At 50.1% G+C, this 62,644-nt stretch overlaps 1 protein-coding gene, 2 long non-coding RNA genes and 1 pseudogene across 4 annotated transcripts in view; 1 reads left to right on the top strand and 3 right to left on the bottom strand.

Moving 5' to 3' along the window:
* Window positions 1–21,876: 21,876 nt before the first annotated feature.
* Window positions 21,877–22,470, bottom strand: LOC135302220 (uncharacterized). Its single transcript, XR_010363919.1, has 3 exons — window positions 22,219–22,470; window positions 22,037–22,108; window positions 21,877–21,949 (listed from the first exon to the last, which is right to left on the bottom strand). It is a non-coding gene; the product is annotated as an uncharacterized LOC135302220 (long non-coding RNA).
* A 13,174-nt stretch (window positions 22,471–35,644) lies between these two features.
* On the bottom strand, window positions 35,645–49,683 carry LOC135303965 (complex I assembly factor ACAD9, mitochondrial-like; annotated as a pseudogene).
* Window positions 49,684–52,868: 3,185 nt separating this feature from the next.
* Window positions 52,869–56,845, top strand: LOC135303966 (uncharacterized). Its single transcript, XR_010365398.1, has 2 exons — window positions 52,869–54,197; window positions 56,362–56,845. It is a non-coding gene; the product is annotated as an uncharacterized LOC135303966 (long non-coding RNA).
* Window positions 56,846–62,564: 5,719 nt separating this feature from the next.
* The window catches only part of LOC135302221 (uncharacterized), a 4,897-nt gene continuing 4,817 nt past the window's right edge, over window positions 62,565–62,644 (bottom strand). For both annotated transcript variants that reach the window (XM_064422649.1, XM_064422650.1), the window contains one exon: window positions 62,565–62,644. This exon is cut by the window's right edge and continues 164 nt beyond it. The gene's annotated coding sequence lies outside the window, so the exon portion shown is untranslated.

A 62,644-nucleotide genomic window follows, 5' to 3' on the forward strand; every position in this document is an offset into this window, starting at 1 on the left:
CTTGCTTTTGTGGGATCCATTCCTGGGAAATGGAAATATTTTTCTCTAAGGTACTCCAACAGGGAAAATCCAAGATACAACAGATAAGATGTCCCTGGAACCATCCAAACAGATTAGGCAAGAGCTGAAGGAACCCCTGCAGACAAGAGAAGGTGGGTGCATTTCCCTCATGCTTCCCCTGGGACTCAGCACACAGGGGCTATGGCTGCACATCTGGACACACCATGCCCGGCACAGCGGGAAGGAATCCATGGAAGCCTCACTGCCCCGCTGCTGCTTTCACGCCCTGCAGGGCTGTTTCCCAGCCTGGCCTGGCTGCAGCTTCTGCCCAGCCTCTGTAGGAAGGCATTTGGCATCAGGCGTGGGGCTTTGCTTGTGAGCCACTCAGGAGCAGGAGGTGGAGCTTCCTTGTTCCGGAGTGACCCATTATAGGTAATACTGAACAGGTGTGGGGCTTTGCTTTGTGAGCCACTCAGGAGCAGGAGGTGGAGCTTCCTTGTTCCGGAGTTACCCATTATAGGAGACCTCTGGGGAGCGCGGCGAACAGGAGCAGGTAAACAGGGTCACAGCAGTTTGCGCAGCAGTTCGCGCAGGCAGGGCAAGCAGGTGGGGCTGCAGGTTCCAGCTAGCTTGGTGAAGTATTGTTTTATTGGTTGATTGATTTTGGGCTTTCTCTTAGGCAATGGTTTTAACCCAGTCAAAATCTGTGGTTGGTACAAGTGTACATGATCAAGTAGAGCCCTCCAAAAAGGATGCGTCCGTACAGACCCATTCCTGCCCGGAGTGTTTGAGCTTATCAGTGGCTTCAGGGGATGTTATGGAGAAGGCCTGCCTGAGGTGTGAAGAAGTGAATGACCTCCTTTCGCTAGTGGCTGAGCTTAGGGAAGAAGTCGAAAGGTTAAGGAGTATCAGGGATAGTGAAAAGGAAATAGACTGGTGGAGTTCAGCCCTTACATCTTTAAGGGAGGTCCACCAGGAGTCAGAGGGCTCATATGTCTTTCACTCTCAGGCAATAGAGGGGCAGCTGGTAGATGAAGGGGAGTGGAAATGGGTCCCTGCTCGGGGTGGTAATAACAAAAGTCCCTCCTGCCCCCCATCCGCTAGCCAGGTGCCACTTCAGAATAGGTATGAGGCACTGGATCTAGACAGCCAGAGAGATGATTTAGAGGAAAATCACCTACCCAGTGAGCCTCCCAATTATGACTTGCCTAAAAAAAGGATTACCACCTCTAATGTCAAGAAAAAAAGAAGGGTAATCGTGGTGGGTGATCCCCTTCTGAGGGGGACGGAGGGCCCCGTATGTCGACCTGACCCATCCCACAGGGAGGTCTGCTGCCTCCCTGGGGCCCAGGTACAAAACATCACTGAGAAACTTCCTAGGCTGATTCAGTCCTTTGATTATTACCCACTGCTGATACTCCAAGCTGGCAGTGATGAGATTGAAAAGAGGAGTGTCAAGGTGATTAAAAGGGAGTTTAGGGCACTGGGTCAAGTGGTTGATAGGACAGGTGCACAGGTAGTGTTCTGCTCAGTCCCTTTGGTGGCAGAGAAAAATAATGAAAGGAATAGGAAAACGTGTATCAGTAAGAAATGGCTCAAGGGTTGGTGTTATCGGCAAAATTTTGGATTCTTTGATCATGGAGCAACCTTTATGGCACCTGCTCTACTGGAATCAGATGGGGTACATCTCTCTGTTAAGGGTAGGAGGTTTTTAGCTCATGAACTGGCAGACTTTATTGAGAGGGCTTTAAACTAGGTTTGAAGGGGGAAGGGGATGCAACTGGGCTGTTTGGAAGCAGGCCCAAGGGTGGTAAGACTGTGTTAGGGGAGAAAGCAGCCCAGCTGAGATGCATGCATACCAATGCACGCAGCATGGGTAACAAACAAGAAGAGCTGGAGGCCATGGTGCATCAGCAGGACTATGATGTAGTTGCCATCACAGAAACGTGGTGGGATGACTCACATAGTTGGAGCACTGCACTGGATGGCTACAAGCTCTTCAGAAAAGACAGAAAAGGGAGAAGAGGTGGAGGGGTGGCCCTTTATATTAGGGAGGTTTTGGATGTCACAGGTATTGAGACTAAGGATGATGAAGTTGAGTCCCTATGGGTAAAAATTAAGGGGAAGGCCAACAAGGCTGACATCCTACTGGGAGTCTGCTATCATCCACCCAACCAGGATGAAGAGGTGGACAACTTATTCTATAAACAACTGAACAAAGTCTCAGGATCATCAGCCCTTGTTCTTGTGGGTGACTTCAACCTACCAGACATCTGCTGGGAACTCAATACAGCAAAAAACCAGCAATCTAGAAGGTTTTTAGAATGTGTGGAGGATAACTTTTTGTCACAACTGGTGGGCAAACCCACCAGGGGAGGGGCTATGTTAGACCTATTGTTTACAAATAGAGATGGACTGGTAGGTGATGTGGAGGTTGTAGGCCGCTTGGGGCATAGTGATCATGAAACTATAGAATTCTCAATAATTGGTGAAATAAGGAGGAATATCAATAAGATCTCTACATTGGACTTCCGGAGGGCAGATTTTGGCCTATTTAAAAGACTTATCCAGAGAATTCCTTGGGAAAGAGCCTTTAAAAACAAAGGAGTCCAGGAGAGATGGGTGTGCTTCAAAGCAGAGATCTTGAGGGCACAAGAACAGACTGTCCCTGTGCCGAAAGATGAGTAGACGAGACAAACGTCCAGTCTGGATGAGTAATGAGGTTTTGAAGGAACTTAGAAATAAGAAAAAGATGTATCATCTTTTTAAGGAGGGAGTGATTTCTGAGGAATTATTTAAGGGTGCTGCCAGGGCATGTAGAAAAAAAATTAGGAAGGCCAAAGCTCAGTTTGAACTCAACTTGGCAACTTCTGTTAAAAATAATAAAAAAAGTTTTTACAAATATATTAATGGTAAAAGGAAGGGTATAACCAACCTCGGTTCCTTATTGGATGGAGCAGGCAAACTAATTACTAAAGATGCGGAAAAGGCGGAAGTGCTTAAAGTTTTCTTCACCTCAGTCTTTAGTGGTAAGACAGCTTATCCTCATGACAACTGTCCTCAAGGGTTGGTAGGTGGTGCCAGGGATCAGAATGGTCCTCTTATTATCCAAGAGGAGGCAGTCAGAGAACTGCTGGGACACTTGGATATTTATAAATCAATGGGACCAGATGGGATTCACCCTAGGGTGATGAGGGAGCTGGCAGATGAGGTTGCCAAGCCGCTCTCCATCATTTACCAGGAGTCGTGGCTCACTGGTGAGGTTCCAGATGATTGGAAACTGGCCAATGTGACACCTGTTTACAAAAAAGGTGGGAAGGAGGATCCTGGTAATTACAGGCCAGTTAGCCTGACCTCAGTACCAGGTAAGATAATGGAACGGTTCATACTAAGTGCTATCACACAGCACTTACAGGATGGCCAGGGTATCAGACCAAGTCAGCATGGGTTTATGAAGGGTAGGTCATGTCTGACCAACCTGGTCTCCTTCTATGACCAGGTAACTCGTCTGATGGATGCAGGAAAGGCTGTGGATGTTGTCTATTTAGACTTCAGCAAGGCCTTTGATACTGTCTCCCACAGCACACTCCTGGAAAAGCTGGCAGCCCGTGGCTTGGATAGGAGCACTCTTCGCTGGGTTAGGAACTGGCTGGATGGCTGGGCCCAGAGAGTGATGGTGAACGGTGCTGCATCCAGCTGGCGGCCAGTCACCAGTGGTGTCCCTCAGGGGTCTGTACTGGGACCAGTTCTATTTAATATTTTTATAGATGACATGGATGAGGGCATCGAGTCCTTCATTAGTAAATTTGCAGACAACACTAAGCTGGGAGCTTGTGTTGATCTATTGGAAGGAAGGAAGGCTCTGCAGAGAGCCTTAGTCGGTTGGATGGATGGGCAGAGTCCAACAGTATGAAGTTTAATAAGTCTAAGTGCCGAGTTCTGCATTTTGGCCACACAAATCCCCTACAGCGTTACAGGCTGGGGACGGTGTGGCTGGATAGTGTTCAGGCAGAAAGGGACCTGGGGGTGCTGGTTGACAGCCGATTGGATATGAGCCAGCAATGTGCCTTGGTGGCCAAGAAGGCCAACGGCATCCTGGCCTGCATTAGGCATTGTGTGACCAGCAGGAGCAGGGAGGTCATTCTCCCCCTGTACTCGGCACTGGTGAGGCCACATCTTGAGTACTGTGTCCAGTTCTGGGCCCCTCAATTTAGGAAGGATATTGAGATACTTGAGCGTGTCCAGAGGAGAGCAACGAGGCTGGTGAGGGGCTTGGAAAACAAGCCCTACGAGGAACGTTTGAGGGAGCTGGGGTTGTTTAGCCTGGAGAAGAGGAGGCTTAGATGTGACCTTATTGCTCTCTACAACTTCCTGAAGGGAGGTTGTAGACAGGTGGGGGTCGGTCTCTTCCACCGGGCAGCAACTGACAGAACAAGGGGACACAGTCTCAAGCTACGTCAGGGAAAGTATAGGTTAGATATTAGGAAAAAAATTTTCACTGAAAGAATAATAAAGCACTGGAATTGTCTTCCCAGGGAGGTGGTGGAATCACCATCTCTGGATGTGTTTAAAAAAAGACTGGACATGGCACTTGGTGCTATAGTCTAGTTGAGATGTTAGGGCATAGGTTGGACTTGATGATCTTAGAGGTCTCTTCCAACCTCATGATTCTGTGATTCTGTAACTGACAGGCAGCCCAAACTGTAGCACACCCTGAGATCCTCCACTATATCCAGCCCTGCAGATTAGGAAAAGGGTGGCTGTTTGGAGGTGGAAGTGCTCTCATCATGCCACTGTAATCTGGCTATTTTCCTGCTCCATAAATTTCACAAATATTACCTCTGATGCCACCGCCCAAGTGGGAAACAGCCCCATCTGATGCAGCTGTCTCCCTTCCTTTGTCAAGAGATGGACATAGTGCTTCAGTGGAAGGTGGCATTTCCTGAAGGAAGCACTCTATCTTCGGTGCCAGCCCCAGCTGCAGGAAGGAAGGCGATGGCAGACACGGGCACAGGCACAGCAGGTAATTGCTGTGCCGGGCTCAGCCCTGGCCGGGGCTGTGTGGCAGCAGCTCTTCCCCCAGGGCCTGCCCTTGCCCGGCCCGGCAGCAGCCAAAGCTGGAGGCTTCCAGGCCTCTGGAGCTGGTTCAGAGCCCCGGGGAAACGGGACTGGTGCAGCAACGTCCCTGGCGCTGCAGCTGCTGCGGAGCTGGCCCTGAGTGCCCAGAGGCCCAAGGCACAGGAGCAGCCCCGAGCGGGAGCCCTGCCGCCAGCCCAGGGCCAGAGCCAGCCCTGGCTCCCAACTGGGCAGGGGCTGCGCTGGGTCCTGACAGGGCCTGAGCCTGTCCCCTGGGGCTGGGGGAGCTGTCACGGGGCAGGGAGTGCCAGGGCTGGCAGTGGCTGCTCAGGGATGGCTTTGGCCCGTGTCCCTGGCAGCAGCCACTGCCCAAGCAGCTGCGCTGCCCCCGGGCTCTCCTCCTGGCCTGCTGGGCTTTGTTGGCTGGCACAGCCTGTGCCAGGGCCGGCAAGGTGCCTGCAGGCCCCAGCTCTGGGGGAAACAGAGAACGTCCTGCCCATATCCACCGTGCTGCCAGCTCAGCAGTGCAGGACAGCACGGGCTCACGCTCCCCATTGCTCCCACAGATGCAGCCGGCACCACAAGACCTGTTCCCAATGCCCAGGATGGCCTCAGAAGGGGTTTCTGTCAGGGAACAGGCTGTTGGCTAGGGTTACTGGCAGGCGTGCTTTCTTTGGAGCTTGTCTTCATATTGTGCTGCATTGGAATCTGGTATTCTTGGAACAGAAAACAGTGAGTGTTTTGTGCTCTCCCCCTCCAACAGCTTCTTTTCAAAGTCTAACGTGGACAGGGAACATGCCCTTTGAGGCTGCAGTGGAGTTGTGGCCAGTCCATGATTGTCCAAATAACTCTGCTGAGGGTTCTGCTGCTGCCCAGTGCTTCCATTGGCCTCTTAATTGCTGGGCCTTGTCCTGGGGGCCCCGCTGGGGCTGCAGCCAGAGCTGGCTCCCACTGAGGCTGCCTGGCCAAGAGCAGCCCCAGGGGCACAGGGCAGAGGCAGAGGGAGGTGGGGAGGAGAAAGAGCAGGGCCGAGATTGCCCTTGAAAGGCAGAGGTGCTCTGGGGCCCGCTCCTGGCCAGGGACCCTGCCCAGAGCCGTGCCCTGCTGGCCGGGGCCTTGAGGGGCAGCTGTCCAGCTGGGCCCAGCTCTGCCAGCAGCTCCAGCCGTGCTGGGGAGCCTTGCCAGTTATGGGCCCTGCTGTGCAGGAGGCTCCCTGTGTGCCACTGGCAGCTGGGGCCTCAGCCACCTCCTCTCTTCACAGGTGCTCGTGTGTATCTTCAGAAGACAAACCTACAAACAGAGGCAATGACAACCTGATAGTTTACCCCAGCTCTTCACTTCTGCCCCTATCTGCCTTGCCATGGCTGCATCCCCACCATGCGGCCGTCCCAAAACCCACCCCTCCTCAACGAGACCCTCTCCCACTGAGCCCCCTGGTCCTGTTCCCTGGCCAGGACTGAAGGTGGGCACCCCTTGTCTGGCAGGGCAGGGCTTGTCCCACATTTTATGTTTAAATAAAGAAATAGAGTTTTCACAGTTATGTCCATGTGGTAGCAGCAGCAAAGCCCACCAGGCACCAGCAGTGGCTGAGCTCCGTGCCCAGGAGCAGCCGTGGATGGCCACGGTGTGGGCAGGCAGGAGCCAGGCAGGGGCTGCTGTGCCCAGCAGCAGGGCCCCGAGGGGATGGGGGAGCCCATGCTGAGCGTCCCAGGGCTGAGGGCACGTTTCCTTCTGTGGGATCATCTCGGCCTGGACCCCGTCCAGGGGCATGCCCAGGAAAAGAGGGAAACCACCTAGAAAGTGCTTGCCTTGAGGTCAATGGAATGAGGCTGGACTCTGAAGGAAGTCCTTCATAGCCTGAGGGGTGAGCTCAGAGCCCAGAGACAGAGACTGAGCCTGTGGCACCCGCAGATCTCTTATGAGCAGAGTAGCCATTTGCCCCCAAGCCTCATCTGTTCACCCAGGGACAGGTGGTGAGCACACACCGAAGATGGCTCAGCCCTGTTGCTGCTCCCTGAGTGTTATGTTTGGCTCCCTCTAAAAGGCACGCAGGGGCTTTAGGTCATCTCGGTGCTGTGCAAGGGGCTGGGGGCACCCAAAATTGTGCAGGGAATTTACTGTATGTGGAAAGGTGTGCAGGGGTCAAGGGACACCTGTAAATAGAGCAGGGGTCTGGGGTCTCTTGTGAGGCACACAGGGGGATTTTAGGGTGGCTGAGGGTATAGCCATAAGATGTGCAGTGGGTTTGGGTGTCCCCTAAAGTGTGCAGCTCCCCTGATGGCCTGTGTTGCATTACTTTTGTAAGCTATGGCATCAAGTCCTCCACTTTTGAAATAGGGGTCAAAGGCCAGCACAGTGCACAGCACGGACTTGGTGGGAGCGGGGCAGGGCTGGGGCTGCCGGCAATAGTGGGAATGGCCAACGTGAGTTGAATTTTGGATGTGACATTGCTTTGGCATGTAGAACCATGAAATGTCTCACATGCCCAATATTGTCTAACTCACTTCTGGTGAAAAAGAGCTAGATTGCACATAGCTACCAGCAGGGACACACTCTCCTTGCTGGAAGGGCACCTCTTGAGATCCTTTGCCACAAAAACCTGCCCCGGCCATGAGGTCACAGCAGGCTCACGGATCACAGCAGGCTGAGGACACAGCAGGCCCTGAGGTCACAGATGTGCCAGAGGTGCCAGAGCCCCGTGGCTGCACAGCAGCAAAAGGAGCCAGCAGTCAGTCCCTGAGCACAACTGTTGCGGCAGCAGTGGCGGTGGCAGCAGCAGTGCTGACGTTGGGACAGCGGTGTCAGGACAGTGGTGGCAGCAAGAGCTGTGGGACTGGCGGAGGACAAGGCACCATGGCCCTTGCTCTGCGCCTCCTACTCCTGCTGCTCCTGGCCGTGGCCCTGCCTGCCAGGGCTGCCCAGGCTGCTCCGCTGCAAGCGCGGCGAGCAGGTGAGCCGGCAGCCTGGCTGCCCTTTCCCGGCACAACGCTCCCTGCTCCCTGGGAAGCGCTGGGGATGGTTTTGGCCAGGGCTTTAGGGAGGGTTTCCTCTGTGGGAGGGACAGAGCCCCCACAGGGCCTGGGCGGCTCCAGCCATCACTCCAGGGATGTTGCACAGGGCCTGCAAAGAGGGTGGAGAGTGACCAGGAGCCAGTCCAGAGCTCCCCAGGCCCCTGTGCACCTCTGGCCTTGTCCATTGACATCTGGCTCCCACAGCCTTACCGGACCCCCTTGCTTTACCCAGTTCTCTAAGGCAGAGGGGGATCCCAGCACACCATGGAAATGGGTCTGATCAGATCTGTGCTCCCCTCTAGATGAGCATGCTAGGAAGGCTTCTCCAGGAGCTTGGCTTAATGAAGATTTCCAGGGTCTTAACTCTCCAGCAGGTATGTTGTCAATGTTCCTAAAAGAATAATCATGGACAGCCTGGTAGGCACCAGGTGACAGGAGTTTCTGTGGCTGTTGAGTTTCAGGTGTGTCTGCAGGAAAGACTTTTCAGGCTCCTTTCCTGGTTGCTGCACACAAGCCCCGCTCCCATGGCAGGGGTGAGTAGTGTGTGCCTGCTGACCCCACAGGCTGAGCCCTTGTTCTGTGGGATCCCTCCCGGGGAAAATGCAAATGCTTCTCTTAAGGTCCTCCAAGAGGGAGGAACAAACCAAGAGGAGACAGCAAGTCCCTGGAGGCATCCAAACACATAGGGTTTCGATAGGGTCCTGAGTGAGGTGGACAGGCAGCGTGGTGGGTGCATTTCCCTCAGCCTTCCCCTGGGACTCATCACCCGCGGGCTTTGGCTGCACATCTGGACATGCCGTGCCCGGCACAGCGGGAAGGGATCCATGGCAGCCTCGCTGCCCCACAGCTGTTGCTTTCATGCCCTGCAGGGCTGTTTCCCAGCCTGGCCTGGCTGCAGCTTCTGCCCAGCTTCTGCAGGAAGGCATTTGGCATCAGCTGCGAGGGAGCCCAAACTGCACCATGGGCCATGCCCACCCTGAGATCCTTTGCAATTTCCCTTCACTGGGGAGCTCCGGAGGGGTGGTGGTTTGGAGGAGGGAGGGCCCTGGTCCCGCTCCAAAGCTTGGATGACTTCCTGAACCTTATTAATATCTTCAACTAGCATTGCCTCCTGAAGATGCCGCCTTCCCATTGGGGAAGAGCCCCACCTGATTCATCTGTCCCTTCTCCTTTATGCAGAGATGGAAGGAAAGCCTGTGCTGAAGGCTGAGTTTCCCGGAGGAAGCAGTGGCTCATTGGCAGCCTCTGCTGCAGGAAGGGTGGCGATGCCAGGCACAGGCCCAGGAGGTAATTGCTGTGCCTCTGAGCCTGAGACCTGCTGAGGCTTCAGCTGCCCTCTCTGCTGCTTGGCAATGCGGAAAGAGCCCGGAGAGGACCAGCACAGCCCAGGGGAATTATCCTGAGCAGGCTCAGGGGCACTCGGGTACTGAGCAGTCCTGCTGGGGTCCCTGCATGGGGGACACGAACTGAAACTTGGGAGCCACTGCACAGGGTGTCCATGGTGGGGAAAGGGCCGAGGGGGAGAGCAAGGCTCCAGTGTGTCCTGAGAGGGCCTGGGTATGTCCACGTGGGCTGGGGAAGCTGTCGCCGCAGAAGGAGGGACAGAGGTTGGGAGGGACACTTGTGGCACTGCCTGCTGCAGTCTTCCCCAAGGATTTAGTGTGGATTTCCTTTGTGGGAGGGACAGAGCCCCCACGGGCCCTGGGCTACTCCTGCCGCCCCTCCAGGGATGTTGCACAGGGCCTGCAAAGAGGGTGGAGAGTGACCAGAGCCAGTCCAGAGCTCCCCAGGCCCCTGTGCACCTTTGGCCTTGTCCACTGACATCTGGCAGCCAAGGCCTTACCTGACCCCCTTGCAGTGCCCAGTTCCCTAAAGCAGAGGGGGATCCCAGCACACCATGGAAATGGGTCTGATCAGATCTGTGCTCCCCTCTAGATGAGCATGCTAGGAAGGCTTCTCCAGGAGCTTGGCTCCATGAAGACTTTCAGCCTCTTAAGCCTCCTGAAGGTATGTTGTCAATGTTCCTAAAAGAATAATCATTGACAGCCTTGTAGGCACGGGGTGACAGGAGTTTCTGTGGCTGTTGAGTTACAGGTGTGTCTGCAAGAAAGACTTTTCAGGCTCCTTTCTTGGTTGCTGCACACAAGCCCCGCTCCCATGGCAGGGGTGAGTAGTGTGTGCCTGCTGACCCCACAGGCTGAGCCCAGGTTCTGTGGGATCCCTCCCAGGGAAAATGCAAATAATTCTCTTAAGGTCCTCCAAGAGGGAGGAACAAACCTATAGGAGACAGCAAGTCCCTGGAGGCATCCAAACACATGGATAGGGTCCTGAGTGAGGTGGACAGGCAGCGTGGTGGGTGCATTTCCCTCCTGCTTCCCCTGGGACTCAGCAGCCAGGGCCTTTGGCTGCACATCTGGACACGCCGTGCCCGGCACAGCGGGAAGGGATCCATGGCAGCCTCGCTGCCCCACAGCTGCTGCTTTCATGCCCTGCAGGGCTGTTTCCCAGCCTGGCCTGGCTGCAGCTTCTGCCCAGCCCCTGCAGGAAGGCACTTGGCATCAGCTGCGAGGGAGCCCAAACTGCACCATGGGCCATGCCCACCCTGACATCCCCTGCAATTTCCCAGTCTCTGAGCACATCTGGAGGGGCCGCTCTTTGGAGGAGGGAGGGCCCAGGAGCAGCCCCAGTAACCTGGTGACAAGCATTGCCTCCTGAAGATGCCACATTCCCACTGGGGAAGAGCCACACCTGATTCAGCTGTCCCTTTTCCTTTCTGCAGTGATGGAAAGAAAGCCTGTGCTGAAGGCAGCATTTCCCAGAGGAAGCAGTGGCTCCATGGCAGCCTCTGCTGCAGGAAGGGAGGCGATGCCAGGCACAGGCCCAGGAGGTAATTGCTGTGCCTCTGGGCCTGAGCACTGCTGAGGTTTCAGCTGCCCTCTCTGCTGCTTGGCAGTGCGGGCACACAGCATTACCTGACCCCCTTGCAGTGCTCGGTTCCCTATACAAGGGGATCCCAGCACAGCATGGAACAGTTCCCATCTGTGCTCCTTTCTAGACTGGGAACGTGACTTCCGTCATTTGTTAAAGCACAGTTTAAGGATCTTGGAGCTTGGTGATGGTAGGTTATCAGCAACCCTTCGCTAACAGAATAATCATTGTCTAAGTGTAATCATTGTCCAGAGTAATATTCCTCTGTCACTTCCCTTAAGATCCTCCAAAGTTTGATGGATTCTGTAAATCCTAGCCTCCAAATTTTTACTCTTGTACCCAACAATGATCCCACAGGATTGCTGTCAGTGGGAGGAAGGAGCATTTAGCTGTCCATCTTCCTCCCGTGGGCAATGCCAGTCTGTCCTTCCATGTGCTCTGTGCAGCCAGGGCGAAGAGCAGAGAGGGAAGGGGCCGGGCCCAGGGCTGTGCCCCGGGGCTGAGCCTTTGGCAGCTCCTTTACCGACCCCAGGGAGCCTGAGCTGCTCCTGCTGCCACTGCCAAGCCCTGGCCCTGCCCGGGGCTGGGTTTAGAGCTGCTGGCAGCTCCAGGGAGTCCTTTCTGCCCCGACTGCCCCGCAAGGGACTCCTTCCATCCCAGTGTGGGGCCACTGCAGGAACGTGCTCCCCCTGCTCCTGCTCCTGAGTGGGAGGCAGAGCTGAGGGAGTGCCTTGGAGGGCACCAAGAATCCAGGTGCCCTCATTGCCACTTGGGCCTGAAGGAGAATCTTCAACAGTGTCACAGGAGCTCTTCAGTCCTGCCTTTCTTTGCAGATGAACCTGATGATGATCCTGATGATGAATATGAGCCTGTTGACGAAGACTATCCTGTGAATGGAGATGACTTGGATTCCCAACGCATACCCATTACTGAGCCTCTGGGCGATGCTGAGGGTAGGTCAAGGCCGTTCCCCTGGGAGAGCTGCCAGCGCAGAGCCCAAAGCTGGGCCAGGGGGGCATTGCTGCAAGTACCAGCACAGAACCATGCACGTGTGTGCCCTCTCCCTGCGCAATCCCCTCCCTGCTCCTGCGGCTCAGTGGTGCCCGTGCAGATCAGCAGAGATGGCAGAAGCTGTTTTGTTACAGATGTGTCTGCAGGGAGGACTTTCCCAGGTCCTTTGGTGGATGTTGCACGCAAGCCCAGCTCCCATCACAGGGGTGAGTAGTTTGTTCCTGCTGACCCCACAGGCTGAGCCCTCGTTTTGTGGGATCCTTTCCTGGGAAACGGAAATATTTCTCTTAAGGTCCTCCAAGACGGAAGAAGAAACCTACAGGAGCTCGTACATCCCTGGAGGAATCCAAATATCTGGAAAAACTCCTGAGTGATGTGGACAGCCAGCGTGGTGGGTGCATTTCCCTCATGCTTCCCCTGGGACTCAGCAGCCGGGGGCATTGGCTGCACATCTGGACACGCCGTGCCCGGCACAGCGGGAAGGCATCCATGCACCACAGGCCATGCACACCCTAAGATCCCCTGCTATTTCCCAGTCTCTGAGCACATCTGGAGGGGCCGCTCTGTGCAGGAGAGAGGGCCCTGGAGCAGCTCCAAAACCCCGGCCATTCTCCTTATCCATGTCTTTGACAAGTGTTGCCTGGAGCAGAAGGGCACAGCACAGAGGAATTATGGCATGCAGGCTCAGGGGTTTGGGTACTGAGCAGGCCTGTGCCAAGGGGCAGCAAGGTGCCTGCAGGCCCCAGCTCTGGGGGAAACAGGGAGTGAGGACGTCCTGCCCGTATCCACCGTGCTGCCAGCTCAGCAGTGCAGCACAGCACGGGCTCACGCTCCCCATTGCTCCCACAGATGCAGCCAGCACCTCAACACATTCTGACATCATCTGGAAAAGCATGAGAAGAGTTTTCTGCTGGGGAACACCTTGTTTGATTAAGTTGATGGCAATTGTGGCTGGTGCGGCACTGTGCCTGATGATGTGCTGTGCAGGAATCTGGTATTGCTGGAAGAGAAAATCGTGAGTGTTTTGCGATTCTCCACCTCAAACAGCTACCTTTACAGGCTGCTCATAGTCAGGGAACATTCCCAGAGAGTCTGCAGTGGAGTTGTGGCCAGTCCATGATTTTCCAAATAACTCTGCTGAGGGTTCTGCTGCTGCCCAGTGCTTCCATTGGCCTCTCAGTTGCTGGGCCGTGTCCTGGGGGCCCCGCTGGGGCTGCAGCCAGTGCTGGCTCCCACTGAGGCTGCCTGGCCAAGAGCAGCCCCAGGGGCACAGGGCAGAGGCAGAGGGAGGTGGGGAGGAGAAAGAGCAGGGCCGAGATTGCCCTTGAAAGGCAGAGGCACTCTGGGGCCTGCTCTTGGCCAGGGACCCTGCCCAGAGCCGTGCCCTGCTGGCCAGGGCCTTGAGGGGCAGCTGTCCAGCTGGGCCCAGCTGTGCCAGCAGCTCCAGCCGTGCTGGGGAGCCTTGCCAGCTCTGGGCCCTGCTGTGCAGGAGGGTCCCTGTGTGCCACTGGCAGCTGGGGCCTCAGCCTGCTCCTCTCTCCACAGGTGCTCCTGTGCATCTTCAGAAGACGCAACTAAAAACAGAGGAAATGAGAACCTGAAACTTTATCCCAGCTCTTCACTTCTGCCCCTATCTGCCCTGCCATGGCTGCATCCCCGCCATGAGGCCGTCCCAAAACCCACCCCTCCTCAACGAGACCCTCTGCCCCCGAGCCCTCTGGTCCTGTTCCCTGGCCAGGAATGAAGGTGGGCAGCCCTTGTCTGGCAGGACAGAGCTTGTCCCACATTTTGTGTTTAAATAAAGAAATAGAGTTTTCACAACCATGTCCGGTTGGTAGCACCAACAAAGCCCACCCGGCAGCAGCAGCACTGGCTGAGCTCCATGCCCAGGAGCAGCCGTGGATGCCCACGGTGTGGGCAGGCAGGAGCCAGGCAGGGGCTGCTGTGCCCAGCGGCGGGGCCCCGAGGGGATGGGGGAGCCCATGCTGAGCGTCCCTGGGCTGAGGGCACATTTCCTTCCGTGGCATCATCTGGGCCTGGACCTGAAGAGGCTCAAAGGGATATTTTGGGGTCCCTGCTGAGGGGTGCAGGGATCCCTCATGAGGCACAAAGGAGTATTGATGGCCTCTCCTAAGGTGTGCAGGTATCCCTCATGCGTTGGGCAGCAGGGTTAAATTTGAGGGGGTTTTTTACTCTTCTCAGCACAGCACAGGGACACTTGGCCGAGGTTTTGCCAAGCTGGGAGAAAGCCTCTTGCAAAGGCTTGGGCCCAGCCTGTGGGCACAGCGGGCGGGCGCAGCCCATCCCCTGGGCCAGTCCGGGCTGCTCAGGCCGGGCCGGGCCGGGCCAGGCTCGGGCCCCGGCAGGGAAGGTCTGCGGCCCTGGGCTCTGCTGAGGCTGCTGAGCTCCGGCCTGCCCTGTGCTGCAGCCCAACACATTGACAGCCATGGCCGTGCCCTGGGCCACCGCAGGCACCCGGGGCTACAGCTGAGGCCGCGCCTTCTCCCACTGAAGGGAGGCTGGCTCTGTTCCCTCGGAGGGCACAGCTTAGCTCCCAGCACCATTGTGAACCTGCCTGCTGGGGAAGTGCTGGGGGACAGAGTGTTCCAACCCTTCTCATTGGGAAGTGTGTCTGGTGGTGTGGGGATTTTAAATTTTTTTCCCTCTAAATTTGTGTCCCGGCAGAGGGTTAAGTTTGCTTGCTCTCAGTAGGGCGCTTTTCTTCTTGGCAGTCAGTGGGGCTTCAATGCAGCCAGGGTTGAAGGAGGATCTCTGGCTGCTTGGGCTGTGGTTGTGGGACACCTTGGCTTCATCCTCCCTTTGGCTGTGATTTGCACTGGTGCTTGTGCAGGCATTTTATGGCAAGTGGCTTCAGTTCGTTCCTATGCCACCAAAAACTGAGAATAAACCACTTTTACCCCACTGTAGTATTAAGAGGCAGGCCTTACTTTCTTGTCTTGCTGGATGCACAGGCCATTGGCATCACAGGGCCTTCTTGGTGGGGTCTTCAGATACCCTGGTGGTCACTGGAGAAGGAAGCTGATTTTTCTGGGAAAAAGATTGTTTCCCATGTGTGGAAAAGAATAACCTCTCACTTCCCCATCCCTTTCTATATAAAGTGATTCATATATCTCTATCTGCCTTGTCTATCTATCTATCCATCCATCTATCTATCTATCTATCTATCTATCTATCTATTTATCTATCTCTATCTATCATCTATCTATCATCTATCATCTATGTTATTAATCTATTGTGATGTTGCATTTTATTCAAATGGTATGCTCTGTCTCAAAAATGTACCCCTCAAAAATATATGGTTTATTCCAATCTGTGTTCCTCCCCTGAAGTCCCATGAATCTGCAATCCCATTGGCCCAAATGTTATTTCGCACGCACTTTGAATTTCCCTCTTAAGCTGTGCGAGGAAGACCAGATTCTCTCATGGCCCGTCTCTCCCCTAGGCTCCCCCTCTCTCCCTCTCCCTTTCCCTTTCCCCCTTCTCCCTCTGAAACCATGTTACACCTGGGGCTGGGACCCCCAATAAACCCTCATCTAATCAGCACCCTCAGAAGCCGTGTGGAGTCTCCTTGCGTGCCTGCTGCTGCCAGCGAACTCACAGCCCAGGGGGCCCTCCGGGGACTCCCTGGGGAGCTCCTCGCAAAGAAACTGCTACAATCTGTGAAATATTTCTATGTATGATATTTTGTTTATTTGGAAATTATGACACATCTCTTGAGAGCTGGAAAAGAATACCATCCATCTTTGATACAGCAAAGCTTGGGTGGAGGAGCAGACATCATCTGTGATTTCCTTCTTGCTAGACACATGCGGGCTTGTTTAGATTGACTTTGAACTGAAATCCGGCAAAGCTGGAAAATGACTGGTGGCCATCACTCTGATATGCTTAAAAGCCCTTTTTTCATTTTAATTTTTTTCATCTATGGTGGCTGGTAAATACCTTTCTTCCTTAAGCAATGTGCTGGCAATACTGGAGGTAGAAAATAACATAATACTGCATAGTTTAGATAATGAATAGTTTTCTTGTGAAATTTTATGGCATTATCTCCTGCCTCACAACTAAAGCAGCAGGTCAGCTACTGAGCACAATTTACTGCATAGCTGCAGCTCATGTTTCTACAGTGGAAGTGGCTTTTTGTTCTTCTGCATGGGTATGAAACACTACCAATTGAAAGGCTTCTTACAGAGCAAAGAGCCTTTTTTAGGGTAGCCTGGACTTTGGGATGCTGGTAGCTGTTTGATCAATACCCAGCAAACTACCTAAATTATTTTTTGTGACTACTCCCTCGTGATTTTGGCCTGGTTTCTTTAGGAGATTCAATTTTCATTTAGAAATGGCACAGTGGAGCCAGTGCTGCCTCAGGACAGGTGGAGCTGGGACAAATGGCTCATTGATTTGGGTCTCAACAAAAAGCCACCTGAGCTCCTCATGACAGCAACCCCACGGACTGGTAATGGATCCATTAAAATTATCTCATCACAGAGCTTTTAACTTGAGGCTCTGACATATGGTGCTTGTTCAGTTCTGCCATGGAGGAAGGGAGTTTGAAGACAAAGAGGTTTAGCAAGGAGATCCATGTACAACAAAAGTATTTGTATTTTAGCAAATGAAGTATCTTAGGATGTAAAACTTCATCCGTACTCCAGTCTTATCCCTCCATTTACCCAAATTCTTGGTCTTAATTCCTTTGTCAGTAGGAAAATATGACAGGGAAGTGTACATCCTCCTTTCCTTCTTCAGCTGGACAGCTTGTAATCTTGTCTTCTTCCACAAACAGGAGCAGCCAAACAGGAATCTTATCATGAAAGCACACTTGGGAAAGTTTGCCCTGTGTTTCTTTTTGCCCTGAAGCAACTGAGATTCACTGGAGTCTTTACAAGCCATAAATGATGGATTTATTGGGGTTGCTAGAATCTTTCATATTTTATGACTTTTCTGCTGCACAAGAGCCTGGCACTTGCAGAACTCTTGCCCCATGCACTTCTCCAGTGCTTCTTGCAGAGAAGCTTTGGGAAGCACTCAGGAAAAGTGCCATGTTCTTGTGTGGTTTATGGAGCCCACAGGACAGGGAAATGTCTTTGCAGTGGGCACTGCCTTTTATTCCAAGGTGTAGAAGGATTCTTGGCTGAACAAGGCCATGATATTCTCCTGTGGGAATGGGACAGCCCTGGCCTGCAGATTACAGAGTTACTCTGAAAACCATGTACTGTCCTCGAACAGGAACAAGATAGACCATGCACTGTCCTCAAATAGATACAACAAGGAAGAATGAGCATTGTGTCAGGATGAAACCAAATGCGCCAAGCTCGTCGTGGGAGCTGCTCATTTGGCACACCTTAGCTAAAGATGCTTATAGTGTGACAACCAATCAGTAATTAAGATGTATGTGTGAATATAGCTACTTAACCAATCAGCATTAAGCACTAGTGGCGTGAGACAGTGTGTAGAGAAGGATAAATATGCCAAAGTTGCTTAATAAAGGAGGATGACATGTAGCCACATTGGCTGTGAGTGTCGTTACTCAGCCAACTCTCCAAGGAATTGGGACCCTCCTCACCAAGGAATTGTCATTGCTGTGGGCACTGGCTGTTATTCCAACACCTGTGTCATTTATTCTACTGGAATCCTTGTGAGAAAGGTTGTTCTTCGCCATTGAGATTTTTAGTTGACATTTTTGATCTCAAACAGCCCAAAGTTTTCCATCTCTCAGGTTTCTGATGCTGTTTTTTCCTTTCCAGTCTGTTGTTGGCCAAGGAAGATGCTGCTTAGATTCTGCAGGCCCCCATACATGGATACTGTTATAGGTAAAAATCGATCCAGCCAATTCAATAAAAATAAAATGTAAATTTATTCACAACCGATATACAGTCCCGACAGCCAACAATCAAGGACAGCACTGACCCTGGGATGGAAGCTGGGTGAACACAGATCCGCCTTCTATCGCACCCAATCCCCCCTGTTCACCAATGCCACTTGGCAGAGTCCGTTCTTATACTCTTTTCCTAGCCCGTGGCAGAGTCCCTTTGTCTTTCCTCAGGGTTTTTCATATTCATGACGCCTCTATTCTCCGTCCTGTGCTGGACAGAACCTTGTCTGGGAACTGATGTGCATCCACTCTTTGGTTACCGGAATCCCGTATGCAGATGTATGTCCTTGATGGTCCCCTCTGTCTAAGATGAACATCTCCATGGGCCATCATGGCTGGGCCTCCTCCTGTTCACACCAGTGAGAACGACAATCTCCTGTGCCGGCTGGGTTCACTTCCTATGTTAATGACACTCCTCCTACCCGACTGCCAGCTGCGGTTTCCTCACCCTGTGAAGCAATCCTCTCTTCCCTTGCTACTGTGATTTCAAGGTTTGATATTTTATTCTTTTATATATATATATTTGTGTTCTATCAGTACGAATTACCATAATATACATAACAGGAACCAAGCTGAAAGTTCTCCAGTGCTCCACAGCAACCCAGTTATCCACAGGAGGGCCAAGAGCAGCTCCAGAAGCTCCAAGGGATTCTAACAGTTGAATTTCTGTCCCTCAGGAAAGCAGGGCTGTGTCTGAAGTTAAGGCTCTGACCCTGCACCCACGTTTGCATGGCAGCAGCTGTCCCACACTTTGTGCAAGACACATAACATGTGCCACTCTTAATTCAGCACTGGCTCAGTCAGTCTTATAAAGTTCTAAAAAAAGCTTTGACTGGTCAAAAAATTATTTGTATTTTAGCTGTTTGGGTTTTTTTGTTGTTGTAGTTGTTGTTGTTGTTTGTTTTGGTTTTTGGGGTTTTTTTTGTGGTTCTTTGCTTTGGTGCTCAGAAATCATGGAGGAAGAGGCAGATTTTCTGTTCAACTTGCCTGGCAGTGTGCAGGGGGCAAGAAAAGGAGATGACTTTTTCACCAGCTGGTTAAGGAGCTCTAAAAGCAATTGTGCTGTCCCTAATCAGGGGGTGGGGGCACTGCTAACAGCCTGGATTGCCCCCACCTGTGTTCCCCTCCTTACCAAAATGCTGTGTAGATCCAGAGCCTTGTGCCTTGGCCCAATGGTGCAAAAATCCTCCCAACATCCCTCCGTTGGCAAAAATAAAGGCTTTGTGCTCATTAAGGTGAAAAGCTGTATGGGTGGCCTGCAGCTTATGTTCTTTTGTTGCCTGGACCCCAGGCAGTGCTCACATCTAAATGACTGACCAGCCCCAAGCTGCTCTTAAGACTGATTTGATCAAAGGCGCTGAAGCTCTGTTGAGTGCAAATTCTCCAGGAAAACAAGCATAGGAACTTGGATAATGTTGGTGGCAAAAGCATATTAAAGAATGGTACCAATTCTAGCCTTTATTTTGCCTTCTTTTGCTACCATGCATCAAACTGTGTCAGACTCATCAATGACCTGGGTTCTTCCAGGATGGGGTGTGCAAGGATGATCCCTCAGCTCATGTGTGGACCTGGTGTGCACCAGGCCAGAGACGTGAGTGTCATCCATAGCCAGCCCCTGTCTGCCAAGAGAACAGGGAGCTGCAGCTCTGAGGAACTCAGGGGTGAGGCAGCAAACAGCCCAAATGCCTAGTTTATATCAGTTACTGGTCAGGAGTATTAACTGCTGAGAGATTTTTATCTTCCTGCTTAGAGCTGGAATAAAAGAACCCTGGCAGTTTGCTTTAGCTGTGAAGAGACTCTCTTCAACAGGTTCCAGCTCTGCTGCTTGTTTCAATTAAAAGCAGAGCCAAACTCTTCTGTTGGTCACATCAAACCAACATAAGTTTCAGGAGTCTGTGAAAGACCTAAGAGTGTCAACATTATTTCATTTTATAATACTTACAGTCTTCTAATTCAGCCATGGGATACCTTGGCCATCACTGACTATATCAAATAACTGGAAAAAGCACTGGAAAAGAAGTTTTATTACAATTAAGTTTTAAAAACTAATGAAGAAATTTCATAACAAAAGCCATGTAGTAAGAATACAGTAATTTAAACATCTCAACACTCTTTGATAATGGAGCCTTGAACACCAGTCATGTGCAGTGCAGTCTCAGCTGTCCCTTTGAGGCCAGAGAACTGACAAGGCTCAGGGCTGGGATGAGCCTTCGCCCAAAACCAGCTCCAAGATTGACTGGGAATCAATCCAGAGCAGGGCTCACACAAAGAGCAAAGTCTCAAGGCCAAAGCCAAACCTTCATCACGTTGGATTTGTTTTAACACTGATCTGGAGCAAATTTGCTTGACCTGCAACACCACTCTTACTGTAAAACTTTACATGAGGTACTAAATAAGCACTGTCCTGTCCTGTCCTGAGCTGTGCTGCCCAAATGCTGTTGAGAACTTGCTCTGCCTCTGCCCTGTGCCCCTGGGGCTGCTCTTGGCCAGGAAGCCTCAGTGGGAGCCAGCACTGTCTGCTGCCCCAGCGCACCCACAGAACAAGGCCCAGCAAATAAGAGGCCAATGGAAGCACTGGGCAGCAGCAGAACCCTCAGCAGAGTTCTTTGGACAACCATGGACTGGCCACAATTCCACAGTAGCATGACTCCCAGTCATGCTACCAATGCCAGAAGTAGAGTTATAAGAAAACTGTGGAGAAAAATCAACAACTGACCGTCTGAGCTCGTACAGCTTGCGAATGCCAAGATAGCAGCCTATCAGCACAAGTGGCACAGTGAACACTGTCACCACCGTGCCTATCATGCAGGTCCTGCGCACATCCTGGGGGCAGACAATTCTTGGGAGGCGCACTGCATCCGGGGCATATATTCCTGTTTCATTGATAACGTCTGTGGGAACAATGGGGAGCGTGAGCCTGTGCTGTGCTGCACTGCTGAGCTGGCAGCACGGTGGATACAGGCAGGACATTCTCTGTTTCCCCCAGAGCTGGGGCCTGCAGGCACCTTGCCGGCCCTTGGCACAGGCTGTGCCAGCCAACAAAGCCCAGCAGGCCGGGAGGAGAGCCCGGGGGCAGCGCAGCTGCTTGGGCAGTGGCTGCTGCCAGGGACACGGGCCAAAGCCATCCCTGAGCAGCCACTGCCACCCCTGGCCCTCTCTGTCCCGTGACAGCTCCCCCAGCCCCAGGGGACAGGCTCAGGCCCTCTCAAGAGACACTGGAGCCATCACCTGCTGTGCCAGTGCCTGGAACTGCCTGTTCTCCTGCAGAAGAGGCTGCCAATGAGCCGCTGCTTCTTCCTGGAACAGCCACTTTCTGTGCCAGAATTTGGGTCATCGCTGGAGAAAGAAAAGGGACAGATGGATCAGATGGGACAGTTCCCCATTGGGGAGGTGTCATCTTCAGAAGCTAACACTGGTGAAAGTCATGGACAAGGATCAGGAAATCAGATGAGCTTTTGGGATTGGAGAGGCCCCTCCCTTCTCCAAACCACCACCTCTTGTGATCTGCCTGGAGACTGGGAAATTGCAAGGGATCTCAGGGTGGGCATGGCCCATGGTGCAGTTTGGGCTCCCTGGCAACAGATGCCAAATGCCTTCCTGCAGGGGCTGGGCAGAAGCTGCAGCCAGGCCAGGCTGGGAAGCAGCCCTGCAGGGCGTGAAAGCAGCAGCGGGGCAGCGAGGCTGCCATGGATCCCTTCCTGCTGTGCCGGGCACGGCGTGTCCAGGTGTGCAGCCAAAGGCCCTGGCTGCTGAGTCCCAGGGGAAGCAGGAGGGAAATGCACCCACCACAGCATCTGTCCAGGTCACTCAGCATCTGGCCCAGATGTTTTCCTGACTCCAGGAACTTGCTGTCTCCTCTTTGGTACTGACTGTTGGAGGACCTTAAAAGTACTTCCAGTTCATGTGGATGGATCCCACAAAAATAGGACTCAGCCTGCGGTGTCAGCAGGGAGACACTACTCACCCCTGCCATGGGAGCTGGGATTGTGTGCAGCATCCAGCCCTGGGGCTTGAAAAGTCCTCCCTGCAGACACACCTGTAACTCAACAGCCAGAGAAGCTTCTGTCACCTTGTTCTTCCAGGCTTACAATAATTATTCTCTGAGGGAAACTGGTGAACTAACCTGCAGAAATTCCCAAGGGCTCCAAATCATCTTCCATCCCCACTGCTGGAGAAGCCATCCCAGCACCCTCACCTAGAAGGGAGCACAGATCAGAAGTGTTTCCATGGTGTACTGGAATCTCCTTCTGCCTTAGGGATCTGGGCACTGAAAGGGAGGGAAATGCACTGACCATGGCGTCTCACCTGTGCACTCATCATCTGGTCCAGATGTTTGGCTGCCTCCAGGGATTTTTTGTCTTCTGTATCTTGGGTCTTGTCTCTTCGAGGACATTAGAGAAAGGTAGTTCCTCTTCATGAGGATGGGTCGGATAAGGCCATGGGAGCCAGATGTCAATGGCCATGACCAAAGCAGTACCAGGGGCTGGGGAGCTATGGCCTTGCACCGGTCACTCTCCACACTATTTCCGAGCTCTGTGAAACATCCTTGGAGTGGAAACTGAGGAAGCCCCAGACCTCTGGGGTCTCCCTCCCACAGAGGAAACCCTCCCAAAAGCCCTGAGCAAAACCATCCCCAGCACTTACCGGTGAGCAGGGAGCGCTGTCCCGGGAAAGGGCAGCCAGGCTGCTGGCTCACCTGCTCGCCGCGCTTGCAGCGGAGCAGCCTGGGCAGCCCTGGCAGGCAGGGCCACGGCCAGGAGAAGCAGGAGTAGGAGGCACAGAGCAAGGGCCATGGTGCCTTGTCCTCCGCCAGTCCCACAGCTCTTGCTGCCACCGCTGTCCCGACACCGCTGTCCCAACGTCAGCACCGCTGCTGCCACCGCCGCTGCTGCCGCAACAGTTGTGCTCAGGGACTGACTGCTGGGTCCTTGTGCTGCTGTGCAACCACGGGGCTCTGGGACCTCTGGCACCTCAGAGCCTGCTGTGAGCTCATGGCCAGGGTGCAGTTGTTTCGGGAGCTGGATCTGCCTTCTTCGGGAGGGAGCTCATCCTGCCCAGCTGCTCTGCCCAAGGGCTGTGACACAGTCCCAGCTCAGCTGATCTCACAGGCTGGGACATGAAGGGATGGAGAGCAGCTCCAGCAAGGACTTGGGGTTGCTGCTAGAAGAGAGGCTGGACATGAGCCAGCCATGTGCGTCCAAGGGAGAGTGCCCAGCAGGTTGAAGGAGGTGATTCCACCTCTCTGCTCTGGTGAGACCCCACCTGGAGTACTGTGGAAGAGGTTTTACAGTGATTTCTGTGAGCCATTGAGAAGTTTGATAAGAGGATCCGTGCTAACCCCTGAAAGAATTTTCTACCAAGGTTGTTGACATAGAAACCAAGAAAGAAACAAGGATAAATAAGAGAAACCTACAACTCCCTATTTCAATGAGTATTTTGTTTGTATCTCGTGACCAATGAGTAAAGTGTAAACTTAAGAGCTTTGTAAAAATGGAGAAAAAGCATGCAGGCTAGAATAAAAACAGGGTTTAAAGCCTTCTGGAAATGGAGTGTGTTGCTTTGTAGTGTCTCAGTCTCTAACACGACAGAGTACTGCATCCAGCTCTGGGTCCCCAAGACAGGAAGGACATGGACCTGTTGGATCAAATTCAGAGGAGGGACAAAATGCTCTGAGGGCTGGAGCCCTTCTGCTTTGGAGACAGGCTGGGAGAGCTGGCAGTGTTCAGCCTGGAAGACAGAAGACTCCAGGGACACGTGATTGATGCCTTTCAGTGCCTTCTGGGGGCTTGTAAAGAGATGGGACAGAATTTTTAGTAGAGCCTTTCATGACCAGACCTAGGGGGAATGGTTTTAATCTAAAAGATGGTCAATTCAGACTAGATGAAAGAAACACATATTTTACACTATTGCTTTTGAAACCCTGGCACAGGTTGCCCAGAGAGGTGGACATCCATCCCTGCAGACATTCAAGCTCCTGCTCTGAGCAACCTGACCTAGTTCAAGGTGTCCCTGCTCATTGCAGGCCATTGGGACTAGATGGCCTTTAAATGTCCCTTCCAAGCCAAGCCATTCTGTGCTCCTGTGCACCATCAAAGCAGTGCTGCATTAGTGCTGGGCTGATTATGCTGGCACCTGTATTTTGGTACTTGTGCCATTTAGCAATTGGCCACGAGAGGATTGATGGGCTGGACAGTGAAGTCTGCAAATAGCACTCAGTGTGCTCAAGGAGAAACAGGAGAGGAACATGGCTTCCAGTTCAGATAAATGCCAGCATTTTGCTGCCCATTCCTGGTTAGAGAAATAAAGGAATGTCCTGAAGATCCCTTCATGTGGGTGCATTATTGGCCATATCAGTACTTGTGTTCTGTAAAACAGGTAAGTTGTTACAGCTTCTTGCCACAATTATCCCTGGATAAACCCCAAATACTGCATTGCTCCTTGTCTACTTTCTTCCAAGTCAGGGCAAATTTTGTTCATTACTGAGTGGGACATAGTCATCTGTTCACAAGCAAATTCCTCTTGCCATTCACACAACGGCAAGACTGCTTTGTTGATTTGCTCTAATCAGACTGTAATTAAGGCCTACCTCTCACTAGAATTAAAGCTGATGCATTGGGAGGCAAAGTGTTGAGTCATTTCTCCTGGAGTCTGGCACTGTAGAGAGTTGTTCTGTAAGTAAATGACATTTGAAGATAGGTGTAGTCTACCATACTTCTGGCATACTAGAAGTGAGAAAACAGCTTTTGAAACAGGATTTTATCCTTTCTTCCTCCTCCTCCTCCCAGGAATTTTAATCTCTGAGGTCTAAGCTCTTCAGCTGCCTCACAAACATTGTTTTAATTCAGGCAGGTATCCATGCATTGAGCCACAAATCAGGACCGTGGTGTGAACCTTGAAGCAATGTAGGTTTATAGCACTGAAAATAGTAACCCATTACCCAGGTTAAGCCAAGCATTTCCCAAATAACTCCACATGTCCTCAGAGATGTTTCAAAAGGGATCACTGTTATAGGTGGGAGTGGGAAGAAAGAGTGTCCTCAAAATTAAAAATACAGCTTTCTGAGATCTTTATATTTCTATAAAAAGAGAGTCCAAATTGTTCTTCTACGGAACATTAACTATGAAGTGAATGACAGATTGTCAAAATAATTCCTTGGCGAACCAAAAAAAACCATAAATAAAAACAAGTTTACATTTGATAATAAGTAAACCATCATGCTGAGGAAAAACCCAGACCTGCAAAAACTAAAATGAATTAGGCTGTATCGTCTGTCTCAATACAAAAAAACCCAAATACTGAAAAGAATCAGAGATCCTCAAGGGCATTACTAAATATAGAAACTTCCAGGTACTGGGAAAAATGAAGGAAACTGTAGTGTGCAATTCAGAGATGTAACATCGAATTTATTGGTGGATTTGTTGCAAAATTTCTGAGAGCAGAGTGGAAAAGCATAGGGGCTGATCAGAGCACGTGTGGGCATTTACAGCAGTCTGAGGGATTTACAACTGGAGGGAGGAAAAGCAGCACACAATTCCTGGGACAATCTCTTTGCTGGCTGTGGACTTTTTGACAGTCTGTCCCCTGGGGCTGGGGGAGCTGTCATGGGGCAGGGAGGGCCAGGGGTGGCAGTGGCTGCTCAGGGATGGCTTTGGCCCGTGTCCCTGGCAGCAGCCACTGCCCAAGCAGCTGCGCTGCCCCCGGGCTCTCCTCCCGGCCTGCTGGGCTTTGTTGGCTGGCACAGCCTGTGCCAAGGGCCGGCAAGGTGCCTGCAGGCCCCAGCTCTGGGGGAAACAGAGAACGTCCTGCCCGTATCCACCGTGCTGCCAGCTCAGCAGTGCAGCACAGCACGGGCTCATGCTCCCCATCACTCCCACAGATGCAGCCGGCACCACAACACGTGTTCCCGATGCCCAGAAGGGCCTCAGAATGGGTTGCTGTTGGGGAACCCTTTATTTCCATGTGATAAGGGCAAGTTGGGCCATCTGTTTCTGCCAGGAAATAATTTGGAAGTGCTCAACTGAACCTTGAATCAGAGCTTCCCCACTGCAGTTCATGTCTTTGATTGTAATTCGGTCCTAACAGACAGTTTTATAAACCCCTCCCCTTATTTTGTATTGTTATAGCATATTTTATTACTAATGGGTTGCTCCTTTCCCCCCTGTGATGTTGGTTTTGCCCCACTCGTCCATCTCTCCAAAGACCTGCCCTTTTGTTCACTGTTCCTCCTCCCATTGCATGTCAGCCCCTCTCCAAGCCTGCCCCTTGCTCTAGAGACTTCCCTATCAATTTTGTATCCTTCGGAACCCCATTGGTTTGTTTAAGTTCTTCCCCTCCCCTGTAATCCCCAATTGGTTTAAACCTTGTATTCCCCGCCTGGTGTTCCACCCTCAGTTTCTCCCAATTGGCTAAAGATTGGATCCTCCCCTGGGACCCTGCCAAGTTTGGAAGTTGGTGTATGCCTTTAATGCAGTGTTGGTCTGCCCCGATCGTCTGTAGAATAATCACCTTTGGAAAACATAGAGCAGACCTCACCCTGTTCCTTGTTCCTACCCTCAGGGCATTCCTACCCCCAAGGCAGTCCACCTGTGCTGTAGAGCAGCTGTGCCCTGCAGCCACAGCCCAGATTCGACAGTTTTCTGGGGGCGGCCCAGTGCCACTGTGGGTGTGGGCAGCTAGTGGGGCTGAAGAAATGGGGCAACACAGCACTTCCCAAATCAGCTCTTCTGCTGCAATAAAGAGATGGAGCTGTGACCCAGTGTCCTGGTGGTAGCAGCAGCAAAGCCCACCCGGCACCAGCAGTGGCTGAGCTCCGTGCCCAGGAGCAGCCGTGGATGGCCACGGTGTGGGCAGGCAGGAGCCAGGCAGGGGCTGCTGTGCCCAGCAGCAGGGCCCCGAGGGGATGGGGCAGCCCATGCTGAGCGTCCCTGGGCTGAGGGCACATTTCCTTCCGTGGCATCATCTGGGCCTGTTCTTCCTCCAGGGGCATGCCCAGGAAAAGAGGGAAACCACCTAGAAAGTGCATGCCTTGAGGTCAATGGAATGAGGCTGGACTCTGAAGGAAGTCCTTCATAGCCTGAGGGGTGAGCTCAGAGCCCAACAGAGACTGAACCTGTGGCACTCCCAGATCTCTTATGAGCAGAGAGGCCATTTGCCCCCAAGCCTCATCTGTTCCCCCAGGGACACGTGGTGAGCACACACAGAAGGTGGCTCAGCCCTGTTGCTGCTCCCTGAGTGTTATGTTTGGCTCCCTCTAAAGGCACACAGCAGCTTTGGATCATCTCTGTGCTGTGCAAGGGGCTGGGGGCCCCCAAAAATTGTGCAGGGAATTTACTGTATGTGGAAAGGTGTGCAGGGGTCAAGGGACACCTGTAAATAGAGCAGGGGTCTGGGGTCTCTTGTGATGGCACACAGGGGGATTTTAGGGTGGCGGAGGATACCCATAAGATGTGCAGTGGGTTTGGGTGTCCCCTAAAGTGTGCAGCTCCCCTGATGGCCTGTGTTGCATTACTTTTGTAAGCTATGGCATCAAGTCCTCCACTTTTGAAATAGGGGTCAAAGGCCAGCACAGCGCACAGCACGGCCTCGGTGGGAGCGGGGCAGGGCTGGGGCTGCCTGCAATAGTGGGAATGGCCAACGTGAGTTGAATTTTGGACGTGACATTGCTTTGGCATGTAGAACCATGAAATGTCTCACGTGTCCAATATTGTATAGCTCGCTTCTTGTGAAAAACAGCTAGATTGCACATAGCTACCAGCAGGGACACACTCTCCTTGCTGGAAGGGCACCTCTTGAGATCCATTCCCACAAAAACCTGCCCCGGCCATGAGGTCACAGCACGCAAACGGGTCACAGCAGGCTGAGGACACAGCAGGCCCTGAGGTCACAGAGGTGCCAGAGGTGCCAGAGCCCCCTGGTTGCACAGCAGCAAAAGGAGCCAGCAGTCAGTCCTGGAGCACAACTGTTGCGGCAGCAGCGGCGGTGGCAGCAGCGGTGCTGACGTTGGGACAGTAGTGACAGGACAGCGGTGGCAGCAAGAGCTGTGGGACTGGCAGAGGGCAAGGCACCATGGCCCTTGCTCTGCGCCTCTTCCTCCTGCTTCTCCTGGCCGTGGCCCTGCCTGCCAGGGCTGCCCAGGCTGCTCCGCTGCAAGCGCGGGGAGCAGGTGAGCCGGCAGCCTGGCTCCCCTTTCCCGGGACAGCGCTCCCTGCTCCCTGGGAAGCGCTGGGGATGGTTTTGCTCAGGGCTTTGGGGAGGGTTTCCTCTGTGGGAGGGAGAGAGCCCCGACGGGCCCTGGACAGCTCCAGCCATCCTTCCAGGGATGTTGCACAGGGCCTGCAAAGAGGGTGGAGAGTGACCAGAGCCAGTCCAGAGCTCCCCAGGCCCCTGTGCAGCTTTGGCCTTGTCCACTGACATCTGGCAGCCAAGACCTTACCCGACCCCCTTGCAGTGCCCAGTTCCCTAAAGCAGAGGGGGATCCCAGCACACCATGGAAATGGGTTCTGATCTGATCTGTGCTCCCCTCTAGACGAGCATGCTAGGAAGGCTTCTCCAGCAGCTTGGCTCCATGAAGACTTCCAGCCTCTTAACCCTCCAGCAGGTATGTTGTCAATGTTCCTAAAAGAATAATCATTGACAGCCTGGTAGGCACCAGGTGACAGGAGCTTCTGTGGCTGATGAGTTACAGGTGTGTCTGCAGCAAAGACTTTTCAGGCTCCTTTCCTGGTTGCTGCACACAAGCCCCACTCCCATGGCAGGGGTGAGTAGTGTGTGCCTGCTGACCCCATAGGCTGAGCCCTGGTTCTGTGGGATCCTTCCCGGGGAAAATGCAAATACTTCTCTTAAGGTCCTCCAAGAGGGAGGAACAAACCTATAGGAGACAGGAAGTCCCTGGAGGCATCCAAACACATGAATAGGGTCCTGAGTGAGGTGGACAGGCAGCGTGGTGGGTGCATTTCCCTCATGCTTCCCCTGGGACTCAGCAGCCGGGGGCTTTGGCTGCACATCTGGACACTTCCTGCCTGGCACAGTGGGAAAGGATCCATGGCAGCCTCGCTGCCCCGCTGCTGCTGCTGCTTTCATGCCCTGCAGGGCTGTTTCCCAGCCTGGCCTGGCTGCATCTTCTGCCCAGCCTCTGCAGGAAGGCACTTGGCATCAGCTGCGAGGGAGCCCAAACTGCACCATGGGCCATGCCCACCCTGAGATCCCTTGCAACTTCCCGGTCACAGGGCATTTCCAGAGGGGTGGTGATTTGGAGGAGGGAGGGCCCTGGTCCCGCTCCAAAGCTTGGATGACTTCCTGAACCTTATTAATGTGTTTGACAAGCATTGCCTCCTGACGATGCCGCCTTCCCATTGGGGAAGAGCCCCACCTGATTCATCTGTCCCTTTTCCTTTCTACAGAGATGGAAGCAAAGCCTGTGGTGAAGATTGAGTTTCCCGGAGGAAGCAGTGGTTCTGTGCCAGCCTCTGCTGCAGGAAGGGAGGCGATGCCAGGCACAGGCCCAGGAGGTAATTGCTGTGCCTCTGGGCCTGAGCCCTGCTGAGGCTTGAGCTGCCCTCTCTGCTGCTTGGCAGTGCAGGCACAGCCCCGACAAGACTGGCACAGCCCAGGGGAATTATCCTGAGCAGGCTCAGGGCACTCGGGTTCTGAGCAGTCCTGCTGGGGTCCCTGCGTGGGAAACACTTCCTGAAACCTGGGAGTGACTGCACGGAGTGCGCATGGTGGGGAAAGGACAGAGGGGGAGAGCAAGGCTCCAGTGTGTCCTGAGAGAGCCTGGATATGTGCCCTTGGGCTGCGGAAGCTGTCCCAGCAGAAGGAGGGACGGAGGTTGGGAGGGACACTTGTGGCACTGCCTGCTGCAGTTTCCCCCAAGGATTTAGTGTGGATTTCCTCTGTGGGAGGGAGAGAGCCCCCACGGGCTCTGGGCTCCTCCAGCCACCACTCCAGAGATGTTGCACAGGGCCTGCAAAGAGGGTGGAGAGTGACCAGAGCCAGTCCAGAGCTCCCCAGGCCCCTGTGCAGCTTTGGCCTTGTCCATTGATATCTGGCTCCCACGGCCTTACCCGACCCCCTTGCAGTGCCCAGTTCCCTCAGGCAGAGGGAGATCCCAGCACACCATGGAAATGGGTCTGATCAGATCTGTGCTCCCCTCTAGATGAGCATGCTAGGAAGGCTTCTCCAGCAGCTTGGCTCCATGAAGACTTCCAGCCTCTTAAGCCTCCTGAAGGTATGTTGTCAATGTTCCTAAAAGAATAATCATTGACAGCCTGGTAGGCACCAGGTGACAGGAGCTCCTGTGGCTGTTGAGTTACAGGTGTGTCTGCAGCAAAGACTTTTCAGGCTCCTTTCCTGGTTGCTGCACACAAGCCCCACTCCCATGGCAGGGGTGAGTAGTGTGTGCCTGCTGACCTCACAGGCTGCGCCCTTGTTCTGTGGGATCCATTCACCTGAAATGCAAATGCTTCTCTTAAGGTCCTCTGAGAAGGAGGAACAAACCTAGAGGAGACAGGAAGTCCCTCGGGACATCCAAACACATGCACAGGATCGGGAGTGACCTGGAGAGACAACGTGGTGGGTGCATTTCCCTCATGCTTCCCCTGGGACTCAGCAGCCGGGGGCTTTGGCTGCACATCTGGACACGCTGTGCCAGGCACAGCAGGAAGGGATCCATGGCAGCCTCGCTGCCCTGCTGCTGCTTTCATGCCCTGCAGGGCTGTTTCCCAGCCTGGCCTGGCTGCAGCTTCTGCCCAGCCCCTGCAGGAAGGCATTTGGCATCAGCTGCGAGGGAGCCCAAACTGCACCATGGGCCATGCCCACCCTGACATCCCCTGCAATTTCCCAGTCTCTGAGCACATCTGGAGGGGCAGCTCCTTGGAGGAGGGAGGGCCCTGGAGCAGCCCCAATAACCTGGTCTTTCTCCTGAATCTTGTCCATTACTGAGACAAGCATTGCCTCCTGAAGATGCCACATTCCCATTGGTGAACAGCCTCACCTGATGGGGCATTCCCTTCTCCTTTCTGCAGAGATGGAAGGAGAGCCTGTGCTGAAGGCAGCATTTCCCAGAGGAAGCAGTGGCTCCATGGCAGCCTCTGCTGCAGGAAGGGAGGCGATGCCTGGCACAGGCCCCGGAGGTAATTGCTGTGCCTCTGGGCCTGAGCCCTGCTGAGGCTTCAGCTGCCCTCTCTGCTGTATGGCAGTGCGGGCACACAGCATTACCTGACCCCCTTGCAGTGCTCAGTTCCCTATACAAGGGGATCCCAGCACAGCATGGAACAGTTCCCATCTGTGCTCCTTTCTAGACTGGGAACGTGACTTCCGTCATTTGTTAAAGCACAGTTTAAGGATCTTGGAGCTTGGTGGTGGTAGGTTATCAGCAACCCTTCGCTAACAGAATAATCATTGTCTAAGTGTAATCATTGTCCAGAGTAATATTCCTTTGTGATTTCCCTTAAGATCCTCCAAAGTTTGATGGATTCTGGAAATCCTGGCCTCCAAATTTGTACTCTTGTACCCAACAATGATCTCACAGGATTGCTCTCAGTGGGAGGAAGGAGCATTTAGCTGTCCATCTTCCTCCCGTGGGAAATGCCAGTGTGTCCTTCCATGTGCTCTGTGCAGCCAGGGAGAAGAGCAGAGAGGGAAGGGGCCGGGCCCAGGGCTGTGCCCCGGGGCTGAGCCTTTGGCAGCTCCTTTGCCAGCCCCAGGGAGCCTGAGCTGCTCCTGCTGCCACTGCCAAGCCCTGGCCCTGCCCGGGGCTGGCTTTACAGCTGCTGGCAGCTCCAGGGAATCCTTTCTGCCCTGACTGCCCTGCAAGGGGCTCCTTCCATCCCAGTGTGGGGCCACTGCAGGCACGAGGTCCCCCTGCTCCTGAGTGGGAGGCAGAGCTGAGGGAGTGCCTTGGAGGGCACCAAGAACCCAGGTGCCCTCACTGCCACTCAGGCCTGAAGGAGAACCTTCAGCAGGGTCAAAGGAACTGTTCTGTCCTGCCTTTCTTTGCAGATGACCCTGATGATGATCCTGATGATGAAGATGAGCCTGTTGACAAAGATGATCCTGTAGACGAAGACTATCCTGTGAATGGAGACGATCTGGATTCCCAACGCATACCCATTACTGAGCCTCTGGGCGATGCTGAGGGTAGGTCAAGGCCTTTCTCCTGGGAGAGCTGCCAGCTCAGAGCCCAAAGCTGGGCCAGGGGGGCATCGCTGCAGGTGCCAGCACAGAACCATGCACGTGTGTGCCCTCACCCTGCGCGATCCCCTCACCGCTCCTGCGGCTCAGTGATGCCCGTGCAGATCAGCAGAGATGGCAGAAGCTTCTGTGGCTGTTGTGTTACAGGTGTGTCTGCAGGGAGGACTTTGGTGGATGTTGCAGGCAGGCCCAGCTCCCATGGCAGGGGTGAGTAGCGTGTGCCTGCTGACCCCACAGGCTGAGCCCTCGTTTTGTGGGATCCATTCCTGGGAAATGGAAATATTTCTCTTAAGGTCCTCCAAGAAGGAAGAAGAAACCTATAGGAGCTAGTACATCCCTGGAGGAATCCAAACATCTGGAAAAACTCCTGAATGGTGTGGACAGCCAGCGTGGTGGGTTCATTTCCCTCAGCCTTCCCCTGGGACTCAGCAGCCGGGGGCATTGGCTGCACATCTGGACACGCCATGACAGGCACAGTGGGAAGGCATCCATGCATCACAGGCCATGCACACCCTAAGATCCCCTGCAATTTCCCAGTCTCTGAGCACATCTGGAGGGGCCGCTCTGTGCAGGAGGGAGGGCCCTGGAGCAGCTCCAAAACGCTGGCCATTTTCCTTCTCCTTATCCATGTCTTTGACAAGTGTTGCCTGGAGCAGAATGGCACAGCACAGAGGAATTACGGTGTGCAGGCTCAGGGGTTCGGGTACTGAGCAGGCCTGTGCCAAAGGGCAGCAAAGTGCCTGCAGGCCCCAGCTCTGGGGGAAACAGAGAACATCCTGCCCGTATCCACCGTGCTGCCAGCTCAGCAGTGCAGCACAGCACGGGCTCACGCTCCCCATTGCTCCCACAGATGCAGCCAGCACCTCAACACATTCTGACATCATCTGGAAAAGCATGAGAAGAGTTTTCTGCTGGGGAACACCTTGTTTGATTAAGTTGATGGCCATTGTGGCTGGTGCGGCACTGTGCCTGATGATGTGCTGTGCAGGAATCTGGTATTGCTGGAAGAGAAAATCGTGAGTGTTTTGCGATTCTCCACCTCAAACAGCTACCTTTACAGGCTGCTCATAGTCAGGGAACATTCCCAGAGAGTCTGCAGTGGAGTTGTGGCCAGTCCATGATTTTCCAAATAACTCTGCTGAGGGTTCTGCTGCTGCCCAGTGCTTCCATTGGCCTCTCAGTTGCTGGGCCGTGTCCTGGGGGCCCCGCTGGGGCTGCAGCCAGTGCTGGCTCCCACTGAGGCTGCCTGGCCAAGAGCAGCCCCAGGGGCACAGGGCAGAGGCAGAGGGAGGTGGGGAGGAGAAAGAGCAGGGCCGAGATTGCCCTTGAAAGGCAGAGGCACTCTGGGGCCCGCTCTTGGCCAGGGACCCTGCCCAGAGCCGTGCCCTGCTGGCCGGGGCCTTGAGGGGCAGCTGTCCAGCTGGGCCCAGCTGTGCCAGCAGCTCCAGCCGTGCTGGGGAGCCTTGCCAGCTCTGGGCCCTGCTGTGCAGGAGGGTCCCTGTGTGCCACTGGCAGCTGGGGCCTCAGCCTGCTCCTCTCTCCACAGGTGCTCCTGTGCATCTTCAGAAAATGATCCTAAAAATAGAGACAACGACAACTTGACAATTTATCCCAGCTCTTCACTTCTGCCCCTATCTGCCCTGCCGTGGCTGCACCACCATAATGAAGGCATCCCCAAATCCATCCCTCCTCAACGAGACCCTCTGCCCCGGAGTCCCCTGGTCCTGTTCCCCGGCCAGGACTGAAGGTGGGCAGCCCTTGTCTGGCAGGGCAGGGCTTGGCCCCTATTTTATGTTTAAATAAAGAAATAGAGTTTTCACAGCTATGTCCATGTGGTAGCACCAGCAAAGCCCCCCCAGCACCAGCACTGGCTGAGCTCCATGCCCAGGAGCAGCCTTGGATGGCCACGGTGTGGGCAGGCAGGAGCCAGGCAGGGGCTGCTGTGCCCAGCGCAGGGCCCCGAGGGGAAGGGGGAGCCCATGCTGAGCGTCCCTGGGCTGAGGGCAAATTTCCTTCCGGGGGATCATCTGGGCCTGGACCTTACGAGGCACAAAGGGATATTTTGGGGTCCCTGCAGAGGCGTGCAGGGATCTCTCATGAGGCACAAAGGAGTATTGATGACCTCTCCTAAGGTGTGCAGGGATCCCTCATGCGTTGGGCAGCAGGGTTAAATTTGAGGGGGTTTTTTACTCTTCTCAGCACAGCACAGGGACACTTGGCCGAGGTTTTGCCAAGCTGGGAGAAAGCCTCTTGCAAAGGCTTGGGCCCAGCCTGTGGGCACAGCGGGCGGGCGCAGCCCATCCCCTGGGCCAGTCCGGGCTGCTCAGGCCGGGCCGGGCCGGGCCAGGCTCGGGCCCCGGCAGGGAAGGTCTGCGGCCCTGGGCTCTGCTGAGGCTGCTGAGCTCCGGCCTGCCCTGTGCTGCAGCCCAACACATTGACAGCCATGGCCGTGCCCTGGGCCACCGCAGGCACCCGGGGCTACAGCTGAGGCCGCGCCTTCTCCCACTGAAGGGAGGCTGGCTCTGTTCCCTCGCAGGGCACAGCTTAGCTCCCAGCACCTTTGTGAACCTGCCTGCCGGGCAAGTGCTGGGGGGCAGAGAGTTCCAACCCTTCTCACTGGGAAGTGTGTCTGATTTTTTTCCCTCTAAATTTGTGTCCTGGCGGAGGTTTAAGTTTGCTTGCTCTCAGTAGGGCGCTTTTCTTCTTGGCAGTCAGTGGGGTTTCAATGCAGCCAGGGTTGAAGGAGGATCTCTGGCTGCTTGGGCTGTGGTTGTGGGACACCTTGGCTTCATCCTTCCTTTGGCTGTGATTTGCACTGGTGCTTGTGCAGGCATTTTACAGTAACTGGCTTCAGTTCTTTCCTCTTGCCCCCAAAAACCGAGAATAAACCTGTTTAGCACCAATGTTTGGGCTCCCAAACAGAACTGTTCTCATTCTACGAGTGTCACAGACATATTTTATGAAAAATCCTTTTTCCAGGGTCTTTTCTCCTGTGAAGCTGGGAAGCTTCAGCTTCTCCATGTTTTGTTGCTTTGGAATGTGATTTGGAGAATTGTTACCCAGCATGTGAAATTGTTTTTACTTGATGAGCAATGACAGCCACCTGTGTTAAAGCTGTGAACAGTCACAAGATTTTGTTATTCATTCCTTTGCTTTCCCTTCCAGCTTTTTGATGAATTCTTTCTCTCTATTTAGTATAGTTGTAGTGTAGTACTTTAATATAATATCCTCATATATCAGCCTTCTGAAACATGGAGTCAAGATTCTCATCTCTTCCCTCATCCTGGAATCCTCAAACACAGGTATACCCAAGTCTTTCAGGCTTGCTCAGTGAATGAGCAGCTGATTGAAGTACAAAAATACTGAGAAACCCCACAGTCCCTTCCTAGGAAGAAACATCTCCCCATCTAAACCTCACCTGTCTTTATCCAGTTACAGGGGAAACAGACATATATATATATATATATATATATATGTATGTCTGCAATAAAATAACTTCAGCTTTAAATGAAATCTCTGTATTTATCCTTTTCCTATGAAATTTTGGTTAGAAAGAAGTTTTATTTTACACAGTTACATTTAGTCAGGACATTAAATAACAGATGCTTTTAAGATGCCAAATACTGGAACTGCAGCAAATTCCTCCCTGACTGACATTCATGTGTGCCTGCTCTCAGGGAGGAATCAGAAGGTCCTGTCCAGAGGGTGAGAGCAGATGTATGCCCTCTTCTCCAGGATCTGCTTTGCAGCTTTTTTAATGGAATCATCCAGGTTTTCATCAGCATCTGTGGAGAAAGAGAGAAAAGTCAACTAAGGGAGCACAAAGAGCTGTTGTAAATTTCTTTCAAGAAGTGTTTTTGAACACAAATGCAAGAGTGTGAGGGCCAGGAAGAAATTGAACATTTTCTTCTGAAAAAGATTGGTTATTACAGACTGAGCTTCAGAGAGCCAATGCCCAACTGGTCAGTGCTTCCCAAAGAGTCCAAATCCCTCATTTCTATCAGCTACTTGTCAGAAGTATATACATGAAATGTAGATATTATATTCCTCAATAAAGAACCCTGGCAGTTGGCTTTAGCTATGAAGAGAAGAGACTCTTTTCAACAGGTTCCAGCTCTGCTGCTTGTTTCAATTAAAAGCGGAGCCAAACTCTTCTGTTGGTCACATCAAACTCACCTTTTTTTGATTACAGTCTGAAAGACAGAAGAGCGTAAGAACTATTTTATAGTACTTACATTTTTCTAATTGAGCCATGGCATAATTATTCTTGAAATAGGCTTCTGTGCAGAAGATATTTGTAAGAAGCACCTGGAAAAGGAGTAAAACTGAGTTTAAAAATAGTGAATGAATTTCATAACAAAAACCATGTAGTAAGAATACAGTAATTGAAACATCTCAAAGCTCTTTGATGATGGTGCCCTGAACCCCAGTCATGTGCAGTGCGGCCTCAGCTCTCCCTTTGAGGCCAGAGAACTGCCAAGGCTCAGGGCTGGGATGAGCCTTCACCCAAAAGCTACTCCAAGACTGATTGGGAATCAGTCCAGAGCAGGGCTCACACAAAGAGCAAGGTCTCAAGGCCAAAGCCAAACCTTTATCATGTTGGATTTGTTTTCACACTGATCTGGAGCAAATTTTTCTTGACCTGCAACACCACTGTTACCATGAAACTTTACATGAGCTACTAAATAAGCACTGTCCTTTCCTGTCCTGAGCTGTGCTGCCCAAATACTGTTGTGCTTATGTGTTTTTATTAATGATTACATGGAAAGAGCTTGGGAAGAACTGCATGGTGTTAACAGATTTGAGAGAATGTGCAGAGTTGTGGTGAGGTTCTAAATGTCTGTGTATGTGTTAAAGAAGTATTTTAAACATGTTGAAAGTGTGCAGCTCAACAAGCAGAGCCCCTGAGAGGCTCCTGCACTCTGGCAGGTTTAGCCACGTTCTGCTGCACTTTTATGGGAGAGTTTGCTGTAATTCCCCAGAGATGCAGCCTGCCTGCTGCCAGGAGCACAGCCTGAGTGGGAATGGTTGGTGCTGAGGGACACTCACCTCGTGGTCATGGTTCCTGAGCCCGATGCTGATGGAGCGGCTGGCCCGGGAGATGGCTGCAGTCATTGCATACAAATTAATCACCACATCTGCCACTCTCTTCAGCACCAGCTGCTCATCCACTATTGTCTGGGAGAGAGAAAATCATTATCTGCTTGTGGTTTGTCAATTTAAAACTTTAACCAAATATCACTGTCCATACTTCATGTTTAGGTCCAGCTTTATTTCGCATAAACCGGTTCTAGCCTAGGTCAGAAATTATCATTGTTAGTTTTGGGTTTACTAAGCTGCACCTTTTAAATTCTACTTGTAAAATTGTAATATTGATGTATGCCTTAAACCACTTTGTTAAATGCCTGTAGCAGCAGGATTTGTGCTTACACAAGAAGAAAACAACCAATTCACTGAGGGTGCTGGTACTTTGGTTTTGGTTCTAACAATGTAACTTGCCCATTATACTGAGTACCTAATGTCAGTGTGTTTTCTCACACCCAGTGAGAAGGTGTCATGTGAAGGAAGTGCTGGTCCTGCCACACTCAGTCCCCTGCAGGTTCCAGTGGGGCCCTGAGGATAAACTATTCAGTAACTGTCGTGGTTTGGCCCGGAAATGTGTTTTTGGAAAAGTCTAAGTCGGGCCAATCAGTGGCCAAATTCAAAATTGGCATGTGGTGTGGCCATTGAGGATCTGGATACGCCTCTGAGAACACACGGGGGTTAAAAGCAGGAGATTCCCAGAGAACTTCCTCTTTGGGAATCCGGCGTGGGTGAGTAAGGTCTGGCCTCTCCCCTGCCCAGCTGCGTCTGGGTGGGGGAGGGGGAGGCCATGACAGGGAGGAGGCTGGGAGCCCCAAAAGGTGCAGAGGTGGAGGAGAACATGCAGGGGTGGAAGAGACTTGAGATGTCTGGGCAGCCCCCCCGGAGAGAGGGACAAAGATTGTGCTGGCAACTCAGCCGGCCAGAAGCGGGGGATGCGGCGAGAGAGGTGCCCAGCAGCTGTAGGAGTCCTTGGGCAGGCAGAAGTGAAATTTAACCCCTTTGTAGACTAATGGAAACCTTACAAATACTGAATCCTCCTGAATCAGGATGAGGTGAGAGAGAGATGAGAGATGGGCAAGCGTGAGGAAAGCTGGAAGAGAGAAGAATCCTGAGTGGAAGAGATGATGGAGTGGCCTTGGGCTGGACTCTTTCTTGTATAGCCATGGACAGACCCGTGTTTTTTCCCTGTGACCCAGAGACTGTATTTAGGGGGAGGCAACACCCGGGAGTCAAGAGTGAAGCAGCGGCGTGAACAGAGACGGCTGAAGGGGGTGTGGGATGCCCTCTGTCTCCACGGAGAGGAAGATCTCTGTTCATGAGGCCCCTCGGCCCCAGGGGGTGAAATTTGGGGGGGACTGGTGTCCCAAGAGTTGAGAGACTGCTGCTTCTGGAAGTGGGTGGAGCATCTTTAAACGGGGAGCCCTAAAGGCAGTCCTGGCCCGTGTCCAGTGGTGAGAGCACTGGACATGGGGGGGAAAAGTCACGAGGGCCGATGTCCTTTGGGTGGGGCCATGGATGACGCGGAAGCACAGGGGGTTTCAATTGTGCTTCCGGGGGAGGCCCATGAGGCAAGGGGGGACTCCTCTCTCCCCGATGGATTTGAGGGTTGATAATTTGAGGGGTGGTGGATCTCTGGAGAAAAGGGAGGGGGAGGAGGAAAGTATCTGGAAGGTTTTCATTCTTAGTTTAGTATGTGTTCCTTTCTAGATTTGTAATAAATAAAGTGTTATGTTTTTTTTCCCTCCATCCCCGAATGAGAGCCTGCTTTGTTCTGTTCCCGGGTCACATCTCACAGCCACCATTTTGAAAATATACCCTTCATGGGGGCCCTGGCATTGTGCCAGGGTCAAACCATGACAGTAACAAAGACAACAGACAAAATAAATAGTTACCTTGCCAAACCTACTTAGCAGGCCCCCTGACTGTAGTTCCAAAATAATAAACGTTTTCTTCAAGTTTCTTGGCATTCTCCTATAAAACAAAACACAAAATAGAACAATTTGAGTAGTCTTATAACAGAAAAGCAACATACCCCCACCCCCTTTAAAGAGGATACTGGATTTTCTCTTTTTTAACATTCATCCACCTTGCTGCTAAAAGCCAGACAGGCACATTTCTTTCTCTCAAAGATCCATTACAATTTTCTGGAGTTTACTCTCAGTAACTTTTAGTATAGGCTTATGATAACAAAAGTAACTAACAGAACGCCCCATGAAAAATATACCTTATCTTTTTCCTATTAACAGAACATTCATTTTTTGGTCATAAAAACCTTCTCCTAAGTGATTAAGCAAGTATGTGTATGTGTAATTCACAGTCATTCTGACCTGAAACTCTGTTCCAATTAAACAGGAAAAACTCCTGTTTTGTAACTAACCTTATAACAAAGGGCAGCTATTAAAAACGCTTTCATATGGTGAAGGCTCAATTTATACAAATTATCCAAATGGATCTAAAACTGGATTTGGTATAAACACAGGCTTAGAGCAGCCTTCATCCTCCCTTGATACCTGGACAATAACTGTAACTTCTTACCCTGTCATGGTGCCAACATCTGCTTACCCTGGAAAATCTCACTGCCCCTAGGTATACATTTTGGTTTGCAAAAACAGGAGATCAAATTGTGGCAAGCAGCAAAGGGAACAAACACAAGAGCTCAGCAGAGAGGCCCTTACCTGGAGGCTGGGATGCACCACCCCACTGTCACCTACAAGCCCCAGATCCACCTTCCTGCCCAGGGTGTCCTGTAACCTGGTCAGGAACTCCCCCAGCGCCACTCCCACGTTTCCTTTCTTGATTGCTCTGAAATGTTGGGGAAAGAATGGCTGTTAAAAAAAATTCCAAGAGGTTCAGACACAACCAGTTGGAATTCCAAATACTTTAGCACCAAGTCCTGATCCACTGCTGTGAAGTCTGGAGAACAACTGTGGAGCCTTAAGAGTCATCAGCTGCTCTCCAAGACACCCACAAGGAATTCCAGAGACCAGTACTCAATATGCACAATGCAGCTGTTGTGTCAATACAACTTCATTCAGATACAAAATATTAATTACTGGTCTTGAAAGAAATAATTACAGCTTGTGTAAAAGTCCAAGATAAAATGCATTAAATGCTACAATTCCTAAATCTATGAACCATCCCATTAAAAACACAGAGTCCCTGTAACAGTGAACTTTTACAGACAATAAATAGAAATACTGCAGGTATTCCCTGCAGTTTGTCCTCTTATCTATAAAGTTATCTGATTCTGTTTAGTTTATTTAAAACTATTAAGAATAAATAAGAACATACTTAATTTTGTCAGTTAAGATCTTCCCTGCATGCTGCATCCCTGTCAGTGCAATGTACATTCTCAGGATTTCATTGGTGCCCTGGAAAAAGCAGAAGAGAAAGTGAGAAGGTGGGTAACCAGAGTTTACAATAGTGTTTTCCAAGCAGGTCTGTTGTGCCCCTGTGCTCTTCCCACTGCTCCAGTATCACATGATGACTCTCCCCACACATAAACTGCCGCCTTTTGCTTTATCTCAGTTTTAATTCTGATTTCATGGGGCATTGCAGAAGTTGAGCCCCTCATCATTAAACACACAAATATACCCCAATGTAAAAGAAAACAGACAAAATGCATTTTGATTAAAAATGCTCTGCACTGTTCCAGTGAAGGAATATTTGAATAGTTGTAGAACTGCTCAAAATGAGCTGAGTTAAAATCAAGTCTGACAGTGACTCTGATGTGCACATGATGGGTCACTGACAATCCAGCTTGGAAAGAGAACAAGCTTCAGAACCAACCTTTCTTTTAATTTAAATAGCCATCAATAAGTTAATTAAATGTCTAAGTTGATCTTTTATGAGTTTCTCTGCTTCTCTTGTGAGAAGCACACAAGAGGAAAGGTTACTGCTGTAACTCACACTGTGGTCAGTCTGTAAAAGCCATCATAGCTTATTTTATTATAGGGAACTACTATTGATATTCCAAAGAAAACAAGGTTAGTCCTGCAGTTTTACTGTTAGAGACTTTGCAGCTGAAGGAACAAGATCCTGGTCAATCAAACCTTCAGGTTTCTACTCCCCTTTATAGGAGGTGTGAACTGCAGTTTGCAGAAAAAGGGGATCCTGGTACTTGCCTCAAAGATGAGCAGGATCCTGGTGTCTCTGAGGTAGCGTTCATAAGGATAATCCTTCATGTAGCCAAGGCCTCCAAGGATCTGCAGAGCCTCACTCACACATGCCCAGGCACCTTCAGAGCTGAACACCTGCCATGGAACAGGGTTTGATCAGCAGAGAGTAGATAATAAATCAGCAATAAACACAGGATGCCCTGCTCTGGGGTTGTATCCACAGGACACTGCTGCAGCGTTTTCTGTGTGTTACACCGGTCCTGGAGCAGTATCCCTGTGGCTCAGGGGTTTGTCAAATTTAGTGATGCAATGCACAGGGCACTCTCCACATTCCAGGGACAGGGGCAGCCCCACACAGGGAGAGCAGCTGCAGCTGCTTGGCTGGAGCCCAGAGCAGGAGTTTTCTGCAGTGACCATGAGGGACACCCTGACAGCCATAGCCTGGATATTCCACAGGGTTTGTTGTGCCATCAGCTCCCTGGGAAAGCTGGCACAGCAGCAGCTTGGCCAGGATGGCAGCTGGAGTGTGACTGAGTGTCCCAGTGCTCATGTGAGGCCTCCTCAGACGCCAGCTCAGCGGCTGTGACATTCTCAACCTGTTCCCTGCAGGTTTTATTTTGCACGAGTCTGAGCTTGTGGGGTACAGACAGAACAGTATCTGTCATTCCACCTGGCTGCAGTGCTTCTCTCCTCTAAATGCAGCCCTGAGTTCTCAGCCCTCTGCAGGCTGAACACTGAGCCTTTTCCCAGCCCTGGTTACCTTGACCATGGCAGCCTCGACGGAGCAGTCAGGGAAGCCTGGCCTGTCCATCATCCCTGCAGTCAGGTAAGCCATGCTCTCCATCACGTAGGCTTTCACAGCCATCAAACAAAACTTCTCCTGCCACACAGCAACAGGAGGAATCGTACAGAAATTCAGATGCAAAAGTCCACAATCAACCCTCAAACTTAAAAAGACCTGCAGTTCTTATATGTTTTACATCATCAAATTAATCAATCAATAAAAAGTACCACTTTGAAACAACAATAAATAAAAAATACTTTTATATATTTATCATTCTGGACATTTAAAAGATCAGTGTACAGAAGTCAGCACCAGGTTCACACAAATTTCTAGCAAATCCTTTAAACCAGTACAGCCAAAATACACCCAATGCAATCTATGTCCTGGCACTTCACACAGAGATTTAGGTGTTTCATGTTTTGTTACCTGAATTAATCCAAACTGGCTGAGTTTCTTATTGAATTGTTTCCTGGTGCAAGCATACTCTGATGTCAGTTCTTCAAAGAAAGAAAAACAAGTCATTCTCAGAAGGGCTGTGACAGACCATTCCAGCAGCTGGTGTCCTTCCCTGGGCGGTGACATTCCAGTCTGTGCCCAGGAGCCCCCTGGCTGTTCCAGAAGCAGCACTTTGTGAAAATCACGCTCACACTGATGTTGTTGACCAAGTGTGGGACCAGCCTGTCAAAGGCTTTTGAACCAGAGGTATGAACCTGTACTCTTAAGAGAAGTGATCAGGTTTGGTGCTAATTGGTTAGAGAGACTTCTGTTACTGTTTTGGCTAATAATTGGCAGAAAGCAGTTTTAGCCCTAGTTACTGTGTGCAGCTTTGAGCCAGTTATTCAGGTGGGAGGTTCCAGGGGAGATTACACCTTCTAAAATCAATAGTACAGAGGTTTTTTTGTTGGGAATAACATTTTACCTCAGGGAAGTCCAACAGAGGCAATAACCTCCCACTCTATGAACTGAATCTACACTGTACAAAAGGAAAAAGACCTTTATTTCAAAACCTCTGCAAGCAGGCTTTTAATTTAATTTTTCAAAACCATATTTTCGTGTTTTAAAGATATCAAAGCCTGTTATGACAAGGTCAAGACTCCTGCTCCCACTCTGAATGTCTTGCATGATCTGCCTCAGGCAGAGCAGTTTCTGCTGGCACCCAGCCATGCAGAGCTCCCAATTCACCCACCTATCAACTTCTTAATCATTCCAGCAGATGCACTGCCCATGCTAAATCTTCCACTGTTGAGGATATTCATGGCAACCTGTGAAGAAACAGATGGGGTTTAGGCCACATTCTCCTTAGGTCACTGGTTCCTGCTTCTGTGTTCCCTGGATTTCACTCCTCACTGGGACACACTGCCAGTCCTGGAGAGTGCCCTCACATCAGCCACCACAGCTCTCAGCATCCCAAGGAAAATGCTTCAAAACTGGGCTTTTCCTGCCACCCATTACATCCAATTTTGTATCTGAAGTAGATGATCCGGTGACTTGGAAATAATCTCTAATTAGATGAAGGTAAAATGTAGATAAAAATGCATTTATCTGCAGCTGGTAAACAACATTCCAGCTGGACAGCACGGCTCCAGTTTATCAGATGAAGAAAACCACAGTATTTCTCCTTGCAGCTGACCTGTGATGGCTGCTCTCTGCCTCAGGTGGCTTTCAGCAACACATCACAGAAGGGATAAGAAAGGAGGTATAGAAATGAAATACAGACCAATAACGTAAAAAAAATAGATTTTGGAGTCTGGTGTCTGTAGTGTTGTTTCTCAACATGGGTGACTCATGTCAAAGCCTGTTAGGAAAGAAGTCACTGTCCTACATTTTAACTTGTCAGGAAGGCACCATAACAATCTTCTTTTAATCTCTACTACATTAAGGAAAATAATTTATTTTAGCACTTAGGCCTGGACTTGCCTGCTACAGCAGGAATAAGAAATGGAGAAGGAGTAAGAGCAGGTTAGCAACTCCCCAGGTCACACTCTCAGAGAAAGGTTACACAGCAAGGCCACCTGTGGTTTTCTCTCCTGGGGTCCTGCCAGCATTTCCCTGTGCAACAGGGCAGCCCTGGAGAAGCACCTGACAGCCAGGGCACCTTGGAGCTGGGCATGCCTCCAGCACTCCCTGTGACATCCACACAGCCTGTGCCAGGGTGTCTCCCTTCCCACATTCTGCTCTGGAACCAGCAGAGGACATGTCCTCCATTCAGGGCAGAAGGGCAGCTGAAGTCACTCCCTCTTCTGAGGGGACACCACAACAAACAACCAAAAGCCCAACAAGAAGAGAAGAAACACAGAAATCTGAGATGATGGCACACTGTGCACTGTCCAGTGACACCAATTTACAGATCAATGGGGGAATCTCTCCTCCTGTACCCTAGAGTGTGGCAGTGCTCACACCACCCACAAGGAAACTTCAGCACGGGGGGAAACAGCCTCCTTCAGACTTCTATAAATCACCAGTAGTTATTCTCCACTGCTTACCTTAAATCCCCCTCCAACTTCTCCAATTACATTCTCTATAGGCACTTTGGTGTTTTCAAAATGTACTTCACAGGCTGAAACACAGAATTAACACTTGATCAAATATGACACAGAAATACTTAAAAGACATTCAGGAACTTAAGTCACTATTTGTAGCAGGAAATGAAGTCTTCCTAATGCATTGTTTATGACAGAATTATACATGCTTCGCCAAAGAAGTGAGAATTTGGGAAAAGGCTGTAGTTGACATCAGTTATTGATGTAAAATATTTAAAATATTATGAATATACACTGTGTAAACAGAGAACTACAGTTTGGTCTTTATTTCTAGTTCTAAGGAACTGACTGAACAGTCACCAAGATGGTGAAAAGATGCAATCATTACAAAGCTTAGAAGAGCTGAAGAACGTGGACTTCTAGATTAAACCTATTGGCCACTGAGTCTCCTGAATGATTTCTTTCACTGCACAGTGAATGAACTCCACAAATTGGATTTCTTATTTCAGACCCTGCGTCAGGAAGGGCTCCTGGGAAAAGCCAGCTAAAGAAACATGAAACTTATACTGTAACATGGAATACGTATTGATTTGCCCCTGAATTCAGATGATCCAACCAAAATAAAACCTTAAACTATGAAAACAAGTTCTGCTAACAGTTTTAGGTGGCTCTTACTGTTGGAGCCTCGAATGCCCAGTTTATCCTCGGGTTTCCCATGGGTGACGCCCCCAAAGTCCCGCTCCACGATGAAAGCAGTGATTTTATCCTTCACCTGCCCGTCCTTGTCCACAATCTCTGTCCTGGCAAACACTGTGAAAATACTGGCCAGGCCACCATTGGAGATCCAGACCTGTTTTGAGAGAGGGAAGATGTGTAAGAAAGGTAAATGTGCTGATTTTGTGGGCACAGCCCTCCAGGGTTTTGTAACAGGCTGGGAAAAGAACAGAGTGCTGAAAAATTGCTGTTCCTTCCCTTCAGTTCTAATGAGGGTCTGCTCCCAGGGTGAGCACATTTCTGAGGAGAGCTGACCACATGTGCTCAGTTTAGAGCAACTTTAAAACCAGAATGTAGTATCAATATGCATTAAATTAAAATCCACAGTGCATTTCCACAAAAGCTGGTCCATCCTGCTGCTGCTGGCACCTGAGAGATACAGGAGCAATGCAGACTGGACAAACCCTGTGGCCAAAAATTAACTCTGATGAGAAATTCTCTGATCAGCCTCTCCCCCAGGGTGGGTCTCTTCACACCACAAATGGATCAACAACTACAGACCAAGTCTGCAACGCATCCAATACTGCTGAAACCAGGACATCTCTGATTTCTTCAAGACTGGCTTTTGTCACGGTTTCTTTTAACAGAAAGGTTCCAGGCAGACCTATTTCTAATTAAATATCAAGTTGTATTTTAAAATCTAGCCTGCAGAATGAAGAGATGTCAAATACAGGTTCAGGTTTCCTTTTACCTAAGCTGTCATGGAAGGGGCTGATTTACTAAGAAACCAACCCGCCCTGAAGCTGAACACACAAATGGCCAACAGAGAAAGAACCCAGGGTAGTTTTCCATTTTCCTTACCAGGAGTTTAATGCAGTAATTCTCTAACAATAATTTTCTAGTCCCTTTGTGCCTAATCTTTTTGACAGGGTCATTCTCCTCTAGCTTGGAAACCTCCCAGTTCCAGACTGATGCAAAAGACAAGAACACTTCCTACATTTGTAAGAAACCCCTTTCCTGTTCCCAGTCTGTGAGTAGGTACCTTGGAGCCATTTAACAGGAAGTGTTTCCCATCTTCACTCAGGGTTGCCCTTGTCTGGATGGATGCAGCATCACTCCCACTAGAAAACAAACAAGTTACGAATGTTTAAACAAGTAAACATGCTTTAAAAAAACAAAACTGCATATTCCCCCTCTTCCTATTCTGTAAAAAGGAGGGGGTCTTAAATAGCAGTATATAAATTTTAGCTTTTAACTAACAAGGAAGCTCACTAGATTGAACAGTTCTAAAAGTTACCTGAGGGGACATTTCTTCTCATTACCATGTTATCAGGATTATAACCTGACCAGACTGTGTAGAATGCCACAAAAGCAACATTTTGGAGCTACACTTTGAGCTATGTGAACACACAATGAGCCTCTCACTTAAGTGACAACAAAAATTCTTCCTTTTAGTTTTGGTAGCTCCTTCAAAACAGGCTTTTATATTTTGAATAAGAACTGAAAGCATCCCAGAACAGTCACAGCACATTATTTCTGACGTAGCACAAAGCATCCTTTCAAGTAAATGAATTCCTGGGATGAGAACAAGAATCAAGGATTTCATGGACACTGCCAAAAGCAGCATGTTGGGGAAAGAGTAATTGGAGTGTTCCTTGAAATACCAAAACTAAGCCACAGATGTATATACTGAAGCCATGGGCCCCAGATAAAGAAGCCTGAAGGTATGAAGCAATGCAGCTAAGGCAGTGAGCCCCTGTGGGGCTGTGGGGCAGCAGCACCTGCCGGGCTCGGTGAGGCAGAAGGCAGCAATGTGCTCCCCCGAGGCCAGGCGGGGCAGGTACTTGGCCTTCTGCTCCTCGGTGCCAGCAATGAGGATCCCCTGCAGAAACAAGCACAGGAAACTTTGCAGCATCACCCTGTGGGAAAAGAGAGGGAGCTGACAAGCTCCAGCATGTTCAGAAAGCTTCATCTGCAAGTTTTATGGCATAGCAAGAGACAGTTTAATCAACAAGACTGTATTATTTGTCAGTCATTAAAATATTTTTTCATTAGCATTCTCTGCTCAATTCGACAAGGAATCTTCTCTTGCTATAACAAACTGAGTGTGGTTTCAAGCTTCTTTCTGCCATCCACCCAGCACTAAAAAGGTAAATACCTATGGCTATATTCAAGTTCAAAACTGACACACTTTCTCTCAGATGAGTTATCTCCTCTAGGCCCCCCAACATGCAGCCCCAGCCAGCCAAAGTTCCTCTTTTCTGAATTCTTTCCTTCCTCATCACCTGAGCCCCCCTGATACTGTTTCAATTCTATTTATTCTAGGTACTTTAGACAAGTTTAGCCAATTTAAAAAAAAAACAACTTGGACTCATTCACCTAAGAACAATTATCCTAATAGTAACTTCCTTGTGTACTTCCTATGCAGCCTTTCTGTCTCACACTGAACCAGTGGCAGAGGCTGCTGCAGACACCAACAACCTGATTTATGCTTTGCCAGTAATTCTGATTTGCTCCCCCTAAGCCCCACATTTTTCACTTCACCTTTTCCATGCAATCTGTGCAGAAGCCCTGGCCCCAGAGCAGCAGCATTACCTTCAGCCCAATGGCCTGGTGAGCTGCCAGGGTCACTGCAATGGAGCCATCCAGGGAGCTGATTTCTCCCAGACGTGCATACATGGTGTTTGACAGGCCCAGCCCACCTGGAACAGGCACCAGGTTTTATTTCAGTACATTTTTTGTGCCACTTCCCCGCTCCCCCAAAAATCCATTTCAAGTACAGAAATACAGGAATGTAGCGGCTTTAACTGGAGAGGTACAAAAGTGGCACAAAATGCACCCCTAGATGTTCTTCTGTGGCATTTACTCACCATATTCCTCTGGAATCTGCATGCCAAAGAGACCCAGGTCCTTCAGTCCTTGTAAGGTTTCGGGTGGGATTTTTGCATCTTGATCGATTTTCTTCGAGTCCACTACAAATACAGAATTTTTTTCTCATTTAACACTGTGTTTCTCAGTGCCCAGAGCAGCTGGGAGGCTACAGGATTCCCCCACCAGGGCCACAGTCACTCATGACCCTTCTCATTCCCAGCTTCACAAGAATTTCTTCTTTCTAGCTTCAGCCTGACCATCCTGTTTGTCCTCACCACATATTCAGGAAAAAGACTTGGAAATGGGAAAAATACAGCATTTATTTCATTTTCTCAAACATTTCTACTGGTTCTGCATGCCAGCAGATTCCAAGACTGGAATAAGCAAAGTATTTTCAGGATTCTCTATCTGAACTAAGTCTAGGTCGTGAATACAAGAAAAAAAAAAAGTACATAAATGAGGAAATTAGAAAATCTTGTTCTTAGGAGATTTTAGATTCTTGGGGGATTAAGAGAGCTGTTCTGTACCATGGCAGTGAAAACAAACAGGAATCATACTTTCTCCAGACTCCATAATTTGACCCTTTTATTCCTTCCCTAAACATCAGGCTGTTTACTCCATGAACCATGTTCCCCCCCACAGAGCAAAGAGTTAAAAAATGTAATTTGAATAAATCCCTTATTTACTGTCAGTGAGCAACACTACAATTTTACAGTTAAAATCACCTGGATCTCGCCAATTGTGATGTGTGACAATCACTGGCTTCTCCAAACTCCTACAGAGTTTGGAAAACCTCTGTCAATGGGAAGGCTGAGACAGTGCTGTTTAACTGCCCCAGAAATTGCTGTCTGTGCAAACCACTGTTCTGCAATTGCTCTGGAATTGGCTTATCCAAGGCAGCACGAATGGAAGGACACCCTGCAATGCTCTCTGGAATGCAGACGGGTAATAAGGCCTTTCCCAAATGGAATTATTACTCTAATACTCAAAAAACAGAAATGCTTTTGATTTTTCATAACTCCTCAACGAGCCAGCATTTCTGAGTATCTCTGCTGCATTTTGCCACGGTCAGTTTTAGCAGAGTAGGACAGCTATAAAGTTCTAGGAACTAGAACTAGGAAAAAAAAAATCACAATGTATGAAGTAGTTAGAAGCACAATTCAGCTGAGCTAAAACCAATTTCAAATCCTATCTTTATCCCAGAATTCTTTTACATCCTTGGTTTTTCCCCTGTTTTGGAGATTTAATTCTTCTGATCAGCACCCAAATACTTCCCAAAAAAGCCACAAATGGAGATGCTACAGAATCAGCATCACTGTGTGAGCAGCAATAAATGCATAAACTAAATTAAATGTTTGAAACACCTTATGGAACTGCTATAGTGAAATAATTTTGTAATCACTAAATCACTTGCATGGATAAAACCACAATAATATACCTTCTTCATTGAAGAACTTTTCAACAGGTCCCACAAACTGGTTGATTTCTGCCAGTTCTTCATTGCTAATTTCTGGGTAAGGAAAAACTTCTTCCTAAAATAGGAGAATAGGAGAATTATTTAATAATTTTTAATACACGAACCATGCAGTTAAAATAAAAATCATGGGAGATATGCCTTGCAAAGACTCTAAAACACTGTGCAAATTAAGAATTGTGGAAAATGTCCCGAAACAGAAATAGGGCTCCACAGGACCCAACTTTATTTCACATCAAAACCAGACCAGAGGGTGTTAACTGAACAACAGAAACACGAGGGAGAAATCAAGAGATCTTTTAAGAACCACAAGGATGCAAAAGTTCTTCATCACCCATGAGTTTTAACCCTATTCAGGGACTGATAAAAATGAGTTTGATGTTTCCAAAGCTCAGCCCATGAGCACTGTCCCTTGCGAACACCCAGCACATTTCACCTGCTAATGCCTCGAGGACAAAGGTGAGTGAGCCCCACCACTCCTTATCATCCCCAGGGTGTTCTGGCCATGAACTGGAAGCAGCACAGCCTGACAGGTTGGAATTGGTAAAAAATACAAACAAGGAACACAAGGAGTGGGAGGCTACGTGAGAAGAACACTTCTGATTTTTACTGCCTTTCCCCTTTTAAACAGAAGAATTTATCTCTGTCCACACAAATCTGTTCATGGTACTCTGAGCAATATATCAGCATCAAAAATTCAGGACCTGTGAAATGTTAGAGGTTTTCAGAAAGCTGCTGTGTTGAAACTTGAGAGAAGAAACACTCCAGACATATCTGTAGAGGGGTTTAACACAGTGGAGCCTGAGTGCTGCCTGTTTTAACACCTTATCTGACAAGCTCCATTGCAGGAGACTTTATTGCTCAACTTATTTCAGTGGATTTGAATTATTTCTTCTTTCCATTTACTTCACCCTGCAATCTCTGATAAATGCACACTCTAAGCCCTGCAGTAACAAACTCTGCTTAATACAGCGTTCCATCTCAGATTTTAACTTCTTTGTCCAGTGGCACCTCAAGGCACCACAAGAACACCAATCTTTCCTACCAAAACTGTAGGCAGAGATTTACAAGAAGCCTCCATCCTTGAAGAACAACCAGAGGACGAAGCCATCCAAGTTCAGCGGCATGCCCAGAGGGGGAGCACGGCGACGGGCAGCGCCCAGGGGACCCGCGGGACTGGCAGGCACAGGGGCTCTCGGCGTTGTTTGGGTCACTCTGAGCGCCATCGCCTGTTCTGTGTGCAAAGGCTCCCTTGAGTTACCCGGCTGCAGCTGAGGGACACACAGAGCCAGGGCAGGGAGCTCCGCAGGGCTGGACCCGGGGGCTGCGGGGCAGCCGGGCCGGGCCGGGCCCTGCCGAGGGCTCACAGCAACGCCCGCAGCCCGGGCTGGGATGAGCAGCTGGGAAAGGCCCTGGCGCTGCTGCGGACGAGCCCCCGGTGCGTGCCAGCCCCGCTGTCCGCCGGTGAAAGGGCAGCGACCCCCGGGCGCGGCCGGCCCCCACCGCCCCCCGCGGACCCACCTTGCGCAGCGTGCCGAGGAACAGCTCCTTGGCGAAGGCGCGGCGGGGCGCGGCCGTGCGCAGGCCGCGGGGCCGGCCTGGGGCTGGGGCTGGGGCCGGGGCCGGGGCCGGGGCCGGGGCCGGGGCCGGGCGGAGCGCAGGGCCCGCAGCAGCAGCAGCACCGCGCTCATGGCCGCGCTCGGCGCTCCGCTGACGGCACCGCCGAGCGCCCGGCCCCGCCGGGGCGGGGCACGGCCCGCAGCCCCACAGCCCCGCGGCCTCACCGCCTCACGGGGCGGCGCTTCGCTCGCAGGAGCCGCGGGGATGTGCTCCATCCGGGTGACCTGCGGCGGGCACGGCCCCACAGCCCTGCGGCGCCTTGCTTCGCTCGCAGGGCCCGCAGTAACGCCGCTCACGGCTTCCTCACGGCTTCCCTGGTGCCCTCCCCTCCCCGGCCCGGCAGCTCTTGCCCGAGCCGCACGGTGCCGCCGAGAAGCAGCTCTTGGTGCAGCCTTTGAATCGCCCTCATGAAGCGAAAGCAGCGGCGCAGGCCAGCCCGCGAGCAGCACCGCAGGCAGGGATCGCTGCTTCCCCTCCTGGAGCTGCGGGACACGCTGGGCTGCAGCGTGGAAATCGCCCCCGAATCTCCTAAATCCAAGCCTGACTCCCCCTCCTCCGTGTGTCGGGAGCCGGGGCAGGATGGTGTGGGCAGCTCCAACCTCCCCTGAGCGGCCCCGCACTCCTGCAGCCCTTCCCGCACATAAACAAGTGTCAAAGACCTGTCTGCTCGCTGTGCCCTGCGAGAGCGCTGCCCTGCACCGAGCATCCCCCTCCTCCTTCACTTCCCCTGCCATCCCTCTGGCAGCAGGTTTTGTCTTTTTTTAAAAAACCCAGGTGCCAAACCTGTGTGAAATTACTGATACTCACTGAAATCTGGCTGAGAAGCACTCAGTGCTCCCCTTCTGTACGGGAGGTCACGGTCAGTTTTGTGGCACCATCACCCCACAGCCGCTGCCTCACCTGCAGGTGGCTGGGGCTGCTCACCGACACAGAAGGGCTGTTAAAGGCATGTTGAGCTTCATTTACTCAAGGGTAGAATTAATTTGTTTGAACTATTTATTTCAGATAAAATAAGCCCTTTAAAGGCTGCCGCTACTCTGTCATTTTAGGCATCTCCATGTCCACCTGCCTTGACTTTGCTTTGGTCTGTGTGGAACTGCAGAATGTTACAAAATGGCATTTGCAAAAAGAACAAGTAAACACAGGCTTAATGAACTCACTTATTTTGCTTCCTTTACTTATGACTCATAAAATGAAAATCCTTTAATGTTGTAACACAAATAAATTGCCATGTTGGTTGCCTCTCGACTGTACTGCAAGTAGGGAACAAGAAGGGCTGAGAGTGAGGGATCAGGAAAAGGTGAGGATGTGCTCAGCTCTCATTAAGTAACATTATCCTGCTTCTTTTGGTTTTGAAAGGTGGAAAAGCAAGAGGTGATGTCTAATGCTCCCGGGCAGCAAACAATGGGTGGGGAACGCTGAGCTGGGTGCAGCACTTGGCAATCTTTGGGGTGCAGTGATGAGGTGCCAGTGCTTGATGGTATGGATAGAAGGGAACACGCCTCAGCCTTGTGACACGTGGGGTTAATGGGGCAGAGCCACACCATGTCCCTCTGAGGGGACCTGGGTGGCACTGCCACACCAGTGCCACATCCCAGCTCTGGGCAGGAGAGGTAAAAAATGATAAAAAAATTAGTTTTTTATCTTCCTGGGCAGGAGAGGTGCAGGTCCCACAACACCTGCCAGACTGAATATCAGGAATGAAAGGGTTAAACTGAGGCCACCCTCTCCTGAGACAAGTCAGGCAGGTTCTGGTGATGTAGGGGTGATGTGGCAGCTTGAAAGAAAGGATAAACAGAGCGTGGTACAAACTGCTTGAAGAAAATGATCCAAAGAGTGAAAACAAGGCTGGGCAGTTGGGAAGCACAGGGAAAAGATGCCTCATCATGAAGTCCACAAGAACTGAGGCAGCAGCCAGCACACCCCACCCTGTGTGTTCACTCAGCAAGCATGAGGATGGCATTGTGGGGATATCCTAAATAAATCAACACCTGGGGTTTTCCAGTCACAGGGGGTGATATCACACCCACAGCACGAAACTGCAGGTGGACCATCACTGGCACGGAGAATGCTCTGTCCCTGCGCTGGCACCAGTGGTGCCACACCACAGATCTTCTCCCATCCAGTGCTGTGTGTAACCACAGCTGAAATCACACTGCTGGCAGCTGCAGTTCTCTGCAGAATCCCTCCACCCTGACCTGACACATCTTCAAACTGCCTTGCACAGAACTGCACCATCTACTAAAAAAAAAGTTAAAACAGTATTTTTCTCTTTTGCTTCAGCAATATGCCCAACCTTTTCCTTTCCCCACTTTTATTTATGACTCCTCTCTGCTGTCTCTGCCACTGAGATATTCATCCACGTGTTCCCATCATTTCAGGTTCCCTTCCTGGGCCATCCAATCCCTCAGCTGTTACAGCTCCTCATAACCCACATTTTGTGAACAACCACAACTCCCACAGTGATGTCCATTTCAGCCCATTCCACACAGAAGCGGAAAAATTTCTTCCTGAGAAGGAATTAATGCAAGAGAAGTGGAGATCAGTAAATGACTACAATAAAAATACCCTTCAGCTTTCCTTTTTATTCTTCCATATTTTTCCAGCAGCTGCTTAAAAACTGGTATTCAGCAATAAAATGACCTGATAACATTTAGGTCTTTGAGACATAGATATTTTATTTACTGAAAAAGTGTTACTAAACCACTTTACAAAAACATTCACCAGGCTTTGCAGCACTTCCAGGAAAATACATACAATTCCTCTTCTCTTTATGCAATCATTGTTTGCTCCTGTTCAAGCTGACAGATGGTATGAAAATTTTGCACTTGACATCCATAATTGTCTTTCCCACAGGCGTGTGCTCATCGATGATGTGCTCATTGCATCACCTCCTGACTTGGAACATTTTTTTAAAAAGCTGTTTCACATATGAAATCCTGGGAAAGGTGAGGGCAGGGACGGGTATTTCCACTTTTGCTCCTGGTTGTGGGCTGTGCAAGTGATGTGATGTGTTTGAAACCCAGATGTTAACATGGTCACTGTATAAATACATCAATAAATTCGTCCAGGCTCTTGTCCATCCACACTGACTGGACTGTGGCCATCTAAGAAACCACCTGAAAAATAAAGACCCATTCTGTTAGTCAAAGGGACTCTCACAACGTCAGGTGGCACTTGCAGGGAAATTGTCCATCAGCTCTGCCATGTTAGATTAAAAGGAAGCACTAAATTGCCTCATGTTTTGAAGTATTTTATATTTTATTTCACGCTATAATTTTTTTTAACAGCCAAATAAGATTTAGTTTCTCAAGCAAGGGAAAATGTGCCGGAGAGTGTATTGAAATCAAGTTTCTGGCTCAGCGAGGGGAGGTGACCTGAGCTCAGTGCAGGAAAGAAGCTGTTGCTGTAGGACTGCACCCAAGGAGCTGTGGGCCAGCCTGGAGAGTGCTGCCTTTATGTCACACACAGGGGACAGTGATGAGTGAGAGGCCAAGGCTGGCTATAAAAAGACCTTGCAGCAACTGGATAAAGCACATCTTGGCACTATTAATGGATACAGAAGGGACATGGGTCAAGAAGCTCTTTGCCAAAATAACCTTCATTGCACTGTAATGTCAGAGACAAGGGAAGAGCTCCATGAACTCAAGAACATTTCATTAATAATTATTAGTACAATATTAATAAACTATTATTTACATTATTTATATTAAATAATTTAAGTATTTCTATTAAATAATTTATTTATATATTTATGCTAAATATTTCTATTATTAATTTAATTTATTATTTATTTATTAGTTCAATGAGGCATCTGTTTCTCCCTTTACTCATCTGGGAAGAGAAACAGATGACCCAAAATGCCAGTGCTTTTTCACCAGCTTTTTTTCAAAGGCATTTAAAATTCCTGCAGTCAGAGGAATTGCTGAGGACATGTCCCCTGTGGTTCACTACTAATATATAGACAGGTTGGGTTTGTGTGTTGGTTTTTTTTTGTTTGTTTGTTTTGTTTGTTTTTTTTGTTTGTTTGTTTTTGTTTTTGTTTTTTTTTGTTGTTGTTGTTATTGTTTGTTTTTTGGGTTTTTTGTGGGTTTTTTTGCATGAAGCTATGCTGGCAGTCTGGAAATTTGTGAGGAGGGTAATGGAATATTGCAACAGCCCAGGAAACTGCATATTGTACTAGTAGAAAAAAAATAGGAAGAGCAGAAACAAAGTTTCCTCCTCCTTTAGGCACAAAATACACAAACAAAAGATTTTGAAAATGTACAGATTGGCATAGCAGAGGAGTTAGCACATAATCAAGGACATTTTTAAAACCTGCTGAAATGCCATGAAAATTCAGGGCTATAAACACGTGGGATGCTCCAAGTCTGAATTGGAATATTCAGCGCATTCGTCACTGGGCTGGAAAATGTTGCTGCTCTTCCAGTTTCAGGGGTTGAAGGACAACAGAAGCATCTCAAACTCTGCTGATTGCAGGGGTGTGTTTGGTTGGTTGGTTTTTTGGGGTTTGGTTGGGGTTTTTTTGGATGTTATTTTTAATTACAGCAGAGTCATTTTTTGGAACCTGGTGTAAGGGCTGAGGCAGAAGCAGAGACACGAGACTACCAGAAAGATGGCAAGGACAATATACAGGATGAATCATTAAATAAAAATGTTCTTCCTTGTTGGAGATGGACATAAAGAAATATTAGCCAGCAAGTGAAGGAATATCAGCCAAGAGAACACAGGGAGCTGGTGGGGGGGGAAGATGCTCAGGGGGTGGGCACCTCCCTTCAGGGCCCCACACTCAGCTGAGCTCTGCTCCTATAAAAAATCACTACAAAGTCAGACTGGCAATGGTTAAATGAACTAATTTCCAGCCTTGGTTCACTCTGATCCCACTGCTGAGTCACAGAACTCCTGCACGGTCCCTGCTTCTCCCACTTCCCTGGACACTCACCCAGGGCCCATCTCCTCATCAGAAACCAGGCACTGTGCTGTGGCAGAGCTGAGAAACTGCAGAGAAAAGACATTTCCATCATGCCCTCCTAATATTTCATTTGCCTTGGAATGAATTTCCTCTGCTCATCTTGTTAAAGACAGATTATTTTTGCTTTGCTCATTACACAGACCTGTCTAAAGCACTGTGTCCAAGGATGAAAAATAAATGAAAGCTCCAGTGGTGCCGTTACCCAGCAGAGCTGATGGATTGCACTCTCCTGTGGCTGCTTTCAGCTGCTGTGTCTCGTGAACCATGCTGCTAATTTCACATCTCAGTTACTGCAAAAATGCTAAATAAAGGTTTTGTTGTTGTTTTTTTTTTTCCATTTTATCCCTAAAAATGTGTGATTATTCACATGGCAAAAATGATAAATCGAAAGATTTGAAAAAGTGAAGAAGTGATGGCTTCAAGTCAGCATCACCCACACACAACTTTCATTTAAGTCTTGCTTAGCTGAGAAAGTACTTCCAGCAGAAATATTAATTTAAGATTTTCCTAACTTTCATGACCAGCCTCATCCTGAAGTTGATTTACTTTTGCTGAGTAATACAGGATTTGTCTTTAATTCTTGAAATAATAGGAAACAGAAAGAAGGCTTACTTAAAAAAACTACACCTAAAATGAATTTTTTGTGTGGTTCAGATATTTCTATTAAATTGGTTGTGCTATGTTCCCTTCCAGGAATTTTACATCAACAAAATATGGCACCAAAATCACTAAGCAGGGTAAAAATCCAGAAAGATTCCTTTGGAAAAGGTGTATTTAATGCAGCTGTAACACAGGGTGGAGATGAATAAAACACTACACAACTATTAAAATAAATATATGCTAAAATACCATACCTGTTTTTATGAAACTCTGAATCAAAATCAATCATTAAGGCCAACTGGAAAAAAACAAAGTTAAATAGAATTCATTGATTGTTAAGTCAACAAAAATCTGAAGAAAGATACAGATAAAACATTTGAAGATCTTTATTTTGTTTTTCTGTCCTTTTAATCTTGCATTTCTTTATTTCAACCAAAAAAAAAAAAGGCAAAAATTCTTGGGAAAGAACCTGTTTTTAAAAAGTTGCTATCTAGAAGAGCTTGAGAAGTTGTTTATTGCATGATGACTCATTCCCACAATCTGTGAGTGCACTGCCACGTGCAAACCTCTTGTCTTCTCAAAATCTGCTAAAGTTCTACAAATCCTAATTTCTAAACCAGGAATAGAAGCATCAGTGAAGAACAGCTCTGCAAATTCTTCTACTTCCACTAGAGGATGTTTCACTGATCACCTTCAAAGGGCTCCCACAGCTCAGAGAGTGGCACAGAGGATGATGGTAAGTGGGAACTTACCTACCAAAAAAAAAAAAATTGATGAAGATGTGCATCCTGAAATTACAGCCCTCCAGAAAGAGGTCATAGTTGACTATTCCCACAAAATAATTCAAGAATGTCCTAAAATTTGTAGAAAACAGAAGCAAACATAGTGTTTAGTTTAACTGACAGCTGAGCATTAGCTTGGCCAGGCTTTCCAGAACACACTACAATCTCCTGGAAAGGCTGGAAATGCACCAAGTTCAGGGCACAATGGAATATCCACGGGTGATTATCAAAGTGTAACTGCAATTCAAACACTGGGAAGGTCACGTGTGGCAAAGGATCCTTCAGGGCTGGAAACTGAGACACACAAACAGAGGACAAGGAGTAACTGGGCAGTACTTACTCGGTGCTGGGCTGAGGGGTCCGGGGCTCCCTGCCCGTGGCCACGAGGCACTGCCAGCTCCTGGGAGTTCCACGGAGCAGCCCAGGACTTGACTGCAGCGGCGGCGGCTGACCTCTGAGTCTCTGACTCTCCCGGCAAGCTGCGGCCAGCACCGCCGGCAGCACTGAGGGGGGGAAGGGCACCCTCTCGCTGGGAGACTTCCTGGGGAGAGTGCTTAAGGCGGAATGCCTTCAGAAGAGCGAGGATCCACGGAGCTGTTTGAAGAGGAGCCGGGCTGCGACCCACAGGAGAAAAAGGCAGGACCGCGTCGACAGGGAAAACGATAGGGTTTTATTGAAAGTGCGTCGAGTGCGGACAAAAAGGCATACCCGGCAAGGCCTTATAACCAGAACACAATGACCAATCTAAATTTTCGAGAGGAGGGAATAACACGTAACAAACATCTCGGATCTCCAGTGGGAATAAACTGAGGGTTGAACCCTGACCCCTGATCCAATCATTCAATGTCCAAGGCAGAAGGTTCTGGATGGAAGGGTGTGGGCACCGAGTAACAGACAGGCAGCCAGGGAGGGATTAGGAGAGATAAATCGTAGGGAAAGGGAGGGGAAAAGTGCAACTGATGGGGCGATCAAGACTGGGAGAGAGAGAGAGCCCGGGCAGAACCATAAACAGGAATGGGGGGTACAGTAATAAACCAACTTAAAACTAATGCACCCCAACATCTCCCCTTTTTTGTTTAAAAAGAAAAAGGAGGAGTGGGGTAACTTAAAAACCATCTTCTGAGGATTCATCTGACCAAGGGTGGTCTTCTAACTGCTCGTCTTCTTCGGAACCTTCTTCTTCCTTACTTTCATCCATAACCTTTTCTTCGACTACCACTCGATTGACTTCCGCAGCAGACATCAACTTAACTATAAGCCCTTTAAGAATTCTCCAAACGACAGAAATTGCAATTGAAATGACTACTAAAATGAAAAGGACTAAAACAACAGTTTTTAAAATAGAAACTACCCAGCCCGAGAGACCCCATCCCGTAAAGATGCCCCCCAACCAGTCTGATGTTTTCTCTTTAATGTCGCTGATCATTCCCTTCATTCGGTCAATAGATCTTCTGGCGTCCTCGGCTCTGGATGTTAAATTGAGGCAGCAGAGCCCCTCGAACTCTTCACATCGGTGATCATGGAGCAGCAATAGAAAATCTATTGCTGCTCGGTTTTGGAGAGTCGCCTGCCTTGTTATTTCTTCGTCTGCTAGGAGGTTACTTAAAGCGGCTGAGGTAAAATTTGCTTGTTTGGCTACCCAACACTCTAGGTGGGCTAATTCACCTAGAGACTTCGCAATAGACACCCACGGGAGAAACACTGTCCATGCGACACCTTCTGGCTTTGACCAATGAACAATTTGGGAGTCGCACTGTTCATTTACATCTTTAAGATCTCTTGCTACGCGGACCGAATTGTGTGCGACAATCTTCTCTTTCCAATCTTTAATTTGGGAATTGTTGGGAGCAAACAGCGTCAGCCGTCCAAATGTACACGGGCCTCCTAGAAGGCGAGAGGGGATGCCTGCCCATGCTCGGTCCCCGCAAATGAAAAATACACCGTTGGGAAGGGATCTGGGTTTATCTTCAAAGGAGAGGGAGGTGGTAATATGGGAGGTAACAGAACACCAATTCCCCGCCGCGTAGTTTTGATTTGGTTCTATGATTGGTGTAAAAGATTTTTCGTCGCGGTCGTGGAAAGGGAAAAATTCAACACACAAATTTGCTGATGCGGAGCCGAGCAATTTAAATTCAGTGGGGTCAGATTTAGATATGTTCAATTTGGACATTAGCCTCCTCCAGATTAAATTGGGATTGGGACCAGAGGGACGGAGAACTTTATTTTGGGAAAGGGGTTTAAGGGAGGAGTAAAGGGGCTCGGGAAACTCCTTTGGAGGAAGCGGGATCCCCACAAGGCAGGTCGACAAGGGGTCTGCTGCCGAGGCGGTGGTGAGGCACAAATGATCCCTGCCGAGGGCGCTAGCGAGCATTCTCCAAACGTTTTGCTTAGGTTGAGGGACAATCCATGGGCTCGCGATGGCAAAAAGGTTCCAGAGAATGATCAGCTCGATGTGGGTTATGGGGATGGGCATTCTCGGGCTTTCTGAAAAGAACAAGACAAAAAGTCATAAAGGTAACATATCAGGAATGGTTCTGCTCCGGGAGGTCTAAACCTCCTTCAAAAGGTCTCTTTTTTCTCCTCCAACAGGCTTCTTCGACCTGTGCCACTTTCTTAGTTGGAACTTGACTGGAGGCGGTGTATGGCCTGACCCATTTGGAAGGGACCCACTTTGGACCCGAGGGAGTGGAAACGCAAGCGTATCCCCTCCCCCAGGTGACAAGGTCAAAGGGTCCTTCTGTCCTCCAGGTCTCGGGGTCCTTGACGAGAACTGGAGGCTTCTCTTTCGGCTGCAGTTGTTGGTGTTGCCCGAAGCGCCGAACAATTGGTGGATTTAGGTTCTCGAAAGAGCAGTTTAAGAAATTGATCGTAAAAAGGGCCCTGGCAAGGCGGACCTGGGGGGACTCCATCTTCATTGCCTCACGTTGTTGTTGAAGGACCCTTTTGAGGCTCTGATGGGTCCGTTCCACTACAGCTTGACCCGTTGGGGAATAGGGGATGCCGGTTTTATGCTCTATTCCCCATTGCTGCAGGAAGTTGCGCAGTTCCCTGGACTTGTATGCTGGGCCATTGTCAGTTTTTAATATTTTTGGAACGCCCAGCGTGGAGAAGGCTAGAAGTAGGTGTTTCTTGGTGTCATTTGCCTTCTCCCCTGTGTGGGCGGAGGCAAAAACCGCGCCGGAAAAGGTATCTACTGATACATGGACAAACTTCAGCTTACCAAACTCGGGGATGTGGGTAACATCGGACTGCCACACCTCGCAACTCGCCAATCCTCGGGGGTTAGCCCCCGTGTTGACAGACGGGAGCTGGAAGGATTGACAGTGGGGGCACGTGGCCACAATGGCCTTGGCCTGGTCACGGCTAAGTTGGAACTGCCTGACCAGACCCGGCGCATTCTGATGGTAGAGCTGGTGGCTGATCTTAGCCTGGCGGAACACGTCTGGGAGCGGGGCCACCTGCACAGGGGCAGCGAGGGCATCCGCCCTCCTGTTCCCCTCGGCAATGAACCCTGGCAGGTTAGTGTGGGACCGCACATGCATCACATAAAATGGTTGCTCTCGGTGAGAGACTAATTTTATTAATTTGGTGAGCAACTGATAGAGGGCTATGTTGGACACCTCCTGCAGAATCGCTTGTTCTGAATGGGCAACTACGCCTGCTACATAAGCGGAATCAGTGACCAAATTGAATGGTCCAGGGAACTTCTCAAAAGCCCTGACAACAGCATCCAACTCAGCTACTTGAGGTGATCCTTCTACCTCTTTGATGTCAGCTTCCCACCGCTGAGTCTGCGGATCCCGCCAAGTCATAACTGACTTGTGGGATGCGCCGGATGCGTCAGTGAAAACGGTCAGAGCCTTTAGAGGAGTTCTACTCTGAACCTGCTGAAGAGATAATTTAAACTGGACTTCCGAATTAAAAATTTTGTGAGCCGGCCGATGAATAGAAATCTGACCGGTGTAGCTGTCCAGAGCGAACTGCAGGGCCTCATTCTCTTGGAGAAGGTGTTCCAACATAGCTTTTGAAAAGTGGGCCGAATCTAATTTTAGTGGAATATGAATGCATGTGAAGTCCACACCTGCCAGCTCCCTGATCCGAAGGCGAGCCTTACGAATCAGTTCCGCCACCAGCTCTTGTGGCCTCGTCATCCTTTTGGACCTTTGGTGACTAAGGAACACCCACTCTATAATCAAGAGAGTGTCCCTAGCCCCCTGGTCCTTTTTGGTGTTCTTGATGTCTTCCCACTGGAAGGTCATCCCATGGAGGTGTGGCAATTTCCCGAGAATAATGAATTTGAAGGGCAGGCTCGGCTGGTAACGATGGGCCTGCCTCTCTGAGATGGACTTTTGGATCTTTTCCAATGCAGCTTGCGCTTCTTGGGTGAGCGACCTAGGAGAACTAAGCTCCTCTCCCCCTTTCAATAAATTGAAAAGGGGGGCCAGGTCTTCGGTGGGAATGCCTAGCCAAGGTCTTACCAATTCAAAGACCCACACAGCTGTTGGGCGTCGGAAAGCGTTCGAATGGAATTCCGAATTGTAATTTTTTGTGGTGTGATAGTTGTTTTGCTATAACCAGAATACAATGACCAATCTAAATTTTTGAGAGGAGGGAATAACACGTAACAAACATCTCGGACCTCCAGTGGGAATAAACTGAGGGTTGAACCCTGACCTCTGGTCCAATCATTCACTGTCCAAGACAGAAGGGTCTGGATGGAAGGGTATGGACACCGAATAACAGACAGCAACCAGGGAGGGATTAGGAGAGATAAACCGTAGGGAAAGGGAGTGGAAAAGTGCAACTGACGGGACAATCAAGAAGAGGGAGAGAGAGAGAGCCCGGGCAGAACCATAAACAGGAATGGGGGGGTACAGGAATAAACCAACTTAAAACTAATGCACCCCAACATAGCAGCTTTAAAAAAAAAAATAATCTTTTTTTATCCTTTTCGTATGAAGTTTTGGTTACAAAGAAATTTTATTTTACACAGTAATATTTAGCAAAGACATTAAATAACAGATGCTTTTAAGATGCCAAA

Source organism: Passer domesticus, chromosome 6 (assembly GCF_036417665.1).
Source record: "Passer domesticus isolate bPasDom1 chromosome 6, bPasDom1.hap1, whole genome shotgun sequence".
Classification (NCBI taxonomy): Eukaryota; Metazoa; Chordata; class Aves; order Passeriformes; family Passeridae; genus Passer; species Passer domesticus.